The 70,864-nt window shown below is 30.5% G+C and overlaps 7 protein-coding genes across 12 annotated transcripts in view; 4 read left to right on the forward strand and 3 right to left on the reverse strand.

Annotated features, from left to right (window-relative positions):
* The first annotated feature begins 3,518 nt into the window (after nt 1-3,518).
* LOC111310457 (Pentatricopeptide repeat (PPR) superfamily protein) lies at nt 3,519-6,720 on the forward strand. Its single transcript, XM_022909935.2, has one exon. It carries the CDS (start codon nt 3,594-3,596, stop codon nt 6,516-6,518), a length of 2,925 nt encoding a protein of 974 aa, XP_022765670.2. The 5' UTR covers nt 3,519-3,593; the 3' UTR covers nt 6,519-6,720.
* Nucleotides 6,721-8,512: 1,792 nt separating this feature from the next.
* On the forward strand, nt 8,513-16,560 carry LOC111310458 (protein FAR1-RELATED SEQUENCE 3-like). 3 transcript variants are annotated; one of them, XR_016330452.1, is made up of 7 exons: nt 8,513-8,694; nt 9,069-11,384; nt 11,546-11,635; nt 11,991-12,140; nt 12,345-12,448; nt 14,265-14,380; nt 16,263-16,560. XR_016330452.1 is itself a non-coding variant. In XM_022909937.2 (6 exons), exons 2-5 carry the CDS (start codon nt 9,153-9,155, stop codon nt 14,373-14,375), a joined length of 2,583 nt encoding a protein of 860 aa, XP_022765672.1. In that variant the 5' UTR covers nt 8,513-8,694; nt 9,069-9,152; the 3' UTR covers nt 14,376-14,380; nt 16,263-16,560. The 3 variants fall into 3 exon arrangements, 2 of the variants coding, with proteins under 2 accessions (XP_022765672.1, XP_022765673.1); XM_022909937.2 differs by lacking the exon at nt 12,345-12,448; XM_022909938.2 differs by lacking the exon at nt 16,263-16,560 and having other exon boundaries at nt 14,265-14,593.
* A 2,022-nt stretch (nt 16,561-18,582) lies between these two features.
* LOC111310459 (transcription factor MYB33-like) lies at nt 18,583-23,244 on the forward strand. Its single transcript, XM_022909940.2, has 5 exons — nt 18,583-18,883; nt 19,002-19,082; nt 19,919-20,333; nt 21,163-22,162; nt 22,606-23,244. Exons 3-5 carry the CDS (start codon nt 19,971-19,973, stop codon nt 22,911-22,913), a joined length of 1,671 nt encoding a protein of 556 aa, XP_022765675.2. The 5' UTR covers nt 18,583-18,883; nt 19,002-19,082; nt 19,919-19,970; the 3' UTR covers nt 22,914-23,244.
* Nucleotides 23,245-24,325: 1,081 nt separating this feature from the next.
* LOC111309595 (uncharacterized) lies at nt 24,326-34,625 on the reverse strand. The gene is made up of 11 exons (XM_022908609.2): nt 34,433-34,625; nt 34,136-34,278; nt 33,813-33,911; nt 33,435-33,550; nt 32,656-32,859; nt 32,568-32,599; nt 31,770-32,477; nt 31,466-31,614; nt 30,859-31,086; nt 30,462-30,611; nt 24,326-24,637 (listed from the first exon to the last, which is right to left on the reverse strand). Exons 1-11 carry the CDS (start codon nt 34,623-34,625, stop codon nt 24,326-24,328), a joined length of 2,334 nt encoding a protein of 777 aa, XP_022764344.2.
* A 2,558-nt stretch (nt 34,626-37,183) lies between these two features.
* On the reverse strand, nt 37,184-40,931 carry LOC111310461 (uncharacterized). The gene is made up of 2 exons (XM_022909942.2): nt 40,862-40,931; nt 37,184-39,563 (listed from the first exon to the last, which is right to left on the reverse strand). Exon 2 carries the CDS (start codon nt 39,452-39,454, stop codon nt 37,514-37,516), a length of 1,941 nt encoding a protein of 646 aa, XP_022765677.2. The 5' UTR covers nt 39,455-39,563; nt 40,862-40,931; the 3' UTR covers nt 37,184-37,513.
* Nucleotides 40,932-42,198: 1,267 nt separating this feature from the next.
* SAC3C (SAC3/GANP/Nin1/mts3/eIF-3 p25 family) lies at nt 42,199-49,165 on the reverse strand. 3 transcript variants are annotated; one of them, XM_022909943.2, is made up of 9 exons: nt 48,741-49,165; nt 48,270-48,370; nt 46,800-47,021; nt 45,430-45,648; nt 45,252-45,337; nt 45,038-45,134; nt 43,800-43,892; nt 43,553-43,707; nt 42,199-42,494 (listed from the first exon to the last, which is right to left on the reverse strand). In XM_022909943.2, exons 1-8 carry the CDS (start codon nt 49,036-49,038, stop codon nt 43,558-43,560), a joined length of 1,266 nt encoding a protein of 421 aa, XP_022765678.2. In that variant the 5' UTR covers nt 49,039-49,165; the 3' UTR covers nt 42,199-42,494; nt 43,553-43,557. The 3 variants fall into 3 exon arrangements, with proteins under 3 accessions (XP_022765678.2, XP_022765682.2, XP_022765679.2); XM_022909944.2 differs by lacking the exon at nt 42,199-42,494 and adding an exon at nt 42,653-42,724 and having other exon boundaries at nt 48,741-49,154; XM_022909947.2 differs by lacking the exon at nt 46,800-47,021 and having other exon boundaries at nt 48,741-49,154.
* Nucleotides 49,166-66,271: 17,106 nt separating this feature from the next.
* The window catches only part of LOC111310463 (transcription elongation factor SPT6 homolog), an 11,032-nt gene continuing 6,439 nt past the window's right edge, over nt 66,272-70,864 (forward strand). Inside the window, exons 1-12 of one of the 2 annotated variants that reach the window (XM_022909949.2) lie at nt 66,272-66,427; nt 66,547-66,627; nt 66,866-66,998; nt 67,170-67,236; nt 67,516-67,666; nt 67,749-67,878; nt 67,961-68,207; nt 68,306-68,491; nt 68,584-68,709; nt 68,796-69,182; nt 69,252-69,359; nt 69,455-70,234. In XM_022909949.2, the coding sequence (XP_022765684.2) occupies nt 66,397-66,427; nt 66,547-66,627; nt 66,866-66,998; nt 67,170-67,236; nt 67,516-67,666; nt 67,749-67,878; nt 67,961-68,207; nt 68,306-68,491; nt 68,584-68,709; nt 68,796-69,182; nt 69,252-69,359; nt 69,455-70,234 (2,427 nt within the window). In that variant the 5' untranslated portion in view covers nt 66,272-66,396. The remainder of the gene's footprint in view (nt 66,428-66,546; nt 66,628-66,865; nt 66,999-67,169; nt 67,237-67,515; nt 67,667-67,748; nt 67,879-67,960; nt 68,208-68,305; nt 68,492-68,583; nt 68,710-68,795; nt 69,183-69,251; nt 69,360-69,454; nt 70,235-70,864) is intronic. The other variant, XM_089748742.1, reaches the window with a different exon arrangement.

Here is a 70,864-nt window from a genome sequence, read left to right on the forward strand (position 1 = left end):
GTTGCATGATGAAGAATTTCTAGTTGATTTGTCATTTGCATCTTTTTGTTTTTTTTTCTTTTGCACTTTCTATCCCAACGGATTAATCAGTAAGCAAACAGGTGAATGTTCATACTATGGTTTTATAGTATTCTTTTTTTTGGATTTCTTCTATTTAAACATAATTTATTGTTTAAAATATGTTCTTATTAATTGATATTTTTGCATTTGACTATTCATGATAAATGTAGATTAGTATAGAATTAACAAAGGCAAGTCACTATTACTAAAAAGTCCTTTTAGTTGTTAAAATTTGAGCCTATGTTGATTCTCAATGCACCCTAACAGCATGTTTTGCATTTTTAAATAGAAAGGAAATAAAGAGAAATGAAATATAAAGTTAAAAAGAAAAATAATTGAAAGGCGTTCGCTATACCTGTGAAAGGAGAAATAAAAAGCAATCAAGTTAAATGCTTATTTATACTTAATCTTATTGTTTCAATTCTCAACCAAACAAATTGTTATCTAACCTAAATGTAATTTTAGGATTAATTTAAGTTGTTTTTTAGATCTCAAACAACGGTCAACATTCATTTATGTTAACAGTTTTTTTTTTTTTTAGCTTTTGATTTCTTATTTAATTTTTTTGTTGGTGATTTATAATTATATAGGGGTGTAATCGATTGAGTTTTAATTGATACATTTTTAAGTTTGAGTTCGATTCCAAATTCGAGGTTCGAAACTCGACTCGAACTCAATTGAATTTCATTTTTTTAATTTGAGCTCGACTCGAGATAAAAATCAAGTTATTTAAACTCACTTAATTAAGTTTGATTAATATGTAAAAATAAACTCGATTCTTATATTCAATAAAAATTCAATTATTTATGTTCGAGCTCAAATTCAAGTTTGAAATATTTTAACAATTAAAATAATTAAAATATATTAAAATATAAAAACTCAATTAAACCCGTAAACTACTTAAGTTAGATATAAAAATGTTCGAATTCAGCTTGATCGATAAGTCGAACTACTTAAGCTCGAGTTCGACTCGATAATAATCAAGTTGAATTCAAGTTTTATTTAAATCAAACCCGAGCAGTTTTGCGAGTACTAATGTATCATTTATACAACTATAATTATATGCATACATGTATGCATATATGTATGCATGTACATACAAAAAAGCATACATACATATATACATACGTACAAACATACAAATGTACATATATACAAAGGTTTTAAGTGTTGAGATACAAAATGCATACAAACAAACTAATCATTATGGCAAGTTTGGAAAAAAAAATGAGAGAGGAAAGTAAAAATGGAAATCAAGTAAATGGAGGTAATTGATAGCTTGATCCATATAGATGACAGAGACTAAATTGCAACTTTAAAAGCATGGTAATTGATTCTAAGATAAGTAAACCCATGTTGTTGCTGTTTTGAGTAAAAGTAGCTCTTACAAATATTTTTGTTATACCATTCTATGTTATGCTTGAATTATTCAACAATGCCAGAAGGTGCTCCATTTCTTATTGTTGTTTAAGGCCCACAACTCAGCACTCATGCAATAGGTTTTGCAAAATCTCCTTGAAAAACCAAAAATAAAATTATCATTGTAGCACTAAATCAAACCTCCAGCACCAATAAGTCCAGCATTCCCAATAGGATGGCACTTCTATCTTTACTTTGATTAAGATAATTTTTTTATATAATTTCAATTATTGTCATTTTAATCAAATATTTATTTTTAGTTTTTAATTTCATTTTGAATTTATACCAAAATGTTTTGTCCTTTGTTCTTATATTTAAAATTATCATTTAAAACATATTGAGGTTTATATTTATTAATTAAATATTATTTATATATTTTATCCTTTGTTCTTATATTTATGATTATCATTGCATTACATATTAACATAATGATATTTGATAATGTTAGAAACTTCTATAACTCTCATTGGTTTTGAATTTCTTTCTTTTTTAAATCTTATATATTGACATGATGATACTTAATTTTTTATTGTTATTTAAATATTTATGGATTATTAATTTATTATTATTATTATTATCCATTTATGAACATTACCATCAGTTAATTAAATTATTTTTTATTAGACTCTTATTAAGATATAATATTATAATTTCAACATGAAAAGAAATTAGTATACCATAAACACCAACTCATTGGAACAAATAATTTAGAATTTAAAAATTTTTACAAATGTTATTGCAATAAAAATAAATTTAAAGATACACAAATTGTTATCACAATAATAAATTAATTTCTAATCATTATAATATTTTCAATAATGATAATTTCAATTGTCGTAATAATAAATTTATAATTGTAATGACATATAGTCATCAATAATATATTATGTTTAACATAACAAAAATTTTTGAAACAAAAAGTAAAGTATTATGTGACAAACTTTTTTTTATCACAACACTATTTTATAATAGTGACCAATTTATATGTAGTTACCAGTACATTATTTTCTATCAAAAATCACTTATCATTGTGCACTTTATCAATAATGATTTTATTACGACAAATAATTTTGTGTCACAAAAATATACTTATAATGATAGTTTAATCGTAAAAAGGTTTAAATCATTACAATTATTAATATATTAATGATTGAATAACAATACATCAAAATTATTTATTACAATAATATCATAAAAAAATTTCATAAAAAAATTAAATATTTGTGATAAAAATTTTCACCGTTACAAGAAATTCATCACTATAAATTTTAATTGAAACAAGAATATTTAAATGGGGTGGATATGGACCATTAGTGTTGATTTCTTCGTGTTGAAAAATAAAACAAAAAAAGGGGTATCCTTTGGGTCAAGTAATGATGAAAGAATAAAATAAAATAAAATAAATGAAAAAAAATTTATTATTTAACATTATACCTGGTAAAAAATATTACGATGAAACAAAAAAAATTTTCAACTTTTAACTTCATAGTTGCTTTTTATCTACTATGTCATTTTAAAAATTGTATTTTGAATTGTAAAACAAGCTTATATTAATGAATTTTAAAAAAATTGTAAAACTATTTTTATTGAAATATTTTAATAAATATTCTTTAATTGTTTTAAAATTAAAAGCATGATGATAAATTTACCCCAAAATTAGAAGTATGATGGTAAATTTATGCAGTTGAAAGATTAAAGGTAAACTTGAAGCACTCACATAAAAATAATAGTAAATTTGCACATTATCTTTATTTTTTAAAATATATATAACTATATTGATTTCTAATTATTAAGAGTTAATTTTAAAATTTTTTATACATATTATTTTACTCATATATTTGTGCTTAATTTTTTTGATGATTTTAAATTTTTTTTTTTTTTTTACATTAACTTGATATGTTTAAGATTTTATTTTTGAAATACTTCTTATAAGAATTGGATCTGAATTAACAAAAAAAAAATTTATAAAAGAATTAAGATTATAAATTTTCTTATTAAGAGTAAATAAAATAAATAATTTTTTCCCTCCACATGCTGCAGCTATTTATAGCATACAGATAACCATTATCCTAATCATGTCTTTTTGAAAGACATAATCCATATCTGTTTGAAGTATGGCTCTGGTGGCACACCCGCTATCAACCTCCCTCCACCGCCATCACTACCATCAGCGACCTCCTCTTATCACTAGAAAGAAAATCTCTCCACGCCTAAAATCATCCCTTTCTCAAACTATCTCACTTCCTCTAACCAACACGTCAACTAAGTACCAACTCCCTCTCCTCGAACAACTAAACAGTCTTTGCCAATCGAAACAAAACCTCCCTCAAGCTTTAACTCTTTTACAACAACGAAATTCCTATGAAACTCTTGATTCTTTACAACAGAAAGAAGTCATGGGCTTATTATTACAAGCCTGTGGCCGCCACCAAGACATCGAAACAGGTCGACTAGTTCACCAGATGGTGACTTCGTGGAGCCAGTTTCATAACGACGTCGTTCTCAACACCCGTCTTATCACAATGTACTCAATGTGCGGGTCCCCTTTAGATTCTCGCTTAGTTTTTGATGGATTAAGAAAGAAGAATTTGTTTCAGTGGAATGCAATGGTTAGTGGGTATTCAAGAAACCAGCTTTATGAAGAAGCAATGAGGGCTTTTATTGAGTTGGTTTCGGAAACGGAGTTCAAGCCTGATAATTTCACTCTCCCTTGCGTGATTAAGGCTTGTGGAGGGATTTTGGATGCGGGATTAGGACAGGGAGTTCATGGGATGGCTGTGAAGTTGGGTTTACTCGGAGATGTCTTTGTTTGTAATGCTTTGATAGCTTTTTATGGGAAATGTGGAATTGTTAATGAGGCGGTTAAAGTGTTTGATTTTATGTCCGAAAAGAACTTGATTTCTTGGAATTCGATGATATGTGTGTGTTCTGAGAATGGTTTTTCTCAGGAGAGTTTTGGTTTGTTTAGGAAGATGATAGAATGTGAAGCAAGTCTGGTTCCGGATGTCGCTAGTTTGGTGACTATATTGCCAGTGTGTGCAGGGGAAGGAGATGTAGAAATGGGGATAGTTTTTCATGGTTTGGCTGTGAAATTGGGATTGAATCAGGAACTAACGGTGAACAATGCCTTGATTGATATGTATTCGAAATGTGGGTGGTTGTCTCATGCCAAAAGCTTGTTTAATAAGGATGATAATAAAAATGTGGTTTCTTGGAATACAATGATAGGAGGTTTTTCATCGGAAGGTGATGCTAGTGGGACATTTGATCTTCTACGGAAAATGCAGGTGGAAGAGGGGGAAAAGGCCAATGAAGTTACCATATTGAATGTGCTGCCTGTTTGTTTGGAAAAGTCTGAATTGCTTTGCGTGAAGGAACTTCATGGTTATTCAATTAGGCATGGTTTTCAATATGATGAATTGGTAGCTAATGCATTTGTTGCAGCCTATGCAAAATGTGGGTTATTGTGCTTTGCTCAACGTTCATTTAATGGTATGGAGAGTCGGACTGTAAGCTCTTGGAATGCACTAATTGGTGGCTACGCACAGAATGGTGCTCCTATGAAAGCTTTAGAGTTTTACCTTCAAATGGCAAATTCTGGCGTAGAACCAGACAGCTTCAGCATAGGAAGCCTACTTTTGGCCTGTAGTCATCTGAAATCTCTGCACTTTGGCAAAGAGGTTCATGGGTATTTGCTACGAAATGGATTAGAAACTGATCCATTTATTGTTATCTCACTATTATCACTTTATATTCATTCTGGCAAATCAGCTACTGCAAGAGTGTTGTTTGAGGAGATGGAAGACAAAAGTTTAGTATCTTGGAATGCACTTATTGCCGGCTATTCACAGAATGGACTTCCTGATGAAGCTTTAGTTATCTTCCGTCAAATGCTTTCAGATGGAATTCAACCTGATGAAATTTCCATAAACAGCATATTTGGGGCATGTTCACAGCTATCAGCTTTGCGGCTTGGAAAAGAAGCTCATTGTTATGCTTTGAAAGCCTTCCTAGCAGAAGACATATTTGTCGGTTGTTCAATAATAGATATGTATGCGAAAAGTGGCTGCATACAACAATCTCGAAGTGTTTTTGACAAATTGAGGGATAAAGATGTGGCATCGTGGAATGCTGTAATTGTAGGATATGGACTTCATGGATATGGAAAAGAAGCGCTGGAGCTATTTGAAAAGATGCAAACATTTGGTCAGAAGCCTGATGCTTTCACTTTTGTTGGTTTATTAACGGCATGCAACCATTCTGGGCTGGTAGAAGAGGGATTAAAGTATTTCAACCAGATGCGGAATTTCCATGGCTTGACACCAAAATTGGGGCATTATGCATGTGTTGTGGATATGTTGGGTCGTGCCGGACGACTGGATGAATCTTTGAGACTCATAAATGAAATGCATGAGGAACCAGATGCTGGAATCTGGAGTTCATTACTCAGTTCCTGTCAAACTTATAGTGCACTGGATATTGGAAGGAAAGTTGCTGAAAAGCTGTTCGAATTGGAGCCTAACAAAGCAGAGAATTATGTTCTACTCTCTAATTTATTTGCTGGATCAGGGAAGTGGAATGATGTGAGAAGAGTGCGGGAAAGGATGAAGGAGATTGGCCTTCAAAAGGATGCTGGTCGTAGTTGGATCGAACTGGGAGGGAAAGTTTATAGCTTTTTAGCTGGAAATAATTCATTTACTGGCTCTAAAGAAATCCAGAATATGTGGAGAAGATTAGAGGAAAAGATATGTAAAATTGGATATAAACCCAATACAGATTCTGTGCTTCATGAATTAGGGGAAGATGAGAAGATTGAAGTATTGAGGGGCCATAGTGAAAAGCTTGCCATTTCTCTTGGGTTGTTGAGGACAAGTAAAGGTGAAACACTAAGAGTCAACAAGAACTTGCGTATTTGTGTGGATTGTCACAATGCTGCTAAGCTGATATCAAAGGCAGTTGAAAGAGAGATAGTTGTTCGTGACAACAAGCGTTTTCATCATTTTAGAAACGGGTTTTGTTCTTGTGGGGATTATTGGTAGTAACAAGGAAGAAGTATTGGCAATTCCTTTCACAATCAGTAGAATGGAAAGAGAAGTTCTTGGAGCATGAAGAAGTAACTAGAGGTGTACATGTAATTGCTTCTTCTTGTTATTAGCTCCAAGAAGTGGAGAAGCTGGGGTAAAAAGGATTAAATGACTAATGTTTTTTATTGCCTTGGTATGGTTGATCGTTTCTTTTTAATCTAATTTTTAGTATTGCCTGATTGCCATACCAAGTAATCTGTTGCAGTTTCTGTTGAAGGGCTCACTTCAGCTGCTAACAAAAGTAGCAGAGGTTTGGCCATTAGTTGCAATTGTGTTATTTGTGGGAATCAGAGGAATCTGAGTTGCATGCTTTAACTAGTTGCCATTGGCATCAGAGGTTTGATCTCAAGTTTTGCCTCCTCAGTGCCTCCATTTTAGTGCTAACTCTTTCATTGGTGGGGGTCCTCTTGATTGTCAGCAGTGTGTGTGAAAATGGCTGTGGTATTTCACTATTTTGGCTATAATAGGGCAATAGAAACAGAATTTTGTTAAAGATTAATGTTGATGGTGCTGTAGGTGAGAGTGAATCAGAGGCTGATGTGATTCTCAAAGGCAAATCTTGAATATATATATATAGTACTTGAAATGAAATATGTATTCCATGCTACTGCCCAAATCGTTTGCCCAGCCTGCTTTAGGATTTTTTTTTTTTTTTCAAGAGAGCAACTCGAACTCTGTACATTAAAGAAAAGATTGCAACAAAAAAAATTATAAATATTAAGATTCAAGCTTTAAATTTAGTAAATATTATTAAGAGTGATTAAATGAATAAATTGAATTAAATATTATATTTATTAAATAAAATTTGTTATTTTTTTATTATTGAATTTAAATTTTATCATTGTATTTTTATTTTTTTAATAATTTATATTCAAGGTGAAATTTATTTTTTGTATTGAAAATTATGTTTTATTATTTGATATAAAAAACTATTTTAATGTTAATATTAAATACAAAATTAAAAATTTTTTCTTAAATTATGTGAAATTTAAAGGGACTAATAATTTGAGGCTAAGAGAATTATTTTATTAACTAGAATGTTATCCCTGCTTCATATGGGGATTTTTTTTAATTTTTATAAAAAATAATTTAAAAATTTTTAACTTTTTTAGTTTTAAATTTTTTAAATTAAAAAACAAGAATTTAAAAATCTTGTATCTAGAGATTTTTTATATGGTTATTTGTATTGATTGGTTTTTGTTAATTATTTTGTAATTCACTAAAATTCTCAAATCTAATATTTTTAGTTTTTTAATTATATATTTTTTGTTTTTAAAGACATTTTTAAAAAAAATACTTAAATTTTAGATCTAATAATTTGTAAAAAAATTTATTATTTTTTGTGAGATCTTTTAATTGATTTCCATATAGGTTATTTTTTGAAATTTGATTATTTTTAGTAGTAATTTTTTTTTTTTTGGTCTTAATAAGTTATTGAAATTTAATATATTGGTTAATTTTAAGAGTTTGAAATTTTATTTTTTCTTTGATAAGTTAGACATATTTTTATGAATTTTTTTATTATCTAGATATTTATTTTTCCTTTACAAAAGCATTTGAGGATATTATAATTACCAACAACACATCATCGTCCCTATAATCAACTCTTATCATATTTTTTTTATTATAATTATAATTAATCCAATAATTTTTTGAAATTTTTTTTATTTTATAAATTTTCATATGGTAAATCAAGGCTCGTCGCATGTGAAGATACTAATTATTAAAAGTATTTGAAAAAAAAAAAAAATTAATGGTAAGTAATGGATTTATCACGTGTCACTGTATCAGCTTTAGGGATAGTTTTTATATATAGGATATAGATAAAGAAAAACAAAAACAAAGGTTTAAATTGCTCCTAAAATATTTGTAAAAAGAAAAATCGCTACGTGAACGAACGTAGCCAAAAAAGAAAAATTAATTAATTGATTAATTAGTAACGAATTTTTGCCCAATTTCTAGGTTTAGGCCAAAAAAAAAAAAAGGAGGAAACCATTGTTTCCACCAACGACAGATTTCATCACCGATAAAAATGCTTCTTCACTGAGACACAAACTTGGAAGAACAGAGCAGAGGCCCCCCATTTCTCTCTTTCTTCCAAAATGCCATTTTTCAGACCCTTTCTATCACTGTAAGTTTCTTGCTTGAATTCAATTTTCAATTTTTATAGATAACCCAATTTTTAATTTTCCCACTTGTCTCTCAATTTCATAATTCTTTCGCTTTCTTTTTTTTTTTTTTACATTTTTTTAACTGCCTTTTCATTTTAGCTCATGTCTCAGTTATTCTGTCAGTCTGCTCATTTGGCATTGACTTCAGCAATGCTTCCCTCAATTCTTTAGTAGAATTGGATTAATTGTTTTTTCTTTTTTCTATTGAAATATATATACTCATGTTAATTTGGGTTGTTTCTATTGAAATTCAATAGTTTATAACCATTAGTAGATAAGGCATTGCTTTGAGTGACTTTATAAATTTAAAATTGATCACCATGTAATTAAACAGATAGATTGAACGAATGGAGGGCGGTTCAACTTGGGTTTAATAGAAGAAAAACATGCTGAATTGGTTGTTGAATGCACGGAAAACATGGACGTGGGAGGGGGAAAAGGGGACAATGTCCAGGGAGTGAATGTTGAGTCTAATAAGGGGGGTGATGATAATTGGAATTTAATTGATAATTCAACGGAGATAGAGATAGTTGTTAATCAGGATGATGATGGAGGTGCAGGAGGTAAGCCATGTGTTGGGATGGAATTTGAGTCGGAGGATGCAGGCAAGACATTTTATGATGGATATGCTAGGCGGTTGGGGTTTAATACCCATGTTGGTCAATTTACACGTACAAAGCCTGATGGGCCAATTGTAACGTGGGATTTTGCATGTTCAAGGGAGGTTTTTAAGAGGAAAAATGTTGAAAGCTGTAATGCCATGTTTAGGATAGAGAGAAAAGATGGAGGTAAGTGGGTTGCAACAAAGTTTGTGGAGGATCATAATCACTCTATGAATTCTCCTAGTAAGGTTCATTACCTTAGACCTCGTAGGCATTTTGCTGGAGCCGCTAAGAATGTTCCTGAGAGATTGGATGCTACTACTGATGTTTATGTTTCAGCAGATGGAAACCATGTTTCTTATGAAGCAACTAGGGTCAGGAATGCCTCCTCTGTTGAAACTAATCGCCTTGTAAGGAATATGGGGCCTGGGCCTGTAGGCTATAGCAGACCTTCTAGTCAAAGGAGAACACTAGGGAGAGATGCTCAAAATCTCCTGAACTATTTCAAGAAGATGCAGGCTGAAAACCCTGGCTTTTTCTATGCAATACAGCTCGATGATGACAACCGAATGACTAATGTTTTCTGGGCTGATGCAAGATCAAGGACAGCTTATAATTACTTTGGAGATGCAGTTATTTTTGACACAATGTATCGACCAAATCAGTATCAGATTCCATTTGCTCCTTTCACAGGCATAAATCACCATGGCCAGATGGTGTTGTTTGGTTGTGCATTACTTCTAGATGAGTCTGAGTCTTCCTTTACCTGGCTATTCAAGACATGGTTATCTGCAATGAATGATCGACCTCCTGTTTCCATCACCACGGACCAAGATAGAGCCATACAAGCAGCAGTTTCACAGGTCTTTCCAGAAACTCGCCACTGCATTTGCAAGTGGCACATCTTGAGGGAAGGACAAGAAAGGTTGGCACATATCTACCTTGTTCATCCTTCCTTCTATGGTGAGCTCTATAGCTGCATAAACTTTTCTGAGACGATTGAGGATTTTGAATCATCATGGAGCGCTCTACTCGATAAGTATGATCTCCATAAAAATGAGTGGCTTCAGGCAGTCTATAATGCTCGTAAACAGTGGGCTCCAGTTTATTTTCGTGGTACTTTTTTTGCTACTCTTTCTTCAAACCAAGGGGTTAGCTCCTTTTTTGATGGGTACGTAAATCAGCAGACAACCATACCACTTTTCTTTAAGCAGTATGAAAGGGCTCTAGAACATTCTTTAGAGAAAGAAATAGAAGCAGATTATGATACAATCTGCACCACACCATTGCTGAAGACACCATCGCCTATGGAACAGCAGGCAGCAAACTTCTACACAAAGAAAGTTTTCTCAAAGTTTCAGGAGGAACTAGTTGAAACTTTTGTATATACTGCAAACAAGATTGATGGTGATGGGATAATCAGTAAATACAGGGTTGCAAAATATGAACATGATCATAAGGCATACTTTGTAACACTGAATATTTCTGAGATGAAAGCAAGTTGTACTTGTCAGATGTTTGAATATTCAGGCATTCTATGTAGACATATATTGACAGTCTTCACTGTGACAAATGTTCTTACCCTCCCTTCACATTACATATTAAAGCGGTGGACCAGGAGTGCCAAATCTTGGGTTGGATTTGATGGGCAACATGCCGATCTTCAAGGTATTGAGACTGTAACCACCCGTTTCAATAACCTATGTCAGGAAGCTTTCAAATTGGCAGAAGAAGGGGCAGTCACTTCTGAGACATATAATGCAGCAATCATTGCTCTTAGAGAGGCTGGGAAAAAGATTGATTTTGTAAAGAAGAATGTAGCTAAAGTCGCACCGCATAGCTCTTATAGTAGTGGAAATGGTCATGAAAATGGTAGCAAAAAAACCACTTCTCCAGTCTCCGAAATAGTACCATCTTTGTGGCCATTGCAAGATGCAGTACCACCTCGCTTTAATCTTAATGATGTTGGGGCTCCACTTACCGACTTGAATCAACCTAGCATGGTCCCTGTATCTATTCATCGTGATAGTGGTCACCCGGATAACGCGGTATGTGTGAAAGAAGTTTATATCTATTTTATTCATATATGCTTTATATGTATGTCAACAACTTAGACACGCATATGTGTCTTGGATTATTGTTTGTATGCAGCATTAGCTGACCTTTTGTTAGTGCAAATATGTGAGAATTCTATTTCCATTGGGCGCAGGTGGTCCTCACATGTTTTAAGTCCATGACTTGGGTTATAGAAAATAAAACTGCAATGGAAGCTTGTAAAGTAGCTGTCATAAACTTGAAGGTATATTGGCATATACTCTTATTGTTGTAATGATTTTTATCAACTATCTTGTTTGCATTGTTTTTTTTAAATTTATTTTTATTTTCCTTTTTGGGTTTCTCATTGTAAATTCAAGATACAGTTTTCTATCACATATTAGATACTTTGCCAACTGGTATAAAGTAACAACTAACTGCTTATTTGTGGTTAGTCTATTCTACAAAAATCCTTATATACTATTCATAGTGCTTCCAATGACCATTTACTTTGTTGAAAATCTGCAGTCATCTTTCAGATTGTCCAAGCATGAATCATTGTAGCATAACTTGAGTTGATTGCTTTTGATTGCAATAATTGTCCTTCTCCTCTGTTGCAGCTGCATGACTATGGCAAGAATCCTTCAGGAGAGACAGAAGTGCAGTTTAGACTCACAAGGATTACTCTGGAACCTATGTTGCGATCAATGGCTTACATCAGTCAACAGCTCTCAACACCAGTCAATAGAGTTGCTGTCATAAATTTGAAGGTTTGAAATGTTGAACTTAAGTCTCTTCATCTCCTAGCATGTTCGTTTGTGATGATCTCTTAGTTATATGAATTGCCATAGTGTTTTAGCATAATGATATTAGATGCTATATTGTATGTCTTGAATCTGTTCAGCTAAGTCGGCCTCTTTCCTAAGAACTATTGTATTTAATGAGTTTAATCATGCTTTTTGGTATTTCATCAGGTTATAGAGAGCATAGTGTACCAAAATTCAAAACATTGGAACTGTGTTTCTTGTAGATCTGATGGCTAAATGAGCAGAATCTCAGAAACAACCTTTTCTTCATTGTAATTACCAAACTGCCCTTTGATATTTTAATCTCTAATTCTAACTTTCGTTATATACAGTCCTTTAAAATTGCTTCTTTTATTTTTACAAAAGATTGTTGCAATTTGAGGTTCATTTGAAGGGCAAATTGATGATTGGATTTTGGTTCTTGCCAAGAACCAAATTCTCAACTTCTTGGGTATTACTTCTTATGGACAGAGAATTTAACCTTTTTTTTTTTTTCTCAGAAAACAGTGAAAATAAACCTGATAACCATGTAATGGTCCTTATTTTAAATGAGCTAAAGTTGACTCACAACTTGAACTACTTTTGCATTTTTGTCCAGACTTAAGGATGTTTCCTGTTTCCTGCTTTACATCCTGTTTTTTGGGTTTATATATTATATTTAGTAATTCTTTTAAGTGTAGAACATAGAGGAAGTGGTCAGCATCTTGTGGTCATAAAATGGGCATATTCTTTTTTGGGACTGAACTCAAATTTTCATGTATCTTGCATAAGACCAAGTGCCACTGACTACCCTTCCTCCACTCTATCTATCGGGACTAGTAATCAATGGCATGTTGACAAGCCTTTTACTTTCATCTTCCTTCTTTTGGTAATCCATGAGTGTACCCTGTATGTAGATTTGTTTATGTTGCATTTCAATTGATTGACTTTGATAAATGTTTTCAACTCTAGAAGACAAAGTTCTTGGATTCTTCATGGACAACGAAATTATTTGGTCTAAGGAAAGATATCCAATATTAATTTATAAATTTAGTTAAGTCTTGGTGTCAAGGGCCATTTTGGTCTTTTTGTGTTACCGGATTGGGTCATAGTCCTGATATATTGGGTCTTAATGGTCTAGTAAGTCTTTAATTTTTCATATCACTACAGATCTCCTATTTGTCTCTACCTGCATCATGTCCCAAATTTATTGCTGAATTTTCTTTTGACTCTCTCACATAGCACCTAGCTATAAGAAGCTTTTGGTTAGATTCTCATCATTGATCAAGTCTACTAGTTTTAACATGGGGATCATTCATGGGAAACTTGGTTCTCTCTTAAGAAGATAATCAATCAGCAATTATCTTCACCAAAGCTTATTGTTTATTTCCTCTACAAAATGGTTCACTTCCTCTACAAAATGGCTACTAAATCTTAGCCCAATACCTTTTCACAGAATTTGAAAACAACAATGGCTATAAAATGCCTGGAATGCCCTCCTTTTTGAAGCACATGTGCATCATTTTGTTTGAGTCCTTCGTAGAAATCTAGATATATGTTGACTGGGGCAAAAGGAAACGTAAGAAAATAAGATGAGAGATTGCTAGACCTAAGGTGAATGGGGCTGTTAAAAGTTAAAGATATGGGGAGATAAGTTGAATGGCTTTAGATGTATGCTCTGTATGAAACTTGGCCATAATGGTCTATTTCCTGAGTTGATTTACCTGTGATTTACATTTATTATTATCTATACAAAGTAAACAAATGAATTTTTTATATTTATATTTTTATACGTAAGTCTCCAATGTCCACATGTCTTAACCTTTTGGATATGCCATGTGTAGCACCCTATGTCTGAGTTGGCAGAGCTTTTATGATTTTGTCCATGTCCACAAAAAGTAGGTTCTAATGATAAACATCATTTGATTAGCAGTACACTAAACTACAGTGGCTATGATAAATTAAAGTATCATCTTTCTTTTCTTGTTTGCTACTGCTTAGAATTGAAGAGTAAGATTTGTGCTTCTTGTTGCTTTAAGTTTTTATGTATGTTATAATGCAAGCCTACATTGATTTTTTTATAACTTATTGTTTGTTTGCATTTCTCAGCTCCAAGATACAAAGATAACTTCTGGTGAAACAGAAGTAAAATTTCAGGTGTCAAGAGATACTTTGGGTTCTATGTTGAGATCAATGGCCTATATTCGTGAGCAACTTTGACAATTGTAAGCATTTATTTCCACGGTTCAAGTTTAATGTTAATGGAACCATAATTTAACAAATTACTAGAATGTAAGTAGACACCTTCCTACTCAAAAGAAGGCAAATAGATGAATTTCTTATGGTTAATTAATGTTATAGGATTTTGTACTAGATAAACTGCAACAGAGGTTGTGACGGCCATGGAATAAGAAACCTTAATATTTTCATATTTATAATTTCAATGCTGGCGATTTAGGACTTGAATTTATAAAAGCTGGCTATTTCTGTGCTATAAGTTATTTTGGTAATTTTCTGTTTTTTCTGAATGGGCCTTAGTCGTGACCCATTGGGTCTTATGTTGGGTTTAGATAAATTACTAGGGCTTTTATGTTGTCTTCGGTTTATATTAGCCAAGTCTGTTTTCCTAGTTCTATGGCTTTAGCTTTTAAGAGTCGTTGGCCAATTCTGTCTATTTATATCTATTTGTACTGCTAGAGTTGGTAATTTTTCTTTCTCGTAATTAAGGTTTGAGTTACGGAGAGTTCTTGGAGATTTTGTGATAAAGTTCCAAACTTACATGAAAGTTCGGGTCGTTAACCATGATTGTAGAATAAAACAGAGAAAGGGATGGTTAGGGATCTCTGTTCTGATACAAAACTCATTTGTGACAGATTTGGGTCAGTCTGCCCACGTTTATGGTCAACTATGGAATTTAAGAATTGTAGCTATTATTTGTATCACTAAGGCATTTCATATGATCCCAAAAGAAAGTTGGAATTAATGGGAAAGATTGTTGGAAATTTTGGGCAGCTGAATTGGAGAAATCAAGTTCAAGGGCCTCTTGTACTGTGAACACTGACCTGAGAGTACTGTTGAGAGAGAGAGAGAGAGGGAAATATTGGGATCGATATGTATTTGTTAAAGGTGCAGGAGTACTCTCGGGACTAAGACTTCTAATGGGTAACTGACTGGTAACTTGGGCCTTGTGAAAATAATCTGAACACCTAGGGATTCTTGAAGCAATCTAAACCTGCAACAGAGATACATGACAATTATGCCCTACACATTAAAATTGCTGATACTGAAATTATGAACATGAATAAAAAAGTTTCTTGCCCCATGTCTGTATCAGATAACTTGCTTTCACACCCAATTTGATTCCATTGAAAGATGGTGCAAAGTCAAATTGTACCTTGGCTTGCAAACATCTTATCCGTTTTTTTGACGAAGGAAAAACAAATGAGAGCAAGGTGTCATGCTTCAAACCTTGGGATAGTCTTCTAATGGTGCAAATCATTGAATATATTAGTAACTGAAACAAGTTGATTCCAATATGTCTTGTGGTGTTTGCTTTTGCTTTGACATGATTGTTGATCTATTCTGCCCTTTTCTGCTGTTGTTTGATATAGTTCATGAATCATTATCTGTTGGCATAGTTCGGAAGGAGTATGGATACCGGTGACTTTGTTGTTCAACGGAAGAATTAACTAGCTGGAATGATGCATACCTGAAATTGCCTACCATTGGAGTTGGAACCTGATAACATTATAGTAAAATGTCAGTTATTTAGCTGTGGCTGCTTGGGGGATTGGACAAGCCGGTATAGTTAATCGAGAAAACTTAATAAAGTAACTTGATTTGTGAAAAGGTAGCGAAGATAGATAGTCCCGGTTGCAAGGGCTTAGACTTTATAACATTGTAAAAATTCGGAATTAATTACTAGTCAATGGAGAATATGTGACGGAAAGAGGGACAAACTAATGAATAGAGCTAAACCATAGGGAAAAAAGGAAAAAATCATAGTTGAATGACTACTTTTCATCTATTTATGTTTGTCTTTTGATTATTATTTGAATAGTCCTTGACAGTGTTAATTTCATGTTATTATTTCACTTTTCCTGACAGCATGTATCGGAGCTCTTCACCCGTGAAACGCTTGCTGTACTTAAGTAGCTGGTGTGCTGCACCTTTTTTGTCTGATTACACTAGTATACCATGTTAATGTTTGACAGAATGTGATTAGTTGTAGTGAGGTATGATAATTTATGTGAAACCAACCACATTTGGTTTAGTCTAAGGCAATGTTCTTCTCATCTCATAACTTTGGTTCTCTGTAGTTATTTGTTGGAAACTCATTTGTAGATTTAAATTGTGAATGAACACTGGCTGTTATATGCACAAGTGAGTATTTCAGCAATTCTAATGTTGATCTAATTGTCTTTTACAGCTTCACCCGTGACCATGTGGCAGTTTTTTCTCATAAAATTTCCTTTATTTTTACTATCCATAATTAACATATATTCTTTCACTTAATTTCAAAACGAGATTAATAAAATAATATTGACACGTATTTCACTTAATTTTTAATTAATTTTTTAAATATATGTTAAGGAATATATATCACTCTATTAGCATTACTTATAAAATTAAGAAATTTCATTACTAATATATTTAATCATCTCTGTCTTTCACCATATGTACGGCTTTTTCCATTTTCCAATTGTATCTTATTACGTGAGTAGGAGAAAATCAAACGTAAAGCCATCACGTTTTTCATGATATATCCCCTTTCGTAAGTCAAACCATCATTTTCACTGCCTACCTTCATTTTGAACTAACTACACTATGGATGCTTAAGCTCCTAAAAAATATATGTATTTATTTGATATGATATTTCATTTAAAAAATTATTTATTTAAGAAATATTTATTTATAAAAAATATTTTTAATATATCAAAATTTATAAATATTTTTATTAACGTTTATTATAACATTTTTTAAATTTGATCTCTTTGTAATCAATTTATTATCTCTCTTTTATTTTTTTTTATTCATGGTTCAACTGCATTAAAAAACTTTTTAAAGTGTAATACTAAATTTGTTGACTTAAATATTATTCCATGTGATAATGTTTTCAAGGTTTGTAGAAAAATTATTATTCTTAAGAAAAACTTCTTCCAAATATCTTCCTTAAATTACTTTTTTTTTAAACTAAATTACATTAATCAACCTTAAATACAATATGTATCAATTAATAAATTTTAATTTAAAATATAATATGATAATACGATAAAAAAATAATTTAAAATTTTAATAAAAATTATAATTTATTATAAATACAAATATAAAAAATTATCTTTGTCATTAATCATAACAGTAAGGGTAAGACATCAATCATCCATAGGATTTAAATACAAAAATCACTAACTGACAAGATAGACAATTTTAAACAAAATCATTTATAGTGGATCACAGCAATCTACAAGGTTTTTTTTTTTAATTAAATTTGTTTAAAATTGATTAAAATTAGGCTTAAAATGTGGATGATCATGTAACATGTTCAAGAGCGGATTTAAACACCTAAAAACTAAATAATAAAAAAATTCAAAAAGAAATTTTCTTTTAAATATCCTCAAAATTTTTTTCTTAAATACATTTTCATAATAAAATTAATACATTTATCAGTAATTTTTATATATATTATAAATAAACGCTGCTGCATGACACATTGCAACTCGTAACATCAAACAAAAAACAACGCGTGTAATATACGTACCAATTAGGAATCATTAAAGTTTATATCATTGGACCCCAATTTACTTTTATTGATTAATTAAATAAAAAATTAATTAACCATTGAAAGAGAAAGAAAAAAAATCAATCTGAGATAGACTGACAAATGACAAGTAAGAAAGAAAAAACAAAACAAACTAATCTTTGGGAAAGGGCTTTATTAACTCACCATTTCTCTCTCTTGAAAAGGCTAATTTAAAGAGAGAAAGAATTTAATTAAGAGTTCAATTGAATCACTGAAGAGGTTGATTACAATAAAATTAAAAAAAATCATAAATTTTATTATAATAATGATGTAAAAAAATTATTATAATTGTAATTAAAAATAATAATAAAAAATTTATGTTAATTTAATTTTATTAAAATTAATATTTAAATTTAATTTAAAATATAATAAATTTAATCATATCGTATTAAAAATACGATGAGATCCAATAAGATATTAACTATAAATTTAAAATGAAAGCTCAAATGTTTCTTCTTAAATATTTAAGTATAAATTTATTGAAAAATTATAAAAAAATTATGAATTCGTTAAGCCTAAAGTCAAGAAATTGATTTGAATTGATTGGAAGGAAAAAAAAAAAAGAATTCAAAAATCTCTTATTACTAAAAAATTGTAAATAAATAATTAATTAAGCTTCATAAAAACAAAAACATTCTCTTTCCTTCTTTTTCTCCTTCATTTCCTCTCCTTCTGAGATTTCCTTCTTTTTTTCTCCTTCTTTTAGCTTCCCTTCTCTCTCATTTTCTCCCTTTTATTTTCTTTTTATTTTCTTTTTTTACCCTTTCTATTTTCTCTCTCCCCCAAACACAGAAGCTCAAAATTCAAAAAATAAAAAAGAAAAAAGAAAAAGAAAAAAGCTTTCCTTTTGTAATCGGCTTATTTGATAGATCTCGATGTTTTGCTCTTTCTATTCTCGGATCCTTTTTCTTCTAGCTCAAAAAATACGGTTAGAATAAAAAATAAATATATTTGATCTAGGGTTTGCTCTTTTTTATTATTATTGGTTTTAGATCAAGGAATTTATTATAGTTATAATTTTTTTTTTTTTGGTGTTGAATTTTCAGGTTTTCGATTTTCTCTTTTGTCTCAGCTCTCTCTTCAATCAGGAACCATAATTGAGCTCATTCAAAGAATTTTATTTTTAGGCAAGTTTTTCCCCAAATTTTGCATCTTCTTAAGGCAGTTAATTGAGTTCTACGTTTTCTTAGATTCTTCCTTTTTTAATTTCCTTTTTTTTTTGGGTGCTTTTCTAATTAAATGGGTGGATTTGGATTAATTTATTGTAAATTTATATTTTTTTTGTTGTAATTTAGTAGTTGATAGTGCAATTATTGCAGCTTATAATTTATCAATTGTAGATTGTTGGAGTAATTTATGAGAGAACTGTATTGCAATAAATGCAATTTGGATTTTACTTATTGTCTGAATTTATTTATGTCATCATTTCTGGAAATGGGCCTCTTTTAATTTTCAAAATTGTATGTTATCTGCTTTCTAAATTACGTAAAAGGGTTTAATTTAACTTTCAAAGATTGGAATGATTTTGCTGTTTGTGGAATAGAATTGGAATTTGATACACGGTTTACGTCTATCTTTGCTGGATTTTATATTCTTTGGATAATTTTGCTTTCTATTAACTATTTTAGTCTTTCTGTATGTGATGACTTTTTTCTGTCGTTTCCAAATTCGTTATCTGTAAGAGTTGTTCTTATATTATCCCAACGACTTTTGTTTCCTTTTGTAGATTTAATATGTTTGTGTATGCTTTCGCAATTCTTATTTAACATGTGAATAAAAGGAGTGCCATGGTTGATCCACTTGTAGTTTGTCTTGATGCATAAAGAGCGTGTATTGGAAAAGAAAATGATGTACCTGTGTGAGTTGGAGTGCAAGTATGAAAAAGTGTGAGGAAAACATGCTGCCTTTTTTTGGTTCTTTGTATTCTAATTATGCGTGTCTTCTATCTTTTATCTGGTTTCAGGTTTTGGATGGTTCTCACCTGTTGGTAGGGATTTGTGTGTGATTACATAGAGATGAGTCACACAAAAAATGAGAGGGAAGAAGGCATGCTCTCTAAGGATCAGACTGAATTGCCATTGATTGGTGATGGTAGCTGTGGAGGAGGTGCGGGTGGGGGAGTTGCTCTGAAGAAAGGACCATGGACATCTGCTGAAGATGCAATTTTGATTGAATATGTGAAGAAGCATGGGGAAGGCAACTGGAATGCAGTTCAGAAGCACTCTGGACTGTTTCGTTGTGGAAAAAGTTGCCGCTTACGTTGGGCAAATCACTTGAGGCCCAACTTGAAGAAAGGGGCATTTACTCAAGAAGAAGAACAGCTGATCATTGAACTCCATGCAAAGATGGGAAATAAATGGGCTCGGATGGCTGCACATGTAAGTATGCAGTTCATGTACTGTGAATCTAATTATTCTCATGATTGTTTGAATAAGAGAAATTTATTGAACATAAAATACTTAAGAATTCCATCAATAAAATGAAGCTTAAAACTTAAAATTTGTCTGTTGAATTGTGTGCCCCCTCTGTGTGCTGAATTCTTTTTATTGCTATCATTTAAAACTTTTATTGTATAATACATTTAGAACAAGTTACATGAAATATCATTAAGAATACTGATAGTTACACTAGGCTGTTTCATTCTATCTGAACTCCTGTTGCAGCATGTATCCATCATTATTCATAACCAATGAACTAACTGAAAGAATGTTGAAGTGCTCTGATTTGTATTATGGGTTTTGGGGAGATCCAAATTAAGACAGTAATTTTTAGTGTTTTACAGAGTAAAAGTTTGTCGAGAGTCATAAGGAGCCTTTTAGTCAGAGAAATGTTATTCTTGGCCTAGGTGAAGTCATCGTCTCCCCGGATTATAAAAATCCAGCATCTCATCATGCTGTACCCTCTTCCCTATGCCCCATCCTTATCCCATTGTATTCCCAAAGCCAAAAGGAAAAGTAGTGAGAAAACTAAAATGCAAAATTTAGTTCATGCCTTAAAAAAGATATTGAACCACATTAGTAGCCACAAGGATTGTGCTAGATGCAGAATAATAGCAATTTGTCTTCCAGAATTCTATGGCACCTATTCCAGCCTTGGAAATGCTAAACATTTGTGCAAAGCATGATGAAACTTTCAATTACAATAATTTGTACGTCTGTCCTTTAGGTGTCTGAAATAAGTTTCTCTATGCTGTGTTATTCTTTGCAGTTGCCTGGTCGTACAGATAATGAGATAAAAAATTATTGGAATACCCGGATTAAAAGACGTCAACGTGCTGGGTTACCTCTGTATCCTCCTGAAGTGTGCTTGCAAGCACTGCAGGAGAGCCACAGTACCAGTGCAGTTAATGGAAGGGATAAAGGACCTCATGATATCTTGCAGAACAACAGCTATGAGATCCCTGATGTCATATTTGACAGTTTAAAGGCCAATCAAAATGTCCTGCCCTATGTCCCCAAACTTCCTGATATATCTGCTGGCAGCATGCTGATGAAAGGTCTAGGTTCTTCTCAGTATTGTAGTATCATGCCTCCAGCAATCCATCGCCAGAAGCGTCTTCGAGAATCAATGGCCTTTTTCCCTGGTTACACTGCTACTATTAAAAATGAATGCCCCTTATTTGAGCAGTTGCAAGATGATATGTCGGACAAGGCTGCTCGATCCTTTGGGCTGTCTTTTCTGATTGAACCAGATCCTGCAACCAACAACTCCCAGTCATTTGGTGCATTCCCAGGCAGCCATGCCCTTTCAAATGGCAATTTCTCTGCTTCAGAGCCCTCTTTTGAGGCTGTGAAGTTGGAGCTCCCTTCACTCCAATATCCAGAAACTGAATTGGGTAACTGGGGCACATTATCTTGCCCACCACCTTTACTTGAGTCTGTCGATGCTTTTATACAGTCACCACCACCAACCAGCGGAGTGCAGTCAGATTGTCTTTCACCCCGTAATAGTGGCCTGCTGGATGCTTTGATTCATGAGGCAAAAACTCTAAGCACTGCAAAGAATCATGCATCTGACAAGAGTTCAAATTCATCAACCCCCGATGATATAGCTGAAAGTTCCATTTTCAACATTTGTGAGACCGAATGGGAAAACTGTGGTGAACCTCTTTCTCCAATGGGTCATTCAGCAACTTCTCTTTTCAGTGAATGTATCAGTGCAAGTGGCAGTTCATTGGATGAACAGCCACCTGCCGAAACTTTTACTGGTGAGCATCTTTCTGATCTGGACTTTTTAAGGCTGAAATATGATTTATACTTTTCATGCATTATCAAAAAAATGGAAATTATCTTCCACGTTATTAAAATTTGATCTTTCTCATCAAGCGTCAATGCTGACTTACATCCCTTAGATTGCAGTGATGTTTCAAGTTTAAACTATTTTAAATTGACATAGAATTTACAAAAGCCTCTTTTTTTCGTACCCTAGTTATGGAGTCATTTGTCAGAAATCTTTGTTTAATGGCATGTTTTATTTTTTATTTTTTGCACCATTTTTATATCATCAAATTCGTTTTATCTTGTCCAGATATTTTATGGTAGAGTCCTTGAACTAATATTCCAAATCTACTGGAAGTGAGAATCATACATGCTCAAATATTTTCAGTTGTTTGGCTAGAGTTTATTAACTTGAATTTGGATTGTTTTTCAGAGTCCCATGTAAAATCAGAATCAGCTGACCGTGCTTTGACCCCTGAGGTACAAAAAGAGGCTCCTATTCAGCTGGACAATAGTCGCCCTAATACTTTACTTGCTTCAAATTGGCTTGAGCAGGATTCTGGTTATAATAAGGACCAGACAATCATGACTGATGCCATAGCAACCCTTCTCGGTGATGATTTGAGTACTGAGTGCAAGAATATGGCAGCTGGAACATCTATTTCAAGTCAAGCATGGGGCCTTGGTTCTTGTGTATGGAATAACATGCCTGCTGTCTGTCAAATGTCTGAACTCCCTTGAGATCTGCTATCTACATTGTATGAGCTTCTCCGAAGCTTTTTGTTTGTTTCGTTCATTCCATGATTTGTTTGATGTGGGTAGTCAAGCGAACCTGATGTACTGAAGTTCATTTGGGGTGAGACTATAATATGGTATTAGTCATGGATGTTGGGTTTGTTGTTTTCGGTGTTTTTCTTGTTGAACTGTTGAATGCGCGTATGCCAATATGGAACTACAAGGTATACAAATGCATTCAAGCTGTTGTTATAATTTTAGGATAGCTATGCACTTTTAGCATGGAACCTCCCCAGTCCAATGATTTAGCTATTTGATGCCATGTGTCTTTAACTGATGCTGATTTGTGTTGGATGAAACACAGTTTTATTTTTCATCCATATCTCAAAAACTCTAATTCTTCTGTTTTCATTCATACAATCATCTTTAACAGGTTGGTTTCGCTGTTTTCTTTTTCTTTTTTTATTGGGTACTATCAGAATTTTAACTCTGATTATTGGAACTAACGCTGTTTGGTGGTGGTGACTGTATAAAAGCATCAACAGACTTTTGGTGAAAAGGGTCAATCTTTGAACTTCAAAAGGATTAACTGAACCCACCTATGAATACCTCTAAGTTGCATCTAGAAATAATTATTTAACTTCAATTGGCAAAAAAAAAACGTAATAATCCAATGACAATATCAACCCTAATTATGGAAAAGATGATAAAATTTTGTTAAGAAAAATATTAAGGGTTTTTTTTATTAAAAATAACTTAATAAGAATTAAATTTGAGCTCATAAGTAGCTTGACTGTACGTATTTTCTGCTCAAAAAGTCAAGTTCAAATTCTTTTGTCACAAATCATTAAAAAATAACTAAAAATTAAAAAACCATTGAATGAGAAAATGAAGTTCTGGTTACCCTTTTTCCTAGAAAACCAGCTTTCCTGTCATGTTAAACTTGCTTTGCTTGCTTGTTATTGTATTAGGCAGGTACAGATTGTAGAAGTTTTCCTTTTGGACATAAGAATTTTCAAGTATCCCAAAACAAAATGTACGGAAAATAACAAAGTCCAAGAGCATTTGGTCCATGAAAATGGAACAAGAAAGATTGATCTTCCATTTTCTGTTATTTGGTAAGACCAAATATTGATTCGATTAAGAATTGTTTTTGTTTTTTTACAACAATTAAGTTGATTTTATTCCATGTTTCCTGATTCATCTTGCGTTGTTGCACCATAACAAAAAAAGTACTAATTGACATTGATCACTCATACATCATGTAAAGAAAAGAGGAAGAATTTCAATGCATGCAGCACTGATTATGTAACTTACAATTTCCTTCAAGTAATCCAACACCAATCCTTTCCAAGAGAAACAGATGAACAAGAACATAATTAAACAAGCATCAACCATCATTGATTCAGAAGACTGGATCATCGTAAAAAAAGGGGCTTCGAATCATAAATATCTTTCATGACTACTCCAACTATCGGATGCCAATTCACTAAAAAGGGTGGATGCACTTGATTTCTTGAAATAGAAGGTGAACGTGGAAGTCTTCCACTGAATTGACTCAGGCTACTTTCTGAGGTAGTTTCTATTGTAAAGCTTGAATCATCATTATAGGGAGATTGTGACTGTGACTCTGAGGAGTCTTTGCTCACTGTATCTGAATGTGCAGGTGACTGGTTTCTGATGCTACAAGTTTTCTCACAATCCATTATGTACTGTAAAGCATAAACCACCTGCAATAATATTGTTTAGTTATACAGATTGAAAAGTTTTAATTAACAAAGATAATCCCAAAATGTTCATGTGGTTTTAGCTGTTGAGATCTATCTCCAAAGAGGCTAGTAAAGATTGATCTATCCTGCTATTTCGGCTCTGACTCTTAAGAATTTGTCAGTGACCATTAACCCCTCTGAGAGGCCGTGTCTTACTTTCTTTGATGTCAAGATTACCGTATTAAGTCATTATATTGTTTTCAAAACTTTTTTTACAGTTAAGGATCCTTTTTTATAGAAGGCTCAAGGCTTCAAGGGACTCATTCTCCATTAATGTTCACAATAATCGAAAGTTGAATAGATTCAAAGTAATATTTTTGTATGAAGAGGATAGTAAAGCGACTTTTTCTGCATTTTACCAGGGATTAGACTAGTTCAAGCCTCCAAGGGGCATGACTACATCACCTACTCCACTCATACAAATTTGATTGTTTAGATTTCGTAAAGACTGGTGGTACGCTTTAACTGCTATAATGTCGTGTTCGTCACTAACACGAAGGGTCTCATATCATGATCGATAGCCAAGTCTATCAGCAGCAAGATCCTAATGGTTTGAGTGGAATCCATACTTGAGGAAAAGTTAAGGTTTGGGATTATGGGAAAATACTTAGAATTAAGCTGGTTGTAATCTGTATCTCTAAAATTAAGCTGGTTGTAATCTGTATTTCTAAAATTAAGAACTAAAAATTAGCATAGATAATCTCTTAATTATAGGGGTTAGTTTTTAGGAAGATTTAATTTTCTAGTTTACTCTATAGTTAGCTGTATATAAACCTAAAGTGTTTGTATAATTAGACAAACAAATCTTTCTATATACTCTCAGTTTTTTCACATAGTATCAGATTTTAGGCTTTTCTTGGGAAGTAAAATTTTCAGCCTTCTTTGCTTATTTTTATTTTAAGTTTTCATTGTCGTTAAGGCCTTTATAGCCATTTTGTTTTTCCCTTCTTTAGCTTTCATTGTTAAGAGCTATTTCTGATTATATCTTAATTATTAAAACTTGTTTCAATTCAAAAAAAGGTAATAATGTCAAAGATAACAGAATTTATGATCGCTACCACCCAATTCGAGGAATTGTCAACTAGTAAAATCACTAGAGTACTATAAAAGTCTTCAAAACAAAGTTAGTTGGACAAATAAGAGATTGAGAACTTGAGAAGCCTATTGAAAACATTTAAAAAGCCTACTGCAATATGTTCTTTGGGTAAAATCTTTAGTTCAAGTAAAATCTCTAATTCTTATGGATTAAATGTCTTAGTTAAATCTATTACGAGTTATTGGATCATTAACTCATGAGTCACAAATCACATGATACATTTCTCACAGAAGTTTAGTAAATATATCCTGTGTCCTAGTAATAAAAAATTTTTTGTTGCGATTAGTCATTTACTATAGTGGCAAGATTAGGAAATATTCAAATTAATTCCTCGTTTGTTCTAAAACATGTTCTTCATATTCCTTGATTGTTTACTAATATGATATTCATATAAAAACTTACTAGAGACCTAAACTGCAAAATGATTTTTTATCCCTCTTATTATGAATTTCAAAAACAAAGTTCAAGGAGGAGGATTGAACTTGCTAAGGAAAAGGATGGGTTATATTATCTTGAGATATTAAATAACACAAGTAATATTAAGAATAGTTTACCTTTATCATTTTCTTTTTTGTTCAAAAGATTAAAAGTAAAAAATTTTCATTGTAATATTTGCGAACTTGCAAAACATAGATACTTGTCTTTTCCAGTCACAATAAAAGAAGTTTTACTCATTTTTGCTTGATTTATAGTGACATATGGGGCCTCTCTATAATTCTTAATATTTCTGGTGCAAGATGGTTGGTTTGTTTCATTCATAGGTGATTGTACTAGAGTTAGCTGAATTTTTTTATTTAAACCCAAATCAGATGTAAATAGTGTGTTTTTATAAATTTAAAACATGATCCAAAATCAATTTGAAGTGAAAATTAAAAAATTTAGGTTTGATAATGTAAGAGATTATTTCAACTGGAGTTTATCTACTTATTTCCAAAAAGAAAAGATTATCCATGAGTCATCTTATGTTAATATTCTACAGCAAAATAGAATAGCAGAAAGAAAAAATAAAAATTTACTAACCATGACCCGAGCCTTACTTTTCAAGCAAATATACCTATATTGTACTGAAGGAAGCTTTCTCACTACCACGTATATTATAAATATGTTACTTTCAAGGTTTTAGGATTTAAAACTTTTATGGAACTAATTTCATAATTTTATCCCAACTTTAATACCACAAACAATCTCACACCTAAAATATTTGGCTGTACATCATTTATTCATATTCACAATCATAATAGAGAAAAGTTGGATTTAAGAGTAGTTAAGTGTATTTATGTAAGGTATTCATCAACTCAAAAATGGTATAAATGTTATCATCCTCCTACTAAAAAATTATATAAGTCTACAGATGTCACTTTTGAATAAAATAATCCGATTTTTACTCAACCTTATCTATATAAGAAGATGTCATTCATGAAAGATAAGGATAAAAACTTCTTTTTGCTTGACTTGTCATCTTCTTCAGCATTTTCACCCACAAATCTTTTGAGTTTAAACTTGTTTCCTCAATATTTTCAGGCATTAATTCTTTCGAGTTTACATATGTTTCTTTTGACTTCAAGTTAAACACTAAATTTAAGTTTAAACCCATTCCAAATACAGAAGTTGTGACTAAGGATAATATTATTCTTGATTCTATGAATGAATTATAGGTGTAGTCAAGAAGGAAAGTTCCATCTCCTAAACCAATACAAGTCTAAGAACATGATCCTAATTCTGAAAATAAAATAACTACAGTCTTTGACTTTATTTCTCAAAATGAGCATGAATCTCCTAAAACAAAAACTAGTGATTATGATATGTCTATTACCATCAAGAAAAGAACTAAAAAATGTACTAGGCATCTATTATACCTAATCTCTACTTTCGTATCATTTGAAAAACTCTTACCATCTCATAAAATTTTCCTTGTGAGACTAAATACTATTTCTATTCCAACTACATTATCCAAGACTTTATCCAATGAGAAATAGAGGTAAGCCATGAAAATAGAAATGGAAGCCTTAGAGAAAATAAGACAAGGGAATTGGTAAAATTACCTAAAGGAAAAAATTCAGTTGGGTGTAAATGAGTTTTCACTGTAAAATACAAGGTGAATGGTACTGTTGAAAGGTATAAGGCTAAGTTGGTGGCTAAGAGCTATACTCAAATTTATGGAGTGGATTATCAGAAAACTTTTGCTTTAGTTACCAAGATAAATATAATTAAGATTTTATTATCATTAGCTACAAATTATAATTGGTAGCTTTAACAATTTGATGTAAAGAATGCTTTTTTAGATGGTGAGTTAAAAGAAAAAATATATATGAAGGTTCCATCGAGATTTAGAGATCATCTAGAAGTAAACAAAATCTGCAAGCTAAAAAAAGCTTTATACAACCTTAAATAGTCTCTTAGGGCATGGTTTGGGAGATTTGCCAAATTGATGTTAGCAATGGGATATAAGTAGTGTCAAGAAGATCACACACAGTTTACTAAGTACTCGGATTTATGGAGAGTCTCAGTTTTATTAGTGTATGTTGATGATATAATTATAATCGGAGATTATGAAAATGAGAGAGAATTTTTAAAATAGTGTTTGACTAGAGAATTTAAGATAAGAAGAACTAGGAAAATTGAAATACTTCCTAGGAATTGAAGTAGTTCACTCACATGATGGTATTTCCATCTCACAGCAAAAATATGTAATGAATCTTTTAAAGGAAACTAAGAAGCTCACATGTAAACTTATAAATAACTCTATAGATCATAATCATAAACTTGGAAAAGCTAATCAAAATGTTGTTGTAGATAAAGAGATGTAGTAGAGATTAGTTGGAAGACTCATTTATTTCTTATATACTTGACCTGATATAGTATATGTTATAAGTGTGATAAGTTAATTTATGCATAATCTTAAAGAAGTGCACCTATAAGCTGCCTACTATGTACTATACTATTTGAAAGTAAATCTTGAGAGAGTTATCTTGTTTAAAAGAAATTCGAGGTTGGTTCTAAAGGTATATATAGTTGTTGATTAGGCAAGTTTGGTAATTGATAGAAGATCTACCTCAGGCTACGACACTTTTCTAAGTGATAATCTTGTGACTTGAAGAAATAAAAAAACATATCGTGCCAAAATCAAGTGTTAAAGCAAAGTTTAGAGTGATGGTTCAAGAAATTTGTAAACTACTTTGATTAAAGATTACCTTAAAAGACTTAAAGATTAAGTGAGATAAACCAGTAAGACTCTATTGTGATAACAAGTCTACAATAAGCATTATACACTATCCTGTGAAACTTGATAGAACAAAATATATTAAAGTAGACTGGCATTTCATAAAAAAGAAACTAGACAATGGGTTAATTTGCACATCATATGTATTAACCAAGGGTTAACTTTCAAATTTGTTAAAAATCTTAGCAGTGCAACATTTTGAGAAATTATTTTCAGGAAATAGAAAACATATATTCACCAACTTAAGGGGAGAGTGTGAGAAAATACCTAGAATTAAGCTTATTGTAATTTGTATCACTAGAATTAATCTAGTTGTAATTTGTATCCCTAGAATTAAGCTAGTTGTAATCTATATCCCTAAAATTAAAAACTAAAAATTAGAATCGACAATCCATCAATTATAAGGATTAGTTTTTAAGAAGATTTAATTTTTTAGTTTATCCTTTAATTAGTTATATATAAACTTAAAATCAAGGACTAAAAATTAGGATAAAAAATCTCTCAATTATAGGGACTAATTTTTAGAAAATTTTAATTTTCTAATTTACCTTCTGGTTAGCTATACATAAATCTAATGCCATATTTAAATAGATTAATAATAAAAGAAAGGAAAAGAAAGAAAAAGAAAGTTTTTTAAAGGAAATGAAATGATACATGTAGCTCTTATTTAGATGATTAAAATTAATAAAAAAAGAAAAATATTCTAACAAGTATTGTTTGAATAAATAATAAAAAAAAATTCATTATAATTTTTTTTTCAGTTATAACATTCTTTTTATAAAGTAACATATATTATACACATATATCTTTATACTACTTAACTTGTATAAATAAATCTTTTTGAACAAAATTGAATATGTTTAATATGTTAAAATGTATTAACTAATTATTGATTTATTCTTAACTTTGTGTTTAATTCATCTTTTTAATTTATTCTGATAATAATTTAGCTTGTTTTCTTGTTAGGGTTTGAAAAATAGTAAAATATTTATAAATTGTAATGTTCTATAAAATATTCATAAAAAAAATTATTTTTATAAAAAGTATAGTTATATAATCAAATCAATTTCATAATAAAAATATGAATATAATAATATTTTCATAAAAATAAAATTTTTTTAACGTTTTTTTATTAACTTTTTTTTTCAAATTGAAATATTAAAAAAGTGAAGATCAGTAGAAAAGCAAAAACTTAAATTTTCATTTTTTCCTTCAAATTAAAAATTTATCCAAATAAAAAAAACAGTTTTTCCGTTTCCATTATCTAGTTTCTTTTCCTTTCTTTCCAATCCCTTCAATCCATATATAGTGTAAGGTATTTGTATAATTAGACAGACAAGTTTTTCATACTCTCAGTTTTTCCACAGGGATATATTAAATATTGATAGCTGAAGTTAAGAATTTGACACTGATGTTGCTGAAGCTCTGTAGCATTGAATATTGAGTTGAAAGACTTGTTCAAAAGTTACCTTATCCATTGATAATCTCTTCTGAGGATCCTTGCTGAGACACTTTTCAGCTACTCGAACCATCCAGAAGAGTTGATGGACATCATGCGACTGTATGATCCTGGGGTCAATTAAATCTGGGTAGTTTCGGTCTTTTAGTAGTGGTCTTGCCTGCACGAAGATAGAACCGTGTTTAATGTACCCGGAAACAAGGTAGCATCTTATTGCAAAATATTGCTAGTTAATAAGTTTTCTTAATTCTAGACCTTTCTATGCATTTATTGATTTTCTTCGTTTTTCATTTTTCCTCTCAAAATGATATTTAGTATAATTGCATTGAATCAATTGGAGTCGAAGAATGTCTTATGGGGCATATGGTTCAATCTAGTTAAGAATGTTTAGTAGTGGGACATTTTACCCATCCAACAAGACTTTTCCCTCCGAGTCTTTTGTCTGTCGTCTTCATTCCAGTGATGAGCTGCAACAGAACCACTCCAAAGGAATAAACATCTGTTTTGGTTGACGCTTTGCCGCATTCTGCGTATTCTGGTGCCAAGTATCCTAGAGTTCCAACAACTCTTGTTACCGTCTCTGATGAATGATCTGAGTCTTCATGTTGAGTTCTTGCCAAGCCAAAATCTCCCAACTGACATAGTGAACCAGTAAGGAACTTTGATTAGTTGAGGTAAGAGAATATATTTGCAGAATGAGAGTTAGTATCGACTTATCTACTTCATATGCTAACTGATCTTGCAAAGCCTCAATACATCAAGGATAGGATAAATTTTCATTCGCCATAGTGCTCAATCATATGGACTTATCTACTTTAAACGGTTAATACTTTTAGCATTAAGCATAGTTCTCAAAAGTCTTATATGAACTAGAATATATTATTACGTGTTACATGGCTGAACCAAGGTTAGCCTAACTGAATAAGCGTGACTTCTGTCAGATAATTAGGCAAATATATGTAGAAACATTTCCATAATTACCATATGTATTAGTGAAAGTAGTTTAGTTCTTACCAGTGGTTCAAATTCATGGGTTACTAGGATGTTGTTTGGTCTCATGTCTCTGTGGATGATATTGTTGTCGTGCAAATATTTTAAGCCCCTAGCAGTTCCCAGTGCTATCTTCACCCTCTTTTCCCAACTAAGAGGTCGTCTCGTGTGCTCTGCGATCAATTTAGCAAGAAATAATATACATTGATTAGAACTTAATATTTTGGGATGCCAAGATTGAGAGAAAAAACAATATCAGATCTTAGCTAAATGCTAATTCACTGTGAAAGAGAAGTAGAACTGAAGTCTCTTTAGAATTAGGCTTTACTTGATAAATGCAGGTCCAGTGAACCATTGCAGACATATTCATAGACAAGTAGCCTATGGTTTCCTTCTGAGCAAGATCCTACCAGCATGACCAAATTTTCATGTCTAGCTTTCCGAAGCACCTGAACTTCAGACTTGAATTCTTTCTCTCCCTGGAGACTTGCGTTATACATGTGTTGCTTTACCGCAATCTTCAGCCCATTTATCTCTCCCCTGTACACAGAGCCAAATCCACCTTCTGATAGGAAGTTCTTTACATGGAACCCCTCTGTAGCAGCTTGGAGTTCTGCAAAACTGAAGTCTCTCGTCCACCCTACCTTTGGCCTTCTATTATTGCATATCGAGCAAATGAAGTTTTTGAATACCTGATCCCCTGTATTTCCCCCCATCCAATCATCATGGCGGTTATGTTGCTTCTGATTTTCATCCTGACTATGTAGGTCTTTCTGGTCTCCACTTTCATTGATGGATGCTGGTGAATGCTCTCCTACTGTTTCCCTTCCTGTAGTTGTACTGTATTCTTCATCATGAAAATGTGAGGAAGAGGACTTTGACTCATTATAACCCGAAGTTGATGCTCTATTACTTAGACGACTTAAAGCGGAAACTGAATGTGAGGTGGATTTCCTATTACTATGCCATGGATGCTTTCCACTACCTTCACCTCCTTGTTCTTTCACTGAGCTGCTGCTCTGAACACTTTGAGATTCTGAAACAAAATGACATTATGTTTGACTCTTCATGATTTCTTGACATGAACACACTATGGTTTATTGCATCCCAAATTAAGAAACATTACTATAAGTTTGCGAGGAGAACATTATAGAGTTGCTTCCAAGCATAGTTAAGATTTAGGATTATCATTGTGCTAAATATTGATGAATAACTTACTTCGAGAAGATTGTACTTCAGCGGGGCTAATTGCAGGAATCATTTCAGCATATGTTACATTACTTGTCCTTGGAGCAGGCGATTTGAAGTTGTCCTTTACATTTGGTCCTCTTAACTCTTCGACATTGTTATCTTTCGTCATCCTTACGATATTACATGATATGTTCTCCACAAAGTACCTCTGGTCATTCTTCATGTGCCTGTCTCAAAGATAATAATGCACAACGTTAAAATCATCAGAGGAAATCCTTTCTAGTGCCTTATCTGTTTTTCTTCCTTCTTTATCCTGGTTTTCAAACTTTAATCTGCACTTCTTTCCGACGTAAATATGGAGTTATTTGCCTATTTAAGCTTATCATAAATGGTTTGAGGTTGGAGCTTGAGTAAAGATCATAAATTTGAATATGGTACCCTCATTTTGCATCCGAAAAGAAAATGAAAAAAAAAAAAAAGAGAGTTACTATGACCATGTGGTAAAAAATCAATTCATATGATCCATGAAGCTTTGTTAGTGTACAAATTTCCTCCCAGGTTTTTAGTTAAGACACCAGAAACAATATTACTTGTTAAAACCAGAAATCTACAGTACTTTCCATTTTTCGGTAAGCCAGACTTAGCTTTCCACAGTCAAGAATTTAACAAAATCTTGTGTAAGCTTATCTGATTCATGAAACTATTTGTTTTTGTTCTTGTACTCTTTTTAATTCTGTTCAGTAGCTGCCTGTTGTAGGCATCTTTTCATTCAAAGTGCATATGCAACCGTGACATTACTTACCTGTCAAGTACTATCCATGTTGCATGATATCTTTTAGCAGCTTTTAGGGCAATTTCCTTCAAAGGAGAACCTGCTCGCATTTCTATCTGGAATTTTATCTGAGAAAAGTCTGCATACTATCAGCAATTTGATAAACAAATCATACCACATTATTGAGCACTTTAACTAGGATCAATGAGTTTTAACTAACAGTAACAATATGTGAGCATGCTATGAATCCAGTTATGCATTCAGTTCAGGGAACAGCACCATTTTTCTTCCGCCATATGCACATAAACCCATCAACTCATCAAGTAAATCTCATACAAGTAGTCGAGGGGAGTCACATATTTGGAGCAGATGCTTATTAATTCTTCATTTTTCATACAAAGTGCAAACAGAACTGCTCAGGTTCGAAACAAAATCTCTCAGACCGTCAATTGACCTAGTTGTTGGTACTAGAATCTGTTTTGAGCTGTCAAGTTCTAATGTCTTTGCCTTTATTCAGTAGGTAGACAGAATCATAAGAAAATTTCACAAAGATGTTGTTGACAATTTACTTGTGTCCAATGAAAATTTTATTTCTTTATATTAGTGACTAGTTACTACCTATATTCTTGAAGGTCAGATATACAGTTATGCTTTAGCAACATGCATATGCTGAAACTGTAATGGTAATAACTGTGAGATGGAAAAACCATTTCAGGATGTTTTCTTCAGACCTGCTCCTTTTTGCAGTGTTCAGATATTTTCTCTATCAGAGCATTCCCTTGGTACTCTTCTATCTTTCTATCCAATTCTTCTGCAATGATCTTTTTGTTTGTTCCAAACATTGACCTTGGATCCACCTTGATTCTAAACCCCACTGAAAAGGAAAAAGAAAATAAGGAAGATAAGAAAAAGGAGATAGAAAAAACTGAACAAAAGGGCTGTTAGAATAACATTGACTGTGACTCATCCGAATGTTTGTTTATCATTTGCCTTCTTCTTTTCAAGATAAAAGAAGCATGAAATCGTACTGAGTTTTCCAGCACTCGCGAAAGAAAACGTACTAGGATTATTAACCTGGTGAAGAATTCCCAGAAGTATAAGCTTGTCTCCAGACTTAAGTGATAAGCCTTGCAGAGGCCATTTGATTGTGCTTAGACTTAGTTCCCTTGATGCATCCTGGATCACCACCACCACCACCACCTTCTCACCTTCTGCTGTCATGGTCACTACTGTTTTGCAGTGTGATGTTATGATCCAAAGAGCAAACAAAAATGTAGTTGATATAGAAATATTCAAATAGACATAGTTTACTTGAATCAAATGCTTTTTCAGTATCTGCTAAGGAAAAAACTTTTCAGATATAACTCTGGTTGTAATCATCGTTGTTGCAATTGAATTTAAAGCATTTGCTCTCAGTAGTTTAAAACTATTGTACAGTGTACTACATCAGAAACAGGAAATATGAGAAGATTGAAAATGTAACTTCAATAAACAGTTCTTTCACTGCTTCTGTCAGACAATTGAAGAAGATGGTTTAAAGAAAATTGTAGAGGAGAGGTTGGTGTTCAATCCAAGCAAGCATCTGTGGATTAAATGCAAGCGCATATTCGAATATCCAAGCCATGGCCATAAAGTTTCTTTCTGTTGTATAGACAAGTTATATTCTTGCATTTGGTTTTACGCATTGATGTTTTCTATGTTTAATGCAATATATAACTGCTATCTGCTCAATGCTGACTTTCAAAGAAGTCATGGTTATGGATGAAATCAAAGCCATCTAGAAAACTTCTCCAACCCATGGTGACTAGTATTAGCTTTGTCTGTCCCCAACTGGACATGATTATTCAATGTGAAAATACAACTTATGTGAAGCTGGTTTTGAAGCTGTGTGATCATGTACTTCAAATCCTTGATAATATTTAAGTTTTGGTTTGAGACAAAGAGAAAATAATTGTTTAGGTTCTGAAAAACTGAATAAACTTTTGAATCTTGAACAGTTTGATCAGCCTGACAAACTAAACCAATGACCCCTTTGTCTGAAAAGTAAAATACACAAAAAAAAAAAAAAAGAAAGTTTTAAGAATTGGAGATTTATCATAATTAATTGGTAGATAAATTCTAGGATTTATTTATTTATAGAAGTTTTAGATTCCTTAATTTGTCTTTACATGAGTGTTTTAACGATCTTAGAATTTATCTCAACTATCCAACCATATACATTAACGACGCGGCATTTAGTTTAATTGGATCGAAAAGTTGCATCTCACGTAACCAAGCTATCGGACAGCTTTAGTTTATATTTTTGAATTAAAAATTGAAAAGAACCTTTCAGTTTTTAATTTTATATTGAATATTCCTTAATTAATATTTTAATTTAATTTTTAAAAAAATATGATTAGGGGCGGTTTCAAGCTTTGTCTATATCACTTTTTTTTAATTTAAAATTTAATTCAATTAATTTATACACATGAAGTGATATTTAAAAAATAAAAAATATAAATCTTAATATTTACAATACTTTTAATATTATTAAAAGTGTTTTCATGCTTTGTTTAAATCAAATCTCTTTTTTGAACTCAGAAATTTAATTTAATTAATTCATACATTCGAAATTTAGTTTAGTTAGTTCATGCAATCACTTTTAAAAATAAAATGACATCTAACAAATTTAAATTTTAAATTTTAATATTTATAATACTTTCTTTTATCTCCAACAAAAGACAAAAATCATACAATTTAAATTTTTAATAAAAAATAAAAAAAAATTATATTTTTTATAACAACACAAATTATCACATATAATTTTTGAATAAAACACAATACTAATACACAAGTCACTACACAAGTCACTGGTGTTTTACCACAAAATAAATATATAAGTTGCAAAATCTAGTTCCTATCCTTCTTTTTGGATTTAATCTTAATCACCCATTTTCCTTCCATTTCCTTAGAGGTTTGACGATATAGCAAACCCTTTTTTTTTTTCATTTTTGGATGGAAGATATAGCAAAAAGTTTAAGATGATGCTATATATATATATATATATATATATATATATATACATAATTAGGGAAAGAGCGGGCAGAGCAACCCATGACATTGATAATTTATGAGCAACTGAGAAAATATGGCAACTCCTGAAATTGCCTGTTATTAGCATGGGCTTCTGATTGCCCTGTCAAAGAACTATAATTTACTTGATTGAACCAATATAAAAACAGGAAACGCATAATCTTCAAAAGCAGGCAGGGCGGCACCACACATCTACGGATACATTTGGATGATCAATGAAATTGACTATAGTAAGATTGAAAATAATAATAAAAATTATTGTAACTTCAAATGAAAAAAATATATATTATATTTGAGATTGAAAAAAAAAATTTTGAATGAAAAATTTATGCTAGATAGATCTAACTAGAGTTCACCGATTCGTTAAATTCAATCGCACTACACCAGAGATGCAATTGAATCCAAACGGACACTACTACGGATGACAGAGAATGAAAATTCAGCACTCTTCCAACAGTTCACACATCCACATTAAACTAAAATTTTAACACTCTACCAACAATTCACACAGTTGCTGCCTAGCTTTTAAACAGTCTTGTGAAGAAATTTCAGCTAAACAGTCCTGTGAAAAATTTTCAGCATTTTAGTAAGAGCCCACACAGTTGTTGCCGAGCTTTGAAACAGTCTTGTGAAGAAGGGTCAGAGTACTTATCAATATAATGATGCTAATGACTTATATTTAAAAAAAAATAAAACACAAACACATATAAGGTTAACAATGCTACAATGATAAATTAGAGAAATGCATCATGGGTATTGATGCAATATTGCTCCATACAAAATCAATGCAATATTGCTCCAAACAGAATCAATGCATAAGCTACTTTCTGCAAAAACATGAGCTCTTAAAACCTTTATAGCATGACAGAATTCAGAGTATGGGAACCAGGCAAAAAAGCTGGTTTGGTTGCACATATGTTGTAGCTCAAGCAAGTTCCTAGCTTCTAAGGAAAGAATTGAATCCAAATGGGAGACACTAAGACAATTCCCTCGTGAAGATTTATTGCTTCTCAGCTCCAACAGTGTTAATCCGATAACTAAACTGTGTTTTTCTTGTTTCTGAAATTCTCCTTCAGTAATGCAAATTTCTTCTTGCATTGGTTTACAGTCTTCCCAGGAACAGCAGCAGCTACTCGTTCCCATCGCTGACTGGTTTCCTTTGGGAATGTCTTTAGTGCCTGAACTAGTGCTCTTTCTTGTACAGCAGACCACACATCTTGCTCTGAACTTGATGAAGGCCCATTAGTAGAAACCACATCAATAGGATTACTTGCACTTTTACCAGAGTCTTCCTGGCTGACTGTTTTTGCAGAACTGCTCTCAGTCCCTGAATATGCAGAAACTACTACTTCCTCCCTAGTTGAAAGTGGAGACGTAATAGACTGCGCAGGCTTCCTCTTCTCAAGAAAAGAATCGAAAGCTTTGGAAGCATCAGGCTTCTGGAGGAGGACTGTTTTGGTAGCCTTCAAAATTTCTTCCACAGATCTCTCTGTACCAATGTACTCCGAAATAACCTCCCACCTCCGAGATGTACCTTTGGGATATTTCTGCATACCCTTTCTCAAAAGCTCAATCTCTTCCTTGGTCCAAGGTTTCTCTTTCTTCTCAAAACTGCTCAACAGGACACTTCCATTGGACTCCACAGAACCATTCAGCTGCGAGCTGTTCATTTCATCTTTTTTCTTCTCCTCCACATCGCCATTGTATCCTTGTGCATCCCTGATTAATTGAGCCTGCTCTAACCCTTCTTTGTTCTTCATCTTATCACATAAACTTCTAAGCTGGTCAATGCCAAGGGTCATACAAAGACTTTCTACATCATCCTCAGAAAGATCAAGCAAATGCTGGGATAAAGCAGGTGCAGAAAGTGTTCGAAGGCGAGTTCGCTCTTTTCGGAGGAGCTTCTTCTCCTTCTCCTTCATTTTCTTATGCTGTAAAGCAGCTTCAGCAGCTCGTTTCTCCTCCTCTTCTTTCTGGCGTCTCTCCTCTTCAGCAGCCCTAGCAGCTTCTTCCTCCTGCAACTGCTTTGCACGAAACTTGGCTTCTTTTTTCCTCTGTTTCTCAGCTTTCTCCTCTTCTTTTCTCCTAAGTATTCTTGGGTCTCTTTTATAGGCATTGTCAACAAGTGCACGTATTCGAGCATATTCCTCCTTCCTAGCCTTCTCAGATAGTTTTGCATTCTGCCTCTCCATCCACCTTTTATGATCACGAGACTCGGCCTGTTCAAGGTCATACTCATCTGCATGTGGGAATTCCCTCCAGCTTTTAAAACTATACCAAAAATTATAGAAATTATCGACATCTTTTAGTGGAGTACTGTCATCGCCTAAAGATGGGATAGGTTGGTTAACCGACCATCGTCCATTCCTCATGAAAGCTGGACCAAACACCTTGAAGAAGTCTTGCAGGGCACATTCAGTCGGAATTTCATCATCAAACTCATCAGCAGAGTCATAGATTCTTCTCTTTATGGGATCAATCAAAATCTCATATGCTTCTTGAATGGACTTAAAGTGATTCTCTATTTCATCCTTCTTTGCCTGTTTTGCAGCCTCAGTCTCCTCTGCAAGAATAAGTGCCGCAAGTTTGTCAGGATGATGCCTCAAGGCAGCTTCGCGGTAGCTTCTCCTTATCTGATCCTCAGTGGCAAGATATCTTAAATGGCTCAACCCCAGCAAGGCGTAGTGATCCTGTTGCTTGCCATCAGATGCAGATTTCTTTTTTCCTTTGCTGCTATATGAATCAGATGACGGCATATATACTTGCTCCTTATCATTAGTGACATTCCGATCATCAACTTCTGCAGTATCATCATCCTCACAACCAAGGAGTTTAAGAGCAGCATAATGAAAAGCATGGCCAGCAGGTTCATATTTTATTGCCTTAACAGGAAGGCAATTTGAAGAAACATAGAGTGGCTGTCCATCCACAAGCTCCTGAGAATAAGATATAAGTTGAATGCTTGTGTGGACCGCCATAATGTTTATGGTGGACGCACAAAACCAAAAGGGATGACAAATGCCGATACCAATATCCCAGAACGGCCTTACTCTAGTCAGTACCTAGTTCGATAAATTGTGTGACAATCTGCAAAATTGCAACCAGTATGGATCATGTTAAAATGGTTACAACCAATATAAAATGATGCAACTAGCAGATTATTTCATGAGAGTTTCTTTGCGAAAAGGCAATATGTGGTTGCCAAAAATACCAAACTGCCTGATCAGAGCTAGCAATACATGATTAAAGTAAATAAATTAGAAAAGGTTAATTATACCCTGTACGCAGATTTTCTTAATTTACCTCTTCATCCCCCAAACACAATCCCCTCTAAACCAAAAGTCATCTAAACCAAAAGTCATCACCAAAGATAGACTCTTGTTCCATCACAAACAAGAAGGAACACTGGAACAATACATTTGCTTTTTATTCTTCTGAAGTATTTATGTCGTTACCTTTTTGTCAATTGAAAAGCCTAGACCAAAAACAATTTCAAGAAAATAAAAAAGATGCTGAAGCAAGGCATGTCTTTTACGAAACTTGTGCAAGAGAGATACTGATACAGACCCAAGAAAGATCGAGATCCAATTCCAGTATTTGCTAATGTTTTATTAATCATTAAATTAGTTTTAAGTTAGTTTAAGTGTTGGTCAAGTGTTTAATTAGCAGAGTAAGTAATGGAGGAGCAGAAACGGATATATCTACATATATATATAAAGACAAATGAATATTGTATTACAGAAGAAAAATTACTCTCTGTGTTTCTTCCTTCTTCTTCTCCTAGAAGATTATCAATTCATCTTGACTATTCTCTATTTTTTTTTTATTCTCTGTTTTTCTTCATCGTTAAGCTTGACAAAAATCTTCTTTTTTGGGCTAAAGAGGTCTTAGTGATTGGTTATTTGATTAACTTAGCAAGTCGTTGTAACTCATTCATTTACTAAATAATCTAAGATTAAACGTGAATAAGCTCATAGGGGAAGAAAATGGAGTGAAACGAACCGTCCCTCCCTTTCCTTCAAAACCCATTTTTCCATCCTTCCAAACAATAAAAAGAAAAATGTTTTAATCAATTCTAATCAAGATTTCACTTCCAACAAACCAAACAATATTAAAATTTCCATTTGAAAAAAAAAAAAAACTATAATAACTTTTTGTTACCTTTCCCTTTTCATTTTTTTTTTTTCAAATTCAAACCGTTTCTTCTCATATTTTCTACAATCTAATTTATAAATTTAACTATTTGTTCTATTTCTGGCTTTTCTTTCTTTAGTGGAGTTCGAACACAAAAGGATTGAAAACGAAATACCCAATACAGGAAGAAAAATATAAAAGAAAAAGAAAGCACAGGAAAATTAAAGTAAATGAGAAAAGGAAGGTATTACCTTGGCTAGCGGTGGCGGCGGCTACAGTGGTTTTGGTGGCTTATTAACTTTTGATCTGAGACTCTGGTACAGATGAGAAAGAAAAGAGCATCTAAATAAAAGTACGTCAGTCGGTTGAGTTTCGAAGAAAACCAGGGCACGCACGCACTTTGGAGCCTTCGGCAAGGCTGGATCCTTTTACTTTGTGCCTTTTTAAACCCAAATTTTAAGCCCAAGTTCAGTCTCTACGATGACCTATGGTCGTGGAAGTTTCATTATCTTCGGAAATTTGATTATCCCTAATCATTTTATCCGACAGATTTTGATAAATATTGAAGATTTTTTTGTATTTATTTTAAGAATTAATATTTATTTATTAATGAAATAAAATTATTTAATTCATTAATAATATATAAAAAAATAATATATAAAATATATAAATTAATAATACATCAAATATAAACTTGATTAAAATTACAATTTTCTTTTGGCCAAGCATAATAATAAGAAAATTACCTTCATAACCTACGATAATTAAGTGTTAATTTTTTTATATTTATAGTATTATTTATTTTAAAATACATTATAGACATTTAGTATACTTATTTATATCTTTAATAGAAATTAATTTTATTAAACTTGCATGCATTTAATTATTTTAAGAGTGTTCGCTCAAATTTTTATCTTATTCCTAAAAAAAAAAAAAAATTTAAAAACCATTTTTTTTATTTGTCCTATCAAAATTATTGATGTAAATTTAAATTGCCTGAAACTATTTGCCTGTTATTATCCTGGGAATACATGAGTTAAAGCAAAATATTAAATGTTACTCCTTTCCTATTATAAGTTATGCCTATTAGTCAAACTTTATTAACTTTGAATATTGATATTTTTAATATTTTATTAAATTAAATTTTTATAAAAAATTATAAAACAAATTTTTAACTCACATATTAAATAAATAATATTAATTATTATTAATTTTATATTGATTATAAAAATTTTTCACCCTTTTAATGATAATTAATCACCTTCCAAAATAATAACCTAATCATTCTCGATTATTCAAATCACCATCACATAAAATTATTTAATGCTTACCAAATACCATGACTTAATTACCATATTTAAATCACCATAATTTTTAAAATGATCATTCTATATCAAATATTACTTTAATGATAATTGCATTAATTAACTGACCTAAAATTCAACTTTTATCCTTATTTTGCAAATTGCAATTAAATATTAGACAATTAAAGTAATTTACTAACTACAAACATTGATATAATTAGTGGAAAATGGCAATTGCAGACAAAGAACAATACTTCTTTCAATTGTAATTAACTCAAATCAACTTAAAAAGTCCACACCAAGTGGTTGAATGTAAATAAATCATAATTCTGGCATTCATATTAGGGAAATGATGCCTGATGTTAGTGAACATTTGGAGTTTGGATTGTTATAACTTAGTCATACAAATTACAATATTATGGACAACACAGATATGCAGGCATTTATTCAAAGAAAGTGAAGAACAAAGTAACATCAAGTGCATACAAGGATAATTTACATGACTAGTTCCAAGTTAGCCCATCTACCATTCTTCTGCAAGCAAGAATATTTGTTCTGAAAAGCTTAGACTGCCATCTGCCTGCAATTTCCAAAAATGCATATATACTTGGGTCAGTAGAGCTTTTGCCCAGGATTCTGTTGTCGTTAATATAAAGAAGGATAATGTCATGAATGAACCTTGAGTTATAGTGAAATATTCAATATGATGCCTTAACTTTAAAAATCTCTAATATAGTACCTAAATTATGAATCTCTTAATTAATCTGAAAATTGGATGACTGTTTGTCAGTCACGTATTATCATTTGGAGCTAACAATGATAGAATTGAGTACCAAATTAGTTAATAGATTCATAGTTTGGTACCTCATTAGAAATTTTTAAAGTTGAAGTACTACATTAAACATTTCACTATAGTTCAAAGGCTATTCATGACATTAACCCTATTTAAAAGCAAATTAAAGACTGGGATCATTAAGCCTGAAAGGGGATGCAAATCTCTAGTCTCTCTACTACGGATGCAGGATTAGAGAGAGCTGCCTCACTTTACGGTCAGCTGTTTTTAATTGAGATCCAAGCCTATTACCAATGCAAGTGATTATTTCTCAGAAAAAAAAAGAGGGGGGGGGGGGGGATCGATTTTAACTCCCTTGCTTGCTCTGAGGTGTGGATAGTTAGTGTTCCCCGGAAATTGCAAAAGATACATTGCAGAACAAGCAACTAGTTTGAAAAATTAAGAATATAAAATGTTAAATTATAGCAAGGAAACATCTTATATACTTAACGTGGTTTACTTGTAGGTATACATTGTAGCAAGAACCCAACATATATATAGATCAACAAGAAACATACCACGTGATATGTGCATGTACATGTATATTATCTTGCAAATTCTTAATTGCAAAAAAACAAAAACGAAACAAAGGATAGAATATTTGTAGATAATGAGGAGAGAAAAAAGCGGACAAGAAAGGAAAATGATTACCTTAGTGTTCCTAACTCTAATTAACTTTGAATCTAAAGAAATTACATTGCATATTATGGTATTTTAATGCCAGGAGATCACCAATTCAAAGAATGGAGTTGGTCCCTCAACTTTACTAGGTCATATAGATAACAAAATGTATGCTATAAAGTTACCTCTCTTATTGCTGTAATCCCAAAAGGCTGTAGCTTTGAAAACTTCCCTTGGGAATAGAGAAAGTTGTTTGCTTGGTGGGTAACAACTTATTTCCACCATCATCAGTCAATGTCTCAAGACTACATGCATGGCAAAAGGATTCAGCATCTGATTCCTATAAGAACAACAGCACATCTAAATCAGAAGACAAACATCTACAAGACTAAGACTACAAGTAGCTAAAATCTCATGTGTAGGAAATTATACCTTCATCATCAAAAGTTTGGACAACTGTTCCAAAGGATATGGGTGAAGCTTGTAGCAACAATTATTTATATATGAAACAGCAAGTGCTCGAATCTGTTCAGTTTTTGAAGAGGAAATGAAAATTAAAGACAAAAAAGCACAGCAAATACAATCAATATGTTTCTGTTGTCAGACTTTGTTAGGACAAATAACTAAAAACAAATTGTTATCTGCATAATAAACAGTATATAATCTGTAAAAAGTTAATACTCATAATTAGACCACATATGAAAATTTAAAACAATCATGTCTTTCAGCAAGGAAGTGCAAGGGTCCAGGTAATTAACAGAGAAATTAATGGCAGTGCATGCTGCTAAACCATCTTCAGCAAATCCCATCTCAAATTCAAATGCTTACACATGTGCACACACAACAGCATATTCGTGACAGGGACATATCTCCAAAATAGTGGGATCACACACAACTAATACAGTAAGATAAAGTACAGAGAATTTAAAACTGAAAAAAGGGGAAGGGAAAAAGAATAAGACTAGCAGGAACATGAAGTGACGATGGACTGCTTAACAAGAGAGAGAGATGAGAAGTTCTGATATTCATGAAGAGATCGAAAAGACAGGGAGAGCAAGCCTGGCCTAAGTGATTCTAATCAATCTAGCTGCCCCACATTAGAGCAAATGAACAAGGGAAAACATATGATGATGGTGGCTAGAGTCAGAAGCAGGGAAGATAAGGGCAAGAGCATTGAGAAAAATACACTTACATGTAACTCAGGCATAAAACCTGGGTTTTGTCAAGCCACAAGCCTATGACAGATTTTTAAGCCTAATGGGCTGACAAACATTTGTTTTAAATTTCTTTGAAGTTAAAATTTGAAGTCTATTTAGCCAATTTGCAAACTATCTGTAAGATAATAATAAAAAAAATATGACTAATTATATTAAAAAACTCTATAATTCCATTAAAAAAATTTTTCTATTTTGATTTAATATATCTCAAAAAACTTTTTAGTACATTTCTATTATATTTTTAGTAAAATTTAGTATATACATATATTAAATATATTATAAGATGTACTTTTTAACTTCCGTATCCCAATTTCTTGACATCTGTCATAACATTGTGTCCATAGAGTATTGAACCACTATATTCAACACTATGGTTGAAAACAATGTCCAAAAAGTTAAAAAGGATAATGCCAAAAAGAAAATGGTTATACAATAATGAATGTATTTGGTTACCTCATTCACATAAGGCTCAATAACGCAGTATTGTAGATATGATGCCTCAGCAGATACAGTACAGAGAAAGCTCCTATAATTTCCCATCCGGTAAAATCTGTTGAGAAATAACTTGCAATTTGAGACTAGTTTGTGAGAACAATTTTAATATATTGCAACATTGGATAAGCAAAGAGTTCAAAAGTCATAGGCATCTAAAAAACTTCAAGGTTACCTTAGAACTTGCCGGGCAAAATGCATTTCTTTAGACTTCATTACAATAGGAGGTACACGACAAAACCAAAAAGACAGTGACTCTTCCTGCAAATCCAATTAGTAGCTCAGACCCAACAAGACTGAGATTAAGGATTAAGAGGTATAGACGCGCAAAACCAATGAATTATAAAGTTTACCGTCTGTTGTCTCCTAGAATCGAGGTGAAGAAGCACATAAAGTGAACGGAACTCGGCTTCATTCTCATAAATAGAGTTGGAGCTGCGATTAGCTTCATACAGAATATACAGAGATGCCAAAGTCTTTGTAAGCTGCTCCATGTTGAGATATTGCAATGATGACATACTTGAACTGCCACAATTTCGAAGCCTGTGGTGAGATACCACATGAAATTTTACCTGTGTGATGAATAAATAACAACTTGACATGAGAGTAAACTAACACAATGCATGTATCAACTTTGGTAAGTAATTCATTGTCGACCAGCTCTTCTCTCCCAGTATTTTCATTTTAAAAAAGGATTTTACACAATAGCAAGACTATTCCTTAAAAACTTATTGATCAGATCAATCAAGCCTTACATAAAACTACAACTTATTTGGGCTTTTTCCTTTCCCATTTATCTTTTTGTTTTTATATGCATCAATATGGATGATGAACATCTGGCAAAGCAAGGGGCTACTGATTTTTAATGTAAACTAAATTAATAACACATACAGCAGATAGCATGGTTTCAAAAATTTTACAAAAAATATAAACTTTCTATTCTCAAAAAGCCCTTATATTTATCATCCCAAAATATAAATGTTATGGGTAATATTGTAAGTACACATTAAAAACAAATAAATCACTATTCCAAAACTTTTACTTGTTTTAACCCAACATTGTCCTTGAAAACTAAAACTCTTACAACCATGCATATAACAGTGTGTGCTATCATGTCTAGTTTAGATAAATTACTGAATTGAACATTGATAAACCAATCACACACTTGGGTGACCAAAAAAGCGAACTGACTAAAGGATCTCACAGTGTTAAAATCTACATACATACTTCCATTGCAGATTCTATAGCTACACCACCATTGCCTTCTATTAAGCACATTACTTTTACTGATGATGCAAGTGTAATCCTAAAAGTACCAAAATCTGAACAGCCAACTCTACAGAGCAACAAGAAAATTACAGGATAAATAAGTTCAAATTGCCATTCACATTATGTAGCTACTCTGCTGTTACACATGATGCAAGTATAATTATAAAAGTAAACCAAGTTCTGAAATGCCTACTTTACATAGCAACCAGAAAATTACAGGAAGAATGAGTTGAAGCATGGCTAGATGATCACAAGACTTTTCAATCAGATAACAAGTATAACTTTTAAATTTTGTAATGCATTGCAAGTGATAAGAACGAAGTATTATCAATACACATAATATAGTAGTAAATGAATCTGATTTATAGACGAGTAAATCAAGTGGTTTAGGTCATGTTACCACAACTGAAAAGGTTTAAACAAAAGGCAGATGTTTCGGCCAAGAAAATTGTACCATTTTCTCATACATGTGAATTGCTCTATCATTGACAATATTCTGCATGCTAAGATCCTGCCTTATTGACCGAGTCCTATCAAAAATGAAGTCATGAACCACTTCAAAAGGATGTTCACTAGAGTCCAGTAAGTTTAGAAGGTAGTTTAATGTGTCTTCCAATACTGAGAGAGGCCGCACATCTGACGCTTGGACATACTTAAGTGATATGGTTCTGCAAAACTAGCAGGAGTGAGAGAGTATTAACAGCCTTCTGCATTCGAAAAAAGCATTTATATAGTACCTACTGATAAAATGGGACTAATCATATAATTTAGCTTGCATATTCATCATACATAATTTTCTACATGATTGTGGATTAACAGAAATAAAGGTAGCATATCACAGATGACTCCTACATTGTGGGATCTAGAAATTAACTGTGATGTTCAACTATTGGACACTTCAGAGGCATTATCTCCCACACCCCACCCACCAATTAGTCTCTCTCTCTCTCTCTCTATATATATATGTTTGTATGTTGGGGGGGTCCAATATGTGGTTAATTGTTAACAAATCTTTTAAAGGAAATTCCAAATGCAATTCAAAAGTAATCCAGAAAAAAAAAAAAAAAAATTGTTCCCTTGTTGCACTAGTGAGGTTATCTACAAGTCAAGATAACTTGAGAGACTAGAATGCATGTATAAGCAAGTGTCTGTTTCATTTCTCCCTTGTGCTCAAGCATAAACAAGTGGTAAGGCATGGCAAATCGGCCAAATGATGGTTTTTTTTTTTATCCATCACAGCCCATTGGTTAGTTCCCAAACAAGATTTTCGCCCTTTGGCTGCCAACCACACGACCAAATCCTAATTAAAATCCTCAAGCGTTGGGTGGTAAGTATGTTAAAGTGATGCCTGAATGGCAACAATGTGGTGCTCATCAAAAGTCCAATAACATCAGCACTAACAAGCAGTTCCTTCGATTAAAGTGTTGCAGAAATCTAATTTGTTTGAAATATTAACATGAAAGGATTGTCAAATCCAGAAATCAATTTGGCAAGAGAAGAACTACAGAAAGTTACAAAGTTGTGTAAGACTTGCAGCCTACCATAATGCGTATCTGTGTTTATTGTTAAACAATTCGTGAATCATAACTCAATAGACTGACAGGAACATCAAAAAGATACTGATTACAACCAAGTGAAAACATTTCTACCTTGAATACCACCAAAACGTTTAGGTCTTGGTAGATAACATGCATGATTCATTTTCTAGGATCACGTTGATTGCAGATCCGTAAAAGTACGTAACAACATAAGTACTGATTGCTTTTAGGTAGAACAAATCTGTATCAAGTTTCATCAAGGCCAAATTTACTAAACATGATAAATTCCAACCAAGGTCAAAAGTGAATGCCTAAGAACCTTAATGAATTGCATAGTGAAAACAAAAAGTCAAAATTTTTAAATGCGTGAAAGGACAAAAACTTACCTTTTTGACAGCTAAAGCAGGAGATGTTTTCCTAGGATCTCCATTTAACCTTTCAAAAACAGCTAAATCTCGTTGGCGTTCCCGCTGAGCCCTCTCCCCCTCTGTTATCACAATGATGAAAAGGCTACAAACTACTTAGTTTCATAATTATGTTTGCAAATTGCAGTGGCAAATAAAGCTTCATATTTGCATCCATATCCAAAGGCAACTTCTGCCTTTTCTTTTAACTTCCAGAAACCAAAAATATGTAGCAAAAAGCAATTAAACAAAGTTATAAAAAAAAAATCAAGAAGCAAAAAAAAAAATTATGAAAAATAAAAGGAAAACCCATAATTCAGAACATTAAAACGGTGTCAAATTTGTTAACTTTTTCTTTTCTAATCACAAAATTGGAAAAAAAAAAAAAAAGGAAAAGTTACAGTCTTTATTGTTAAATTTTAGAGACGAGAAATAAATAAATGAATAGATTACCAGGGCACATGAAAAGGCAAGTTCCAACTATAGAACCAACATCATCTCCTGCTTCTTTTTCTACTTCTTGTTGCTTATTTGCATTTGTTTCGGATTTCCACTTAGGGACATAGCCGGGATTTTTGGTATTGTCAGGGGTAGTGCCAGTGGTCGTCGTGGAGCGTGGAATAAAGTTTGAGGAATGAGTGGTTTTGGCAGGATTCGAAGATAATTTTTGGGACAGAGAACGTGTTGGGCCGGTCAGGGAGGAGGAGGGGTGATTTCTCCACTGTTGACGGCGGCGGCCACTGTCGTCCATGGCGTCTATTGGCCACTACCAAAGAACTAGCTTTTCAAGGAATTATCGCTTTTTCACACCTCTGAATGTGTGGCTCATGATGGGTTGGGTTAAGTTCAGTCAAATCATTTTAGATTGAGTGAATCTCAACACTTAAAATATAATAAAATATTTAATTTATGAATTTTAAAAATATTTGGTATGTAAATTATTTATTTATTAATTAATGTGATTTTAAAAAATTTATTTATATATTATATATTATTATTTAAAATTAATTATGTAAAGAAATATTAACATATTAAGTAATAATTTTATAATTTAAATATTATGTTAAAAAATTTTTAAATTTAAATATCATATTAAATATTTTGTTAGAATTTAAAAATTATTTATAATATTAATTTTTTAAAATTTTATCTTCGTAGTTATCTTTAAATTTAAATTTCTTATAAAAATATTTTTGGATTTGAATTTTTAAAATTTTATTTTATTTTTATTTTAAATTTGGGTGAAAAAATTATTTAAAAAAATTTTTAATTTTAAATAGATATTATGTTTCCATGTGAATCTCTATATCGCTATATTTCATTTAATTTAGGATTAAGAATAAATATAATCGAAATTTCTTTATACATATGTTTCATTATTTAAGATTTTATTTATTTTTTTAATTTTTTTATTGATTCAAGAAATAAACAGATTTGATTGTTCATCATTTTAATATAATCCATATATATTTAATATAATCTTAATATATATATATATAAGACATCCTTTAATTACTTCAAATTAAAACAATTGGATGTCTGATTCGAGTTTATACGACCGATCAATAGAAATACTCTTAACACTCCACCTTTTTGATAAGTTACTAAGATCTTTAATACCTTTATCTTTGTTGGTTCCTGAGCAGCTATGCTTGCAATTGTTGCTGTTTCAGTTTGCATCTGGACATGTGCTTCTTGTCTGCCAAGATCCTTTCTTCGATTAGCTGGATATGAAATGGCTCATCCACGTATCTATTCATATTTTTTTTTTAATTATCAGTACATAAAACTTACGGTAGTGAATAGAAGTGTAATCGAGTCGAATCGAATCGATATAAAGAGAAGTTTGAGTTTAACTCTCAACTCGCGATTCGATACTCGATTCAAATTTGATCGAATTTTATTTTTTAATTTAAATTCAATTCGTGATCGAATTCGAGTTACTCGAACTCGTTCGATTAAGCTCGAAAATATATAAAAATAAATTCAATTTTTATACTCGACAAAAGCTTGATTATTTATGCTCGAGTTCGAGCTAGAATTCAAGATATTTTATTAATTAAAATAATAAAAAAATTTAAATATAAAAACTCGATTAGACTCACGAGCTACTTGAGCTAAATATAAGAATACTCGAACTTGACTCGATCAATGAATCGAGCTATTCGAGTTCGAGCTCAACTCGATAATAATCGAACCGAATTCGAGTTTTATTCGAATCGAACCCGAATAACTTACGAATACTAATATATCATTTTCACCCTAAATAGTGAGAATATTAGAAGTTGAAGGAAGATAAAATTATATGAAAAATACTTATTTTTGAGTTGGACAGTTTTTTATGGAGATTATATCAGTTCAATTTGAATTGAATTCAGTTTAATTTTTTTAGATATTATATAATATTTTAAAATTTTAAAATTTGATTTAAATTCGAACTGAACTTTCACTCGATCTGAATCGATCAATTTTTATTTTTTATTTTTTTATATAATATTTTAATAATATTAAAAAGATTTTGATATAAAATTATTATTTTTTATAAAATTTTAAAATATATATAAAAATTAAAAAAATATATAAAATTTGTTTCGATTCAATTTAATTTTTTATTATTTTTTATTTTTCAATTCCAAATTTGATTCAAACTTAATATATATTTTAATATTTAAATTTAATTTGAATAAAATAAAAAAATAATCCAAACTAAATACTATAATTTTAAATTAATTTTTTCATGACTAATTTATGAAATGTCAAATTAAGGTAAATTTTTATTGCTAATTATGAAGCTATATATAAAAAACTTATATATAATTTTCAATGATATTTGTAAAGTAATATTAAAAAATTAGTAGAGGAGTTTAAATACCTTACCTATTACTTGCACGAATGCAAAGTATTCCAACATTTGTTCTTCTTTAATCCTCAAATTCCAATAAACAAAAAAAAAAAAAATCAATTAAGCAATTTCCAAAAATTGTAATTTGGATTACTCAACAACAGAAAAGGAAATAAAAAAAGATATATGTTTAAAGAAAATATCATTCGAGCATAAATTTATAGAAATTAAGAGTCACAGAAATCGCGAGGATTGAAAAACCCTAAAAAAAATTGTAGAAATTTCAGCCTCAGTACTTCGTTTTTAATCTCAAACTCTAATGAACAAAAAAATTTAAAATTTTGATTAGCCAACAACAGAAAAACAAATAAAAATAAAAAGAGATATGTTTAAATTAAAAGTAATATAATGCATATTCAATTAATTATTTTATTTTATTTTTTATTCTTACCTTCTATTTTTATTATCTTTTTCTTCGATAATTTCTCTGTTCATCTTTTTTATATTGTATTGTTAATTGATATATATTTTGTGAATGATTATAAATTTTTAGAAAATTTTAATTTTTGGAATTTTTTTTTTGTTGGTTTGTGATGAGTTAGCAGATATTTTATTTTTAAAATTAAATTTTTCTAAAAATTTCATATTTGATTCTTTTTTGTTTGTGTTTTATTTTTCAGAGCTTCTAAAAATTAATTAGAAAAATTTTTATAAACTACGTGTTTAAGAAATTTTTTACGGTAACGGTAAAAAAAAAGAAAAAAAATTTCGTTAAATTTCACAACTAAATCCATGCAACACCATCTAAAGTATAACATACTTTTGGAATTTTTCAAGGTAATTTTAAATTCTATTATGTAGCGCGAGTAATTTTCAATGTAATGTTATTTTAATTATATTTAAATAATTTAAAATTTTCACCTATGGAATAATTATCGATTTTCCACATTTTTATTATCTTAGAATTATGTCTAGTTTTCTTTAACTCTTAAAAATCTTTTTTTAATATTTTATATAATTGTTTTACTTTTTAACATTAAAATGTATAAGATATTAATATTATAAAAATGCGAAATGTTATATAAAATATATATTTTAATATTAATATGTGAAAGTGAATATTCTAAAGAAGAAATAATTACTTGTAGTACATTTCAAATCATAAATAACCCAATAATTATGTGATCTATTACTCTATTGTTGAATTCTTAATTTAAGCGATGTGAATTTAATTTATCACAAACTTAAATACCATAAAAAAAATTATAAATAACATGTGTCATCAAAATTAATTAAGGTGTATATTGTTTTTATTCCTAAAACTTTAAAATGTAATTTGCTCGTACCTAAATTCTTGATGATATAATGAATTGTCCTTTCATTGGTGTTTAACTCTAATGTTAAATGCCAACTAGCCACAAGTTTGACATGCGGCAAACACATGGCCATAGACAAGTATAAAAATTATGTTATTTCATTTTTTATTTTAATTTTTATAAATTTAATATGTTAAAAAGATAAAATAAAATTATAAATAAAGAAAATTGATAAATAAATAATAATTTATATTATAATTTAAATTAATTTTGTAAAAATTAAATAATTTATAAAATATAAAATATTTAATTGACTAATACATAAATAAAAGGAAATTATATGTATTATTTATTTTTTCTTTCTTTCTTTCTTTTCTTTTTCTTTTCTCTTCTTTCTTTCGTTGACTAAAGGCCAACTAGGGTTATAAATAAACCAAATTGAGCAGAGTACTCCCCTGTTCAAGTATGAACTGAACCAAATTGAGTATTTCCTTGTTCATGTTTAGTTCGATTAGTGATAAATGGGTTTAGAAATGAACAAGCTTTTAACGAACTGCACAACATATGTTCAAGCTTGGTTCAACTATTTTAGCCGAATAGAAATGAGCTCTAGCTTTTAAGTCTCAATATTTAAACGTATATCTTATTATAACCCAAAATCGTAGTGCCCACAACTAACTGCTAAATTTGTTAAATGAATAATAAGCAAAGGGTGGGAATTTATAGGCATTACCCATCCTTTGTTTTGGTTCTTAAGTGATGTGGAATACATTTGAATATTAACAAAAGTCTAGCGGAGAAAGAGGATGGAAATATGTAAGCTTTACCCATATTTTGTTTTGGTTCTTAACTAATATGGGATTCATTTGTTTATGCATAAATGTGCAATAGTGGAATAGCATAAGAATTTATAGGCTTTACCTATCCCTTCTTTTGATTGTTAAATGATGTGGGATTCAAGATGTGTAGTAAAAGAAGATGATGTGAATTTATATAGTTTACCCATCCCTTGTTTTGGTTGTTAAACAATATAGGATTCATTGCATATGTTAACTTTTTAAATGAGATGGTGATCCAAGAAGAGGTAAATTGAATTTTTTTAAAATTCTTTTCCAAAACCAAATTTCAATATAATTAAATGAAAATTAAAATTAATATCAAAATATGATACAAATAATAATAAATTGATGAACTATAAGCAAATATAAACTATAATCAAAATAAAGAGATAGGGATAGAGAAATCAAATATAATGATTTATAGAGATTAAGTCTTTCTCTACAAAGCACCTACGTCCTCTCTCTTGATTGTCTACACCAAGGCTTCAATACACTAATTAAAGAAAAACTCTTACAAGATACAAACTTATCTTATACTAAATCTTTATCTTTTTCTTAACACTTTAATAACAACCTTTACCCTTACAATATCAAGAAGATACTTTACCTCTTACTTACAAGATAACCCCAAAGATTTTTGTAAACTAAAAATACATCTCAAGGTTGATTGTTTGCCTAATGAAGTACAAAAAAAATTGATGAATAAACAACAACAATGATTTGGATACAACAAATATAAAGATATAGACTTTAAAGCTTTAAAAACTCTTGAATTCTTTAAAAGAATAAAAATATAACTTGTTTAATTTTGGTCTCTTTATTTGTCAACATTCTTGGTGTGTTGGAGTGCCTAATTTATAGAAAAAATGAAGAACTAGCTATTAGGGATGGTTTGGAAGAAGAAATGCCCGTTGGAAGCTTGAAAAAACTAGCCGTTTGAGTATTTTTGGACATAAGAGATTGATCCCTTTTTGGTACCAATCGATCCGTTTTTCAGGTGATTGATCCCTTTTTCAATCCTAGAACAAAAAATTCATTCTAGGTAAAAAAACCAATCGATCCTTTTTTAAGGGGATTGATCATGTCCAGCAAGGTGGTTGTCTTTTATTTTATACTTTACTCACTAATTTAATCATATCTTAAGTTATATAAATCCAAATTAAAACTCGTTTGAAGATTTAAAAACTAGACTTAAAGGGTTTTCTGTTCATATAAAATTCATCACCTAATTCTTTGTATATGAATTATATCAAAACTATCCCTTATGCAGTTTTTAAACAACTGTAAAGTGTCTAGTAAAAATTTAAAATCTTTTCTTAGAAAATTTGAACTTTGATTTTGTTTGACCCATTAAAAAGTAGACTTAAAGAGCTTTCCAATCATATAAAATTCAAATTTTAAAGCTTTATGAATTAATACATAAAAATAAAACAAGTTCAATATTGGAAAACTTTATTCTTGTAAAATAACTTTCTTAAGTTAATCTATTTCTCAAAACTAATATTATTAAAATTGTATTAATTAAAAAGGAATAAGTTTACTTTAAAAATAACAGTTGGACTTTTATTTAAGCTTAAATAAATAATCTTTAAAGATAGATTTGGTCTGAGAAATATGAAAGCAAAAAGAGGTTTGTTTACACTTTGAAAAACATATTATTTATTTAGTATCAAAATATAAAACTTAAGAAAATGTACTAAATAAATCTTTTTCAAAATCTTAATTAAGATTATTTAGCTTAATGTTTTATCATTTCAAGGCTAACAGTATAAGCACACACACAAAGTAGAGGCAGCGGATAAGAATTTATAAACTTTACCTATCCCCTGTTTTGATTCTCTATCGATGTAGGATCGTTAAAAGTATGTTTCTATTATTTCAAACTTCATTCAAAGTTATTGTTCAATTTTTAATGATATAAAAAGAGTTATTTAGTAATAATATTTTTAAAAAGTTAAAAAGATTTTTGATTTACGTCATATATAATTTTTAATGATAATTTGTAAATTAATAAAAGATATTAAATATCAAAATAATCAACTTTTAATGTTTTAAACAAATTACAATCAAATTTATTCACGAACATTAAACGAGCTTCTTCACGAACATAAATGAATAAAATAGACCTCTATTCATGTTTAGTTTTTTTAAAAACGAACATAAAAATACTATGCAATATTATTTGTTAAGCTTAATAAACGAACATAAACAAACAAAAATCAAACATGTTCACAAAAAATTCATTGAAAACTTTATTCGTTTACATTCCTAAGGCCAACTAGCCATAAGGTATGGCTAAATTCAACCCTTTAATGCAACTCTGGGTGTTGCCAAGGAGGCCCATGAGGTGGCTAGATTTGGAGAGAGAGGCTAGATCATGCTCATTCTCAATTATGGGTAAGAGATCAAATTTGGCTCCTTTAGCATTGATTTGGTTTTGTGAAGGGCAATTTAACTTTTCACAAGGCTAGCCTAACAATGGGGAACCAAAATTTCCCCTCTTCATTGCTAACACGATTTTTTCCTCTCTTCCTTCATTTTTCTCTCTATAAAAGATTGTGTTTTCTCTTTTTTAATTTTAAAAAATAAATATTTTAATTATCAATTAAAAAAAAGTAAAGCAGTATAAAAATGTACAAAATACCTTTAAAATAACTCAAATTCAAAATTTATCTAAAGTAATTAAGAAAATACTCTTCATATTCTAATTCTATTTAAAGATTTTTTTCATTCAAGCAATTTTCTTTCACAATAGCTTATACATCATGCATTTAATAACAAAGTTAATGAAAAAAACCATTTTGTTATAAAATCTGTAGTGTAGTGATCAACAAGTTACTTTTTAAACTTTAATGACTAGAACTATATATGAATCAAAGTTTGAGAACTAAAAGTGCTATTTAGTTTTTTTTTTTAAATTATCTTATTCTCTATTCTAGTGAAATTAAAGTATTGGAATGAATTCAAAGTGTAACTTAGTTGGTTCATATAGTCATTTTTAAAAAGTAACATTCAATAAATTTGAAGTGCAAATTTTTATATTACAATCCTTTTCTCTATCCCCAAGGTGTGATCTTATTTATAAAGATAGATTTCACATACATCCCTTATGATTTGTGACTTTCCCACTTACATCCCCTGTGGAATTTTTTTTTCGCTTATAACCTTGCATTAAAAATAAAACTAAGAGTAATTTTGTAATTTCACTAAAATTTACTTGGTTTTTAATGTTGTAACCCCCTTATGGTAATGTAAATAAACCATAAAGTTATAAGTGAGAAAAAATTTTTCACAAGTAATGTAAGTGAGAAAGACATAAATCACATGGAGTGTATGTAAAGTTTTCCTTATTTATAAAAAATAGAGTATTAATATATATCCTTCAAATTTTATTTAAAAACGTAAAAAATATATATTTGTAAAAAATAGCATTGATATATATATCTTTCAAAATTTATTTAAAAGTAAAAAAATTAATATAATGGAGTAAATGACACATGACAATTTTATATCAAAATTTAATTGTTTAACATTCTTTTATTTTAATTTTTCAAGCAAATGTTTTTTAGTTATAGATTATAATTATTTTAAAATATTAAATTGAAAATCTCAAATTTATAATGAACTAAATAAATCATTATTTATTTATTTATTAATATTCTTTATTCTATCTATTTATTCTTTCTTATTTTTTAAGATAAATTTCATTTAGATCCTTCAATTTTGAACATAATTCAACACAAGTATATTAACTTGAAAAATGGATAGTATGCCATAAACTTCTTAACTCTATTAATAAGATTAATGTAATTACAAAACTGTTCCTCAAAATTAAATTTATTGTACTTATATATATATATATGGTTTTTTATTTTATATATTTATTAGATATATAATATCAAAAATTATTTGTACTTAAACATTACAACTTTTTAACTTAGGTTTACTTATTATAAATGATTTTTAATTTAAAATGAATAAGTTTGTCGTCATTATATTTTTAGAAATAATTATTACATAATATAAAAACTGTCCCCAATTGATTTTACTAAGGATATAGCTCAGTAATGTATTAAATGGGATTGAATTATTAGTTTTGGGAAAAACATTATTTAATTGCATTGAATTTTCAAAAGCTTTTAGAAGGTTCTTAAAGAAACTTTTAGAAATGAAAAAAGGTTGAAGCTTTTGAAGAAAGAATCTTTTTGAGACAAAAGAAAAAGAAGGGGAAAGAAGCAATTAAAAAGGGGAAAGGAAGGAATCAATAGCCAACGTCTACAAATGGTAGTCTTTCTAGGTCAAGGAAAATGCTTGGGTTGAAACTCGCGATGCTGCATTAATAAAGGTTCTAAAGAAGTTTACAGGGAAAGCACTAGAAGTTAACTAAAAGAGTAGAGAGATCAGGGGAGAAGAAGAAGAAAAAAAGATTTTTTCATAGCTCTTTTCTTTTGCAATTTTAATACATGCATTAATCGGTATGATTTTTCATATTTTCTTTATTTTTAGATTTTTTTATTTATTTTTTCCTTTTGCAAGTTGATTAAACAACTCATCAATATAAATAAAAATGATGGAAATGATGTTTTGAGAAGATAAATTTGTTAACCAACAATCCTCTCTCGATGACCTTTACTATTGGGTCTCTAATAGTATCGACTAACAGATTTTCTATATTCTAATAACAAATTTTGATTTTTTTAAAAATCAATTTGGAATTTGTGCCAATAATGAAAGAGGAATGAAAAAAAGGGTGTCTCAATGGGATTAATCAATAATTGAGTATGTCAAATTAGTCAAATGGTATTTAAGGCTTCAACAGCTCAATTCAATCTACTGGTTCATTGATGCATGTGATGACTACAAAAGAGTTTGTTTTTCCTTTTTCTTCTAATTTGCTTGATTCAAAAATTAAAATTTGTTTTTCATCTAAAAAAAAAGAACTATGTATATTTAGTGTTTCAAATTTTAATTTAGTGATAATTGGGTATTTATTTATTTATTTATTAGGGCAGCTTTAATAGACTTTCAAAAAGAAATGAACTAAGCTTGAATGGCAATGGAAATTTCAACCATCACATGATAGTAGGTAAATTACAACAGATATTTTGGATTTTATTAATACAAACATTAGGTTAAGTGTAGGAGATTTTACCATTATCTTATTTTCTTATTGCTTTCATTGGAAGTTTAATAATAATATCTTTAATTTGCTATTGTTTGACAATAACTATTATTTTGTTTGATATTTTAATCTTCTATCATAATGATACTGATAGGAGATAATTAAACTTTGAAATATGTTTTTTTTTTCTTATTTATAGGAAAAAGTTATTAAAAAACCCAATCTTCTGAGAAGCTGAAAATGAAAGTTGAAAAATGTTTAGAACAAAGCGAGAGATTTACCAATGAAAAGCTAGAATTTGAATAAAAAATCTATGCAAAGTTACTTTACTTAAAATACTTGACATATTTATTTTGGGGTTCTTATCAATTAATTTGATGGATATTGTTTAGGGTTGTAGAAAGATATATGTTTTGTGAACTATCAATTATATGGAATTGAAAAATGAGCCTTTGTTAATTCAATATTCTCTTTTTTCCTTTCATTAAAAGTGTTTGACATTTGCAATGATGAATAAAATTGAAGGGTTTGTTCACTTTTGAATCTTTAAGTGCAGTTGAGTTATTATTGACTCTAAATTCAAAGATAAACTCACAAAACAATTTAGGAAAAGGTTGCTAAAAACATAACAGTGAAATTCCTTTCAAAAAGTTTATTGATAATCTTCTAGTTTGATCCACTAAATCACTTAATCTAAGACAATATTTCTTTGCTATAATAAAGCATAGATGGTATATATATTTGAATTCTAATTTTAAGAAAAAAGTATGGTCATAAGAGGAAGATTGGCTCTTATGTTAGGTAATAATAATTTTATAGTCTTTATTTTCGTTTAGGTTAAATGTAGCGAACCTTACTATAATACTTTTGAATATAAAGGAAAAAATGATTTTTGTGATTAATTCAAAATTTAAGAAACTTTTTTTTGTCATTCCATCATTTCCAATAGATTAAATGTTTCAATTTAAAGTTTATTATGTTAGTTTCTTGCTTGCATTATATATATGTAAAGAGAAGTTACAGAACTTAATTTATTGTTCAACTATTTTCTTTTCTCTATTTGAATTAAACTATTAAATGAATGGCTTTAATATGAATCCTTAGAGTCTAATAGTTTTTTCTTACAGATACATCCCTTAACATTTCCTTTTGGTTGATGCATTCATGGAACTATTACCTTATCTCCTCCACTATAATATAGATTAATGCCTTGATTAATTATTGCTGCAATCTAACGATTTCAAGTTTTTGCATTTCTTTAAGAACATTTTATAATACTATGATTTCTACTTAAATTTTAATTTTAAGGGCTTTTATCAAATATTAAGGCTTAACTTTCAATGTAAAATCCTAATGTGCTAAATTATTGATCAATATATATGTTGAATTATTGATCAATATATATATATCATTGTACTTTTCATTTAGTCATTTTACAAAGAATATGGACATGACATTATAATATCATAGTTTCTTCTCACTATACATAAGTTCCTGTACTTTAACTTCTCCAATTAAATCAGTGATTTATGATAATCATATTATTTACTTGATATGTGGCTTTCTCAATAATTGATGTTTAATTCCCTATATTTGCTATTCAACTCATCAAATTTTTTAATCAATTCCCTTGAAAGTGGTTAGATATTTTTTAATAAGCAATATATTTATTAGAACTTAAAGGAGTAAAATGAGCTTATATGATTTACTTTAATTTTTGTTACATTTTATTGCTAGGTTCAAAGTATTTTTATCCAAATTTAAAAGTGAAAGTATGCTAAATGGAAGAGTAAGTTTTTTGAATCATTAATTATTTTTGGTCGGAATAAAAATAGTTATTGTTATTAAATGTCTTAGTACTTTTGGTTATGGAATTTGTTAAAACTAGTTTTAAGGGATTTACTCCAATTCTTTTCTATACTCTGTATATTCTCAATAATTTTTTGGCACACCCAACTATTATGTGTATCGAGCTCTTCTTTATGGCTTTAAATTTGATAAATGATCACTTGGTAAAAAGTTCAAAACATACTTTGATATGTAAAATTTGTTATACTTTTAACTATGAGTGATATAAACTTATTATTTCAAGTTTCTGTATGTTTGAGATTGCTGCATATCAACCAGTATTTAGAGCACCTTGATTTTTTCAACATGAGCTATATGATATTCCCTCAATATCTTTTAACTACCATCAAATTGCTTGTAATGAACTTTGTTATAGATTTTGCAATAAACTAAAGTAATTGATAACTCAATAGGATATAGCTGGAATCATTAACAAAATCAACCGATCCACCATTTCTTTTATCTCAATTTTGTATTTGTCCACACTATAAACATCTTTTTCCAAGTGATTATATATATATATATATATATCAAATGTTTTTTGATGACCAGCCTAAACCATATAATCATTGAATGTATTTAGTTAATATCATTTATCAATGTTGTTTCTAGCATATTTTATTGTTATTAGTTTTGAGTTTGTTGAAATAACAATGAATATCTCAAAAGAATAAATGAATCTGATGCATTGCACTTTTTAGACTTTTAGAGCTTATTGGGACTAGTAATGGAGACCATGGTCAACCTATGAATCTTTGACAAATTTTAGTTATAAGAAAAAAAAAGTCTCCTTTTGTGGTATGGTTTTGTTATTTGGATTGAAACCTGAATTTGGTACTTTTAATATATATTTTTTTAAAATGATGATTAATTGATAGATTACAAGTAAAAACCATATTTGTTAGTGTGTTTAGGTTGAACTCAAAGCTTTATCATTGGGACTATTAATAAAATGCTTACTGTGAATATTGAACTTGATGTTTGATTATTCTTTATTTGATTTGTTTTTACTTTTAACTGCATATTAATCTGTTTTGATTTTTGTTATTATTTTTTTATTTGATGCAAAATAGAGTTGCATTGGATTAAGCTGTTGATGTTGTTGTTATTCTTTATTTGATTTTGTTTCTTCTTTTAGTACATCTTCTATTTACTTGGTTTAGTAATTCATTCTCAAGGTTTGATTTGTTGTTCTAAGATGAAGATGCTCTCATCCATCTATTCTTCCTAGCTCCGACGTGTCTTTTTATTCATATATGTCGACTTTTTTCTTGAGTTATTAGGTACATTTTTCTATGTTAAATGCTAAGTTGCAAATAGGATTACTTATTCTTTTGTGATCTAACGATGACAAACAAACAAGTCTTCAATAAATAAGTTTAATATCTTATTATTATTGATTTCAACTAATGTAAATATTTAAAAAATAATATATTTACACAACTTTTTTTTTATACATTGTTCAATATCTAAATTATTAATATATAAGTTTATTTCATTTTTATAACTAAATTACAAATATATAACTTTATTTTATTCTCGTGACGAAGTGCGAGCTTGAAACCTAGATTAGATTTAAGTTTAACATATATATGAATATTATAATAGCTAAAATTGAATTGAAAAATATCTTAGTGTGATTTTTTTTTCAATCAAATCTTTTTCCTATTACATTATTCAAGTTTTTTTTTTTTTTACTTGTCACATATCAAAATAATATAAATATTTAATATATTTATTTTGTTTTATATATATATTTATATTTACATTAACATATTTATATTTGTAAGTTTTTATATGTTGCATCTAAATTTTATTATTAATAGATTTGATATATTTGAGAAAAAATAATTTATTATTATAATATATTACTTTATGTGAGTATTTGAGAATATTGATTTTTTTTAGGTATAATGATTCTTAAATGAGGTTTTAATAGGATATAATTGAAAATTTTACTTGTTTTATGAAATTAGAAAGTTTGGAGCACGTTGTTTATTTTTTAAATTAATGAATTTGAACTAAATTATGTTCAAAATTGGGTTGATAGCATTTATAATTCTTAAATTTTGACTCAAATTTTATTTTAATCCTTAATATTTAAAAAGTTCTAATTGGATTTTGAATTATCTAAAGTTTTCCAACTTTGATCTTTTTATTTATAGAAACATCTAAAATTAATAGTAAATGTTAATTAACACCACGTGATGACATCAACTGGTACTTAAGTGGCAAGAATTAAAATAAAATTCTATCAAGGTTTAGAGATCAATAATGAAATTATATAAAAATTATATATATTTCATATATATCTTATAGAACTATTAAATTTAAAATTATATTTTTATATTTTTTGTTGTAATATAACTTATTAGTTAGATTTTTTGTTTTAAATGGAAAATAAATACTCAAAACTTAAAATTAAGTTAAAATTTTCAATTTTTTTAAAAAATTCAATACATTTAAAAAACAAAAAAATATTTTCTACTAAAAATATAACTTCACTTATAAATTATAATAAAAATATTATTTTCTATCTAAAAAATTTTATTTTTTAAATATCAAATATATTTTATTTTTATTTTTTAAATATATTTAATAAAAAAAGAAAAAATGTTTTAAATTATATTTTTTGTCTTATATGAGTATAAAGTTTTTAACAAAAAATATATTCAAATTAAAATTTTTAGATAGAAAATAAATTTTTGAATAAAGTAATAAATCTATTTTTAAAATGATATGAAAATTTTTACATAATATTTTAAAATGATATGGAGCTTTTATTTAATTTTTTAAACCAATATATAAATTTTTATTTAATTTTTAAAAATTATATGTAAATTAAAAAAAATTATTTTGTAAAATTTAACTTAATTTTAATTTTTTAAAAATCTATTTTCTATTAAGATATTATTTTATTGATAAATCATATCATAATAAAAATTAAAAATATTTTAAATTATAATATTTTATAAAATATATTTGTAATATATAAAAATCAATTTTTTCTTTAATTATTTTTATTTTTCCTTTTTTTTATTTTTTTTATAAAATACATTTGACAAAAGAAAAATAAAAGATATTTAATATTTTTTAAATATATATTTTTTGAATAGAAAATAATAGTTTTATTATGATTTATGAATAAAATAATATTTTTAATAGAAAATAAATTTTTTGTTTTTAAAATTATATTAAATTTTTAGAAAAAAGAATTTGAATTTTTAACATAATTTGAATTTTTTAAAATATATTTTCTATTAAAAACAAAAATTATAATTAATAAATTATATATAAAAATATAATTTGAAATTTTAATATTTTATAAAATATATAAATATATATATAATATAAAATTTTGAGATAATTTTAATATATAATTTTATGTTAGTCTCTAATGTCAACTGACGTAATCACATGGTGACACTTGGCATTTATTGTTAATTTTGATAATTTTATAAATGAAAAGATCAAAATAAGATAATTTTAGGTAAATGGGATCCAATTAAAACTTTTAATTAATAAGGATAAATTGCAAAAATAATCATTTAACTTTTTTTAAAATGATCACTAAAATATTACTTTTTTTTTATTTTGTTACTATCATTTGAATTAGTGCTTTTTTATGTCACTAAACCATTAAATCTTAACATTTATCTGATGTGGCTTGACACATCAGAAACAGTAAATTCCAGACTTTTTTTTTTTTATTTATTAATTTAGGATTTGGGGTATTGCTCTTAAACCCGTTAAATCCTAAACCCGCTTCCAAAGTGGATCAACAAGGTATTGTTCCTCAAGATTATGCTCCTCAATGCACTTGATCATAGCCTTAAGAGCAACCAACTCTCGCTCACTAACCTCAATCTGAAACCACAGAAGAAAAAATTTTAGCCACTTTCCATAAGGCTCATGAGTATGAATATTAGCAAAATATTCTCATGCATTCAAGTTACACGAACAAATCTGCTTTTGGGGCCACATGCAAATAGATGCCAAACAATTTAACAACCAAAATAGTGTCATGTTGCTTAAATGCATTACAGTTGGAACTAACTAACCAAATCATCCTATATGATCAGACAAAGGTCCTAAGCCAACGGCTAACTGGCAAGAAAGCTAGTCTAATTTGCTTCAGACAGGGCTTTGTGGACATAGATAAGAAATAAGTGCTTGTCACTCAAACATACGGTTAAGGTATGGTCAACCTATATATATTCAACCAATATTAGGCAAACCTATCACCTTGAAGCAATGGAGTAAAGAACGCACCTGAGCAGTGGGAGAGGTATTTCTAGGCTTGGCAGGTGAAGAAGCTTGTCTTGCCTCATTCAAGTAGAATTCAGTAAAGGTGCAGGTGAGAATTGCTTTGTCAGCCCAGATACAAATGCTAGGTTAACTACATCAATCTGCCTTCCATTATTAACTAGAACTAGTACAAATGAAAGAAATGGCTGATTTTCTACAGCAGTATTCCATATGTTTAATTCTTTTGTTATTGTTATAAGAGCTTCAGTGGTGCTATGCAAGAGAGGAAAAATAATATAGTTTAATATTACTTCACTTTATTCCAAATAATTGATACAAAAGGATAAATAGGTAAAAGTGTTATCCAATGGTTATCCAAGATGCAAGATGATCCAATCAACTCCAAAATAGCATTTCAGCAATGATATTGTTTAAAAAGTATCTAAACCTAAAAGCATTTAGGAACTTTATGAAGATGCTTATCAGTTAAAGACCAAAGATGAATTTCCTGGTGCTAATGGCTTGAAGTCAGCTCGGTTAGGGAGAATAGAAAAAGGCAGTTAATTTACTAGGCCATACTTGACAAGGTTACTCATATCAGTTTTACCAAAATGAATGGTAAGAAACATAATGGATGAATATAACGTAATTCTTAAAGCCTGTGGATAATTAGAGAAATATTCAAGCTCGCTTTTTAGAGTCATTGTAATTTTTCCGCACAAACAAGTATTCTATGTAAATAACTTGTAAAATATTACTATGTAAGTTGATACCAACAAACTAGGCATTTTTTCAGACAAAACAAGGGGTCCTAAGAGATCAGCTGTTTGATGACAATGAGAGACCATTGGTATCATTCTTGAAAGTTCTTTCTCGTTGAAGTTAGAAGCAATACCAAAAGTGGCAAGGAGTTGCAAGAAAGCTTGAGCTCCTAATGAGTTACCATTACTAGCATCCATGTTAAGAGATTCCAACTTTGGTTTCCATTCCTGATCAATTGACTTGGCTTGCTCTTCAATATCTTCAGAGATTACAGCAGAAACAGAAACCATATCCAAGTTCCTTAGCAATTTGAGTCTTTCTTTCCTTCCACATTTGGCACTTTTTAAAGATAAAATCCTTCCAAAGATTCCATGACCAAGCGAGCTGAGCTTGCTGCAACTTTCAATGCCTAAGGAATTTCCTCTTTCAAGGTAGCAAGGTTTTTATGATTATTTGATATAAACTTGTGCAGTCTTTCAGAATCCCTCTTTTCACATAGTTTTACAAATTGGGTAGCAAGATAAATTTTTATTCATCACATTAGGGTTTTTCATTCTTAATCAGAGGAGAAAAAGATAAAAAAGAAGAAGCAAAAAGAAGAGGGAATAAACAAGTAAGAATAGGGAAAGAAACGAGGAAAGAGAAAGAAATAAAAAAATTTGTAATTTTTAACTCTATATTAATGCAAAAGAAAAATGTGTGACTGATGTGGAATTTATTGTTTCTAACGTGTCTAGCCACGTCAGAAAATATTAGAATTTAACGATTTAATGACTTAAAAAAACTAATTTAAATATTAGTGATGAATTTGAAAAATTAATACTTTAATAGTTATTTTAAAATGACCCCTATAGTTACGTAATTTTTTTTATAATTTACCCAAAAAAATAAAACTAAAATAGAATTGTATCAAAATTTAGGGACTACAGTGCGATTAACTCCTCAAAATTTGAAGGACTGAAATTGATCTAATTTTTTAAAACATAACCGGAACCGTAAGTGTGCGCGTGTCCCCATCAAGGGTTTTCTATCAGGAGAAATCAGAAAGGATCGCTGCTAGTATCAGTTTCTGAAGAAAACTAAAGTCTTCCTTTCTCTCTTTTTTCTTTGCGTTGATTTTGTCTTCGGAATCATGGGAAGAAACGTCGTTTCTGATGAAGAAGGTGACACCTTTTTTTTTTCTTTTTGAGCGAAAATCAATTCCCTAATTCGTTTTTTGGGTAAAAATCCTTCAATATCTCTCAAAATTTCCCTCTTTGTTTTTTGGGTTCAATTCGTACAGATGAATTGGAGGTCGACGAAGAAGGAGAGCCCATTGACACACTCAATGGCCGCGACCCTGATGACGACGATGAAGAAGACGGTACAATTTCTTTTTCTTATCCAATTTCTCGTTCCAAAAGTGGGAAATAATTTTGTTAATTCTGAATTCTTTTTTCGGTTAATTTTTTTTTAGAGAAATAATGAAAACGAAAATAAAATTAGTGCTAAATGGCATTATGGGTATTATTTTTATAATTCATAGCGATTTTTTTTTTTACAAATTTTGTTAATGGTTCATGAATTCATTTCAGTTATTCCTTTATTTTTGGTTTGAACAGAAGAAGGGCAGGATGAGTATGAGAATGATGGATTCATAGTTGATGATGTGGAGGATGAAGAGGTAGATGAAGATGAAGAGAGGGAAGATAGCGATGAGGAGAGGCGGAAGAAAAAGAAAAAAAGAAAGAAGAAGTTAATATTTTTCCTCTTATGATGATTTGTTATTGCTAAATTTATTCAAAAAAAAAAAGATAATATGCTATTGCTATTTGTTTTTCGTTTAAAGAAAACTTCATATCATGTTCTTAGGTCGGAGAGGGTAGTTTAGCAAATTGCTGATGTTTTTTCTATCAATGTTTTCAGGGAAGCTGAGGACCTTGATGAAGATGACTATGAGCTCCTCCGGGAGAATGATGTTAATGTACCAAAGGTTGTAAGCTTTGCTTCCCTACCCAAAAGAAAAAAAAAATGATGATCGTTAAGTTTCTATTTCATTTAATCTGGAAAATTTTATGTCATCTAAGGTCTTTCTATTGTTGTTGAACTAATGTTAGATTTAATCATACTAATTGGTTTTATCGTTGTTGAATTGAAATTCATTTGTACGATAAAAAACCAAACTGAAGATAATGGTTCGATTTGATTTTTGTTTTCTTCCACAGCTCTATTAACTATATAATTGAGGTTTCTTGTTCACAAATTTTTTCAGGGTAGCAAGAAATTTAAGCGGTTAAAAAAAGCTCAAAGAGATTTATATGAGGAACGATTTGGGCTTTCTGAAGATGAGTTTGATGGAAGCATGAAGGGTGGGACAACTGCTGAGGAAAAGCTTAAGCGTACCTTATTTGGTGATGATGATGGTTTGTATATTGATCATATTGTCCATGAACATTATTAGTTGGATTCAGTTTTCATAACTGGTTGGTATATGTAACGTTTTAGGACAACCTCTTGAGGATATTCCTGAAGATGAAGAGCAAATAGAGGAGGAGGAGGATGGAGATATGGGTGAAGAAGATGAAATGGCAGACTTTATTGTAGAAGAAGATGATGTGCATGGAGCTTCTGTTAGGTGCAACCTATGTACTGCATGAATATGCTGTCCTTTATATACTTAATTTTGGAATTCTCTTCATTAAATAGCTTTCTTGTAGACGGAAGAAGATGAAGAATAAGAAGTCAAGGCATGCACTTGATGTTTCGTCATCTGCTTTAAAGGAAGCTCAAGATATATTTGGTGATGTTGATGAACTCCTTCTGCTACGCAAACAGGGCTTAGATTATAGTGACCGGAAAGAAAGGAGACTTGAAGATCAATTTGAACCCACTGTTCTTTCTGAAAAGTATATGACAGAAAAGGATGACGAAATTCGGACGATTGATATTCCAGAAAGAATGCAGGTTTGTTGACATGGTTCGTAAAAATTTTTCTAAATATTTTTTTATTTCCTTGATCTCTCTTAACTTAGTCAAGATTGGCTTTACATTTCTTTTTATAGATTTCTGAGGGAAGCACCGGCACTCCTCCAACAGATGAAGAGAGCATAATAGAAGAGAGTACCTGGATACATAAACAACTTATAAGTGGTGCAATACCTTTATTTGTTCAAGAACGGAAGGATCTTTCCATAAACAAGGATGAGATTATGGTGTTTTTGGATCTAACACATATGCAGAAGTTAGATGTCAGTACTTACTGATTTGATTGATGATTGACTTATCTGTTGGTCTGGTTTCTTTTTTTTCTTAGTATTCTTGCATTCTTTCTCGCTTTCAGATTCCCTTTATTGCAATGTATCGCAAGGAGCAGTGCCTAAGTCTGCTACAAGATCCTGAGCAACTTGAGGTTGATGATGTTCATCATGATAAATCTGAGAAAACACCTACAATAAAGTGGCACAGGGTAACTGGACTAAGTTTGTTTACTGTGCATCTAATCAAGTTCATAAGGTTATTCATGTTAATACTGGCTACTGTGCTTCTATTTAGGTACTTTGGGCGATTCAGGACCTGGACCGAAAATGGCTGCTTCTTCAAAAGAGAAAGAGTGGTCTTCAGTCACACTATAATAAACGATTTGAAGAAGAATCTCGTCGGATATATGATGAGACAAGACTTAACTTGAATCAGCAGCTTTTTGAGTCAATTCTTAAAGATCTTAAGGATGCAGAGTCGGAAAGGGAAGTTGATGATGTTGATGCCAAGTTTAACTTGCATTTCCCGCCAGGGGAGGTTGGTGTGGATGAAGGTCAATATAAGAGACCCAAGAGGAGATCACAATATAGTATTTGCAATAAGGCTGGCTTGTGGGAGGTTGTGAGCAAGTTCGGATACAGTGCTCAGCAACTTGGATCACTGCTATCTCTGGAAAGGCTGGTGAGTGTGCTTTGGTAGTGTCTGTTCTATTCTATTGAGATTTAATTTTCTTGCTTCATTTGATTGTAGCCTGATGAGTTGGAAGATGCTAAGGAGACGCCAGAAGAGATGGCTTCAAACTTTACGTGTGCAATGTTTGAGACTCCACAAGCTGTCCTTAAAGGAGCCAGGCATATGGTATACATAGTTGTTCTTATGAGTATATACAGTATTATTGTTGATCATAATATCTTGTTCTACCATGTCTACCTTTTATGGTTTTCTTTGCCTAGGCTGCGGTCGAGATAAGTTGTGAGCCATCTGTCAAGAAATATGTTCGTGGTATCTATATGGAGAATGCTGTAGTTTCAACCAGTCCTACTTCTGATGGAAAAATAGCCATAGATTCTTTCCATCAATTTGCAGGTGTGAAGTGGTTGCGTGAAAAACCATTGAGCAGATTTGAGGATGCACAGTGGCTCCTTATCCAGAAGGCTGAAGAGGAGAAGCTTCTTCAAGTAACTGTTAAGCTTCCAGAAAAGTGTCTGAATCAGTTGATTAAAGAATGTAATGAACTATATCTCAGTAATGGCGTTAGTAAATCTGCTCAACAATGGAATGAACAGAGAAAGCTTATATTCAGTGATGCTCTTTATGGTTTTCTTTTGCCATCAATGGAGAAAGAAGCAAGATCCTTGTTGGCTAGTAGAGCTAAGAACTGGTTACTTTTCGAATATGGCAAGGGTTTATGGAATAAAGTTTCTGTGGGGCCTTACCAAAGGAAGGAAAATGATATTAATTCTGATGAGGAAGCTGCACCACGAGTCATGGCTTGCTGTTGGGGCCCTGGGAATCCTGCAACCACTTTTGTGATGCTAGATTCATCCGGGGAGGTGCTTGATGTGCTTTACACTAGTTCTCTTACATTACGGTCTCAAAATGTTAATGACCAGCAACGCAAGAAAAATGATCAGCAACGTGTTTTGAAGTTCATGACTGATCATCAACCACATGTTGTTGTTCTTGGAGCTGTGAATTTGTCTTGTACCCGGTTGAAAGATGATATTTATGAGGTAGGTTTATCATTGTTGAGATGTTAGGAATTTTTTTCCTTTTATCTAAAATGATTTGTGTCTTTTGCTTTATCTTTTAGTTTCTTTTCATTATTAAAAAAACTGTTCTTGTTTGTTAGTATTTTATCTAGTTTACTTTGCTTCTGTCACTTGTTAGTATGCAAATCTTTGCTTGAAATGTCTTAGTCTTGATTTCTTAAAGCCTTGAGGAGGTAGGTTATTTTTAATCAAGTGCTTGAATATTTTTAGAATATATGATTGTTTTCTTACTAAGGATAGTTCATATTGTCATTTAAGTCTCTTTCAGTGAATTTTCTTATCTTCTTAGGGTAAATTCTGGTTGTAAGTTATAACCTTTTGAACTATCATATTATGTGACTCAGATCAAGTATCTGCTTCAGGATTCTGTTCTGCACGTGTTTTACATGTGGTATCCTGAACAAATTTCAGTATTTGTCTTCTGAAAAGACCCAGATTACTCACTGAAAATACTTGCTTCAATCATCCTGGTTAATTATGATATCTCATGGAACTGTAATTGTGTGCAAAGTGGATGGATTTCAATGTTCAATAGTCTTATATAGTTGGTCCTTTCATTTCTTGTGTTGCTTATTTAGTTCCATTTTTGTT

Source organism: Durio zibethinus, chromosome 19, assembly GCF_047325235.1.
Source record: "Durio zibethinus cultivar Kanyao isolate XHJ-2024 chromosome 19, ASM4732523v1, whole genome shotgun sequence".
In the NCBI taxonomy this organism is placed as follows: domain Eukaryota; kingdom Viridiplantae; phylum Streptophyta; class Magnoliopsida; order Malvales; family Malvaceae; genus Durio; species Durio zibethinus.

Excerpts from the sequence above, each read along its gene's own strand:
- LOC111310461 (XM_022909942.2), bottom strand. The coding sequence starts at position 39,454 with ATGGCGGTCCACACAAGCATTCAACTTATATCTTATTCTCAGGAGCTT.
- LOC111310459 (XM_022909940.2), top strand. The coding sequence starts at position 19,971 with ATGAGTCACACAAAAAATGAGAGGGAAGAAGGCATGCTCTCTAAGGAT. Across the intron at positions 20,334-21,162 it reads GGGCTCGGATGGCTGCACAT|TTGCCTGGTCGTACAGATAA; the intron begins GTAAGTATGCAG and ends TATTCTTTGCAG. Across the intron at positions 22,163-22,605 it reads ACCTGCCGAAACTTTTACTG|AGTCCCATGTAAAATCAGAA; the intron begins GTGAGCATCTTT and ends ATTGTTTTTCAG.
- LOC111310457 (XM_022909935.2), top strand. The coding sequence starts at position 3,594 with ATGGCTCTGGTGGCACACCCGCTATCAACCTCCCTCCACCGCCATCAC.
- SAC3C (XM_022909943.2), bottom strand. The coding sequence starts at position 49,038 with ATGGACGACAGTGGCCGCCGCCGTCAACAGTGGAGAAATCACCCCTCC. Across the intron at positions 48,371-48,740 it reads TTGCCTTTTCATGTGCCCTG|AGGGGGAGAGGGCTCAGCGG; the intron begins GTAATCTATTCA and ends TTGTGATAACAG. Across the intron at positions 45,338-45,429 it reads ATTCTAGGAGACAACAGACG|GAAGAGTCACTGTCTTTTTG; the intron begins GTAAACTTTATA and ends TTGGATTTGCAG.
- LOC111309595 (XM_022908609.2), bottom strand. The coding sequence starts at position 34,625 with ATGACAGCAGAAGGTGAGAAGGTGGTGGTGGTGGTGGTGATCCAGGAT. Across the intron at positions 33,912-34,135 it reads AACACTGCAAAAAGGAGCAG|GCAAAGACATTAGAACTTGA; the intron begins GTCTGAAGAAAA and ends TACTGAATAAAG. Across the intron at positions 32,860-33,434 it reads ACATGGATAGTACTTGACAG|GCACATGAAGAATGACCAGA; the intron begins GTAAGTAATGTC and ends TCTTTGAGACAG.
- LOC111310458 (XM_022909937.2), top strand. The coding sequence starts at position 9,153 with ATGGACGTGGGAGGGGGAAAAGGGGACAATGTCCAGGGAGTGAATGTT. Across the intron at positions 11,385-11,545 it reads GTGGTCACCCGGATAACGCG|GTGGTCCTCACATGTTTTAA; the intron begins GTATGTGTGAAA and ends CATTGGGCGCAG. Across the intron at positions 11,636-11,990 it reads TAGCTGTCATAAACTTGAAG|CTGCATGACTATGGCAAGAA; the intron begins GTATATTGGCAT and ends CCTCTGTTGCAG.